The sequence below is a fragment of the Diadema antillarum genome, unplaced genomic scaffold, assembly GCF_040938485.1.
Source record: "Diadema antillarum isolate AM-2024a unplaced genomic scaffold, OU_Dant_1.0 seq00000569_RagTag, whole genome shotgun sequence".
In the NCBI taxonomy this organism is placed as follows: domain Eukaryota; kingdom Metazoa; phylum Echinodermata; class Echinoidea; order Diadematoida; family Diadematidae; genus Diadema; species Diadema antillarum.
Genome location: NW_027271507.1, coordinates 538,399 through 591,066, shown reverse-complemented (window position 1 = coordinate 591,066; position 52,668 = coordinate 538,399). Strand labels below are relative to the sequence as shown.

At 38.3% G+C, this 52,668-nt stretch overlaps 3 protein-coding genes across 3 annotated transcripts; 2 read left to right on the top strand and 1 right to left on the bottom strand.

The window, feature by feature from the left end:
• Nucleotides 1-1,376: 1,376 nt before the first annotated feature.
• On the bottom strand, nt 1,377-7,277 carry LOC139735302 (uncharacterized). The gene is made up of 7 exons (XM_071646059.1): nt 7,039-7,277; nt 6,052-6,222; nt 5,583-5,702; nt 4,247-4,435; nt 3,556-3,681; nt 2,604-2,756; nt 1,377-1,986 (listed from the first exon to the last, which is right to left on the bottom strand). Exons 1-7 carry the CDS (start codon nt 7,275-7,277, stop codon nt 1,377-1,379), a joined length of 1,608 nt encoding a protein of 535 aa, XP_071502160.1.
• Nucleotides 7,278-7,403: 126 nt separating this feature from the next.
• Nucleotides 7,404-20,560, top strand: LOC139735301 (aqualysin-1-like). The gene is made up of 9 exons (XM_071646058.1): nt 7,404-7,432; nt 12,068-12,212; nt 13,022-13,165; nt 13,982-14,105; nt 16,803-16,912; nt 17,878-18,025; nt 18,685-18,869; nt 19,688-19,859; nt 20,415-20,560. Exons 1-9 carry the CDS (start codon nt 7,404-7,406, stop codon nt 20,558-20,560), a joined length of 1,203 nt encoding a protein of 400 aa, XP_071502159.1.
• A 5,144-nt stretch (nt 20,561-25,704) lies between these two features.
• Nucleotides 25,705-43,021, top strand: LOC139735300 (EP300-interacting inhibitor of differentiation 3-like). The gene is made up of 9 exons (XM_071646057.1): nt 25,705-25,849; nt 33,003-33,139; nt 34,273-34,353; nt 35,916-36,061; nt 37,083-37,207; nt 37,584-37,677; nt 40,028-40,222; nt 41,201-41,338; nt 42,758-43,021. Exons 2-9 carry the CDS (start codon nt 33,058-33,060, stop codon nt 42,824-42,826), a joined length of 930 nt encoding a protein of 309 aa, XP_071502158.1. The 5' UTR covers nt 25,705-25,849; nt 33,003-33,057; the 3' UTR covers nt 42,827-43,021.
• The last annotated feature ends 9,647 nt before the right edge of the window (nt 43,022-52,668 follow it).

The window sequence follows — 52,668 nt, the reverse complement described above, 5'->3', positions numbered from 1 at the left end:
TTTAAAGCCTAGAGCCTATTCTTCTGAACTTTGTGGAGAAGTGGAAATTCATGTTGGTCTACTTTTATGAGTTTTGAGTGGGGCGGTCACAAACGGTACATGACTTACTGTATGGGGGAAAAAAATAAATATACACATGTATGCATCAATAGACAATTATTTTCAAAAAAAGGAAAAAGATAGGGAACCATGTAAAAAAAAAAAGAAACCAGATTATTGTTACCTGTTTCTGAATCAATGTTTAAAATACAAATTTTATGGGACTTTTTGCACAACTTATTTCTTCATTTCAAAAGGGTCAGAATGAGCAAGGAATATCTCATTCTGAATATATAAAAAAAAAGATAAAACATTAGAAATGCAGCTTACTCCAAGATGTCTGAGCAGAATTTGGCAAAAGATTAAAATCACTGTTTAAATGTCAGTACATCACAAGGTAGAGCATCTACTTAGAAACAAAAGATCAAGTTACATGACTGTAAAAAAAAAATATTAAAAATAACAACTTATTTGAGAAAGTCTCTGTTTGAAGAAAGTTAAAGGGAAAACTCCAGTGCAATTCTGGTAATGATGATACTTGTAAAAATCACATGAATGCAAATTAGAAAAGGCACTGATAGCAGGGCCTCTCAACGGAGTATGCACATTAAGAAAATGACCCATCATATTTATCAGAAATTCAGCAATTTTAACCTCTTTCTCATTTAAAAATTCAACCCTGCAAGATTTTGACAACTCTAAAACACCTTTCATGCAATTGATGCTTTTTTGATACTTCTAAAATTTGTCCGTAACCAAGTACTTACTAGGAGACTTGTGATGTCACTGGAGTGAGGTCATTGGATACAATCACCTCAACTAATTTGCATATGTGTCAGTGACTGATATCTTTGTTGCGACAAAACATGCTAAACTTTCTAAATTCCATGACTTCCAACTTTTGTAGTTGATTGGCAAATTTTCTAGCATTCTATTAGTTTGAGTGTAATATGATATTTATCAAGGGCAAACTGGAAAATGGTGTGAATTTTCACTTCCATACCCGAAACATTTCATGTGCACCAAAAATGTACTTCAGTCTTTTATCAAAAAGTAGAGTAAGCTGCTTACAAAGCAGCGCACTCTTCTAATCAGATGACATAACAGGTAAGATTACATTTTGCATGTTTTAATGTGAAAAGTTGCAGTGGAATTAGCTTTGTCTCAGCTCTTTCACCAAGAATTGAGTTCACTGGATACCTCTTCTGAAGCTGTGGGGGACCTGCCATTAATTTTACAATATTCCGCAAACAATATCTCCATTGGAATACTCGATGGGGCTATCATCTTCTAAGCACACACCACAGTGCTAACATGGAGCAAAACTCACGCAATGGCTATGCATCGACCATGAGCTCGTCATCTCGCAGAAAGCACTCGTCGAGGTCGAATCCATCGAAGATGGTGGCAGGACGCACCTCCTGCTTTGGTGGTGGGGGCGGCAGGATCAGTGGGGCAGTGTTGCAGCCAGTCAAGCTCATGGTGCTGTTGTTGTTATTGGAGCCGGCAAACGTTGTGTAGAGGGGCACGTTGTTGAGGTGGTTGTTGTGTATCACAGAGTGCTGGGTGACAATAACCCTCTTTAGGGCAGCCATGAGGTCGTTGGTGTCCAGCGGGGGTGAGGCAGGGCAGTTGCTGGGTTCGGCGGGCGTGGAGGACGGAGTTGGTATTTTGATGCCGAGGACAGGCTGGTCTGGGAAACCCGTCAGCGTGTCATCACCGTCATCGTCATCCGCGAGGCAAAGGTAATCGCTCGTCGCTGTGCTGGAGCGCGTTGTCATGGCTTCGAGTTCGGTGACGGGCGTGGACCGGTGGCTGCTCTCATCGCTTGCAAGGTAGCAGTCGCTGATACTAGAGGTGATGGAGGTATTCATGAGTTCGTTCTCTATCTTAGTCTCAGATTCCATGGACCCTTGGGATGAGCTGTCATCGAACACCAAGGATTTCCTGTAGTGAAAACATTTCATCAAAGGTTTCCTGAGTATAAATAATACATGTATCATCTATTGGCTTTACACAACAACAAAAAGAAAGGTATGAAATTCAGGTGTAGTAGCAATACAATGTAAATAGAGCAACCTGAAACAAAAACTACAGGACTCCTTGAGGATCAAATCTTAGGCAAAAGCTTGCATGGCAAATATTTCAGTGGCAATGTGTCATATATTGGTACATTTCTAGATTAGTTTTTGTTACAATTTGCATTAGAAATTTTATTATTTTCTTTTGCATATGATGGGAAATATCATTTGGAAATGATACTGCCTTTTTAGTGTTAGTATTCATATAGACCATTTAAAATCATAAATCATTACCCTTGTTAGGCCATATTTTGTGCATCTTAATGAGTGTGGTTTAAGTCTTATAATTCAATAATAGTGTTCTACAAAGGGCAGCCTCTTCCAGGTAAATGTCCTATTTCAATATGTGTCACACAAAAAAGTTATATTTCTTTATCATATAAAAGGTAAAGATACATTCCCACATATACTCATTCTTAAGCGTGATAAAAACATTGTTCCAATGTCATTTTATGTTACATAATGTTAAAAAGAAAAACATACGTTGCCTCCTTGCTGTTGACCTGAAGGAGTTCTGGGGGGTCATACTCGTGCAGCTTGATGCGCCACAAACGGATCTGCTGGTCCCACGACCGGCGGCTGGCTATCTGGAACTTGTTTGGTGTGAATGGGTGCTTGCCCTTCACTCTGTGCTTCCTGCAAGATTGAAAAAGAGTATGGGCATATGAATACTGAGTCCAAGTGGCAGAATAACGACGTCAACACTATGATGGAGACTATGTAAAATATGTCACAAATTAACTGGGACTAAACTCATATGTCCCTATAACTGCATTTCCTTTTGCTTGATGGTGTCCTTTTTAAAAAAATAATTGTTTCTATAATTGTTTGTGTTTTCTAAGATGGACTAAAAGAGTTACATTTGAGACCTTTTTTTTATATACAATTGTTACTGTTTGTTTCAGTTGCACAATTGGTAAAAGCCTCTTTATTGTAAAATTCATAACTAAATTTTGAATTGGCATCACATTCTTAAGATTACAGGTCATATTTCATTCTGAAATTGGCAAATTTTTGTTTATTTCCCCGTAAGTCTGTGCAGATTTGATTAATCTAACCAACTGCATTCAGTCTTTTTCTAGTATTATGTGAATTCAACTGGTGCTAATTTGCTAATTTTATGACAGGATGATAATTTTACTGCAAAATTCCCCCAGGACACTGTGATTTGCTTGGAAGGAGGAAAATTGTATACAACATGGTGTGAATTAAATAAATGTGTTAGTCTGCCCATGCTCAATTTTTTTTTTATCGGTCTTTTTTTTTTCTGGTCAATCGCATATATCTGCCAATTGTTTCAGAAAGAGGAGTTTCAATAAAATCAAAGTTCCCATTTTTATTTCAGAAGTTTGACTACACATTTCAATCACCAGCAGCACAGTAGTCATCAGGAGAAAAGAAATGGGCTTGACTTAACAAAGGAGGGAGTGCTTACCTCTTAACTGTGGCGATGTAACTGTCATAGGCAACGGTGTTCTTGCCATAATCAATCTGCTTCTGTCTGCGCATCAGAACAGTTGTGTCTTTTTCATATTCAGTGGGTTTCTTCTTGGCTTCTTCCCTGTATGGAAGATAAAGAGCATTTGAATGAATGAAGAGTTAACTGAATTGCCAAACAGCCATTAATGACAAAGTGAACTTTAAGGCAGTGACATGACTCAGTCGGTAGCCCATGTGCCTCTAGATCCAAAGGACCCAGGTTCGATTCCCGAATCTAACTGAGCAATGTTGTACGTAATCATGCCGTCCCCTCTAGCAAGAGGCAAAACACTCTGTCTCTCAGATAGGACATTAAATGGAGGTCCTGTGTGTGAGAGAGTCACAACTAAATTCATGCACATAAGATCCCGCTTCAGTCATTAATTGCAAAGAGTAAGGTGCATAACCCGCTGAAGTAGTCCTGCCTCACATCCAATTGGACCCCACGAAAGACCAGCTAGTGCAGCTGAATATGGGCTATCCAGCCATCTTCTCAGATGGAAAATGCAACATACAACTTTGTGGTACATATGACTGCCTTAATGTTTTATCATTTAATCTTCTGTTAAGTTAATTTGAGCATGAAGTAGTGTATCTCTTTAATTCAATTCAATGACAGCTTCCAAAGAAGAAGAAAAAAATCTCACTTGTTCTCCTGGTCGTCGTTGCTACAGGAGCTGGACTCAGACAAGAGTTCCAGGCGCCTCCTGTGTCGCTGCAAGTCTTGGGAGGCACGGAACTCACCGGCCTCGTACTCCTCCACCTGGCTGGCCCAGTCCCCACTGGACTGGGACAGCTTCCTGTACTTGGATGGGATCTGCGACGGGGTGTGTGGGCTCCCAACATAAAATTCAAATTAAAATGACAATGACATTAATGATGATGACAATGATTCTGCCAAAGTCTTACAAAATTTTAACCCTCACAAAATTTTAACAAACTTGAATATGGGAGACTACATGCACATTCATGAAACCATCAAAAAAAATAAAAATAAAAATACACGATGAAATATATTTCAATCAAACCAAGAGTCTGCGAAGCAAAAGCAAAAAAAAAAAAATCTCACTTTTATCAAGTGATTTATAACTCCTGATAATATAGCTGTCCATAAACCCACCAAAATGATAGAAGATCAAAGATTTGGGAATACAGCTTCTGAGAAAAAGCACTTGGAAGTGAGGGTCTATTCAAGCTCTGGGGATCACCCTTTATTGTGAGTGAAACAAAAGGGGGATTTAAAACTCAGAGCCAACCAGCTGATGAAGGATTATCCCTAAGATGGAGGTTAAACAGTATCACATCCTTTAAAGGCATTTCATTCACGACTGCGTCAGAGTCTCAAAGCTACTGCAGACTGTCTTCAAAGCTTCTGATAATTAATGGTTTTCACGCAAACTTTCACACATAATGTACCTGATGGGAGGAAAATGGAGGGCAACTCAGGACAGGAAAAAGGGAACTATATGTTCCCAAAGTTTGAAGATAGCAAAACAATGTACATCTGTCAAAAAGCATCAGCAAATCAGCCTTGTTACTCCAAGAATACATAGTTTCATGCCTTGAGGAACATGAAACCATGACTTTTGCAAGCTTTCTGATGTTTGGGTCCTATTTGACACTACGGGAACTAGCGTGTTGAAGTAAGCTTTATCAATACAATCAATTACATTATTTTTTTTTTCAGTGTCACTTCTTTCTTTACAGAAAGTAACAATTCTGTCATATGATTCACTCTAATCTTTCAGACTTACTTTTCAATAATAAATATCTTTATATCTCAATGCCTTCTTTCACATGATTGTCAGATTAAAGCCAAATCAGGAATTATCACAAATGATGTAAGGTTGTAGAGGCATAAAAAGCTAAAATTATGTCCCACGGGTAAAATAGATTAGCCAGCCGTTAAAGATAAAGATGTAAGAATAACAAAAGGGGGGTGGGGGAGAAGAAATAAAGCAAGTTTGGTGTGTGGTATCATACCTTTGATCATCAGAGCTAAGGGGAGGGTACTCCATCTCATCAAGCGTTAGTACAAAGGGTGTCCTGGCTCCTTCATCATCACTACCCTTTCGTCTATCGCTTGACCAACGATGGGACTTCCTGAAGGAAAATAACACATGGAATGAAAGCATAGGGCAAGGCTACTTGCTTCTGACACACATTTGACTGTCTGGTACAACAAATAGTTTTACAAGTGTCTCGGAAGCCATTTCAGGAAAACAGTGTAACGATGTTAGATGTCTACATCCTTTTCAGGAATCATGCTTGTGATCATTAGATGCATTTTATTTATGCTTCAATACTGTACAAAGAACCATTTGAAATTTTATGAAATAAATTGTATAAATTGCATAATACCAATACCTCACTTGGTGGTAAGCATATTCAGTATCACACATTTGTGGGTTTTTTTGTTTTTTATTTTGTGTCTTCTCATTTTTATGCTGACCTGTTGCATCGGTGCCAGCTTGACTGGTTTGTGTCTCCTCTCTCCCTAGCATCGTGGCGAGATCGCTTGTCTCTCCGCCCTCGGCCTCCGCGATCGTCCCTTTCAGAGTCACTCCTGAAATCAAGGCGGTCCTCCCGCCTCTGCTGCTCAGGTCTGTTATTTTCCTTTGACCTAAATGGGCATGAAATAAATTGTACACAAAACAAAATTAAATAGTCAAATTGACAAAGTTGAGACGCGGGTGAGTACGTCTACGCATAGCATCATACTGACAGTGACTGAGAGGGCAAATCTTGCTGCCAAATTCTTGACTTTGGGACTTAATTTTACACTCACTCCCTTCTCTTGTCGTTGTAAATGTTACACTGGAATTTTTGTAGCTGTCATAATATCAACTTAGAGACACTCACTGACACATATGGCACTACCACTATCCTAACTAGCATTGTTAATTTTGACTTATGTTAATGTCAGAGCCACTAAACCTAGCCCGACCAGACATCGTGAAGTTGTTGCAAAGTCTGCAACGTTACAGCAACAGGGCTGTGTAAAGTTACTCACTGCATCATTGCCTATCCGATGGCCACAAGTACTGTAACGTTAGGCCTATAATAGACATTTGATAGAAAGCTAACGTTAGACCAATTCACTATATAAATCACTGATATGGGTACTTTTTTTATGCCATGGTACAGTATTAAAATTCTAGCTGGGGCTTTTGGGGCTCCAACTTATCCAAGTAAACAATTTAACTTGTTAACGGGTTAAATTTAATGCCCCCCCCCCCCAAAAAAAAAAAAAAAAAAAAAAAAAATGTTCTAAATTTCATTCTTAATTTTTATCCCAACTCTGCAGCTCTATATTATTAAATTGTATAAACTTGTTAAGTATTGATATTGATTGGTTATGAAGTTGATTTAGCTTAATGTCTAGGCTATAGGATAGGAGCAGAGCTTCTCGATCGTAGAAATTGCATGATTCACTAACCTTCTCCTTCCTGAGAAGGAACGGCGCGTTTTTCCATTGTCGTATCTGCCCGCTTCGTTGTGTCCATTACAATCTGCATGGCGGGTGGAATAGCGGTCGGACGCTGACCGAGACTCACTAACGTTAGAAGATTTTCGAGAACCGTCAAATCGTTGACTGAAATGATGGTCACGATGGCGCGTTGACGACGCTGAAATATTGTCGAAATTCACACATTCTTTTGCTTCGAAATGCGACATCACTGCTTGTTGAAGAATTCTGCTCTACCTTACTTGGAGAGAGGAAGAAAGCTGCAAATTAACAAGGGCCAAACTTATCACAGATAGCGTATTCGATTTCCCGCGATCACGCACGTATGTGAAGTTATGGTAGAGCTCCTAGCTACTAGCTATACGTATGTAACGTACTTGCGATACTTCGATTCGCGACTGCACTGACAGACGAAACGAATTTCCCGCGTTTGACGCGCGGTTGTGTGCAGGCAGTGTACAATAGCCCATGATGAATATTCATGACAGACCAGGCCAACTATGGTATCCTCAAAATGTCAATCTTGTGAGGGATCTCCCTCCACGGATCCAGGAAGATAAGTACACACGTCAAAGGAGCTGAGAGTAGAGATAGAACCTCTTTGGTACACGTATACCAGTAGACGAGCTCCTTCACGTAGTAGCAAGGGTACTATGTGGTGTGTGTGTGTGTGTGTGTGTGTGGGTGGGGGGGGGGGGGGCGTTAGTCCTCCCAGCTTGTTGGAAGAGATCTCAGGGCGGAACCCTCGAAAAGACATGAGTTTTGAACACATATTTCGTATTAGCTGTGTGTTGTGTTTTGTGTTGTTGGTTTGTTTTGTTTGTTAGGTTTCTGGTTTGTCTGGGTTTGTTTGGTTTGTTTTTGTTTTTGTTTTGTTTTTTTGTAATAAGTGCCACAAGTAATGTGTGTGGGGGTGGCTGCAGCCTCCCCAGCTCCTTCTCTGTCATGACCCAGGTTAATAGCTTTGTTTCATTATAGATCATCTAGAAGGTAGGCCTACGGTTTGCTTTGAGAGCGAGGGAATAAACCTTTAATTGCGTATCAACCTGCTGCCACGCTTACGGGTGTGAGCATTGGAACTCTACAATGAAGATCAGCGCTGGAGTAGGCCTGATGTAGGAAATGGCGCCACCCAACATAATAATCCATGATTTCTTTGTACCGAACAAGGTAAGTGCCGTATTGTGTCTCGCTCATCAAAAAAACAACAACAACAACAACAACAAACAAACAAACAAACAAACAAAAATGTGCCTCAACACAATCACTTGCATCAATCAAGTGCTACTACAACAAGAGCTTTGTATATATAACAACGAAGAATTATTAGCAAAGAAAATTGCCCAGAATAGAACATGGAACAGTATATTAATTCAATAATTGTGAAAATGTCATATGGTTGACAAAAAATGGTGTACATACAATAATTTGAGTGTTGTAAAGAACATGATCGAAAAAAGAGAAAAAATACTCTGTTATACATAGGGAAAATCTGTGACCGTTGACCTTGTGGTGATCTTCAACTCCCCAAGAGAAAGTTTGGTCACTATAACAGAACAGTCCTACCGAGCAAAAGTGTTTATATAAGCCATGTCAAAATGAAGTGCTGTATAAAAACTCATCAATGGCCCCTAATCGACCCCTGTTTGTGACCTTTCATCTTGCGATTATCTACAACTCCCCAAGAGATATCTACCATCAAAGTTTGGTTGCCAACAGTCCTACCGAGCAAAAGTTATGAGCCATAATCGAAATGCGCTGTAGAAGCTTAACATTGGCCCCTAAAAGTTTGTTGACCCAATACTGTGACCTTTGACCTTGTTTTGACCTTCAATTCCTCAAGGGACACCTACCATCCAAGTTTGGTTCCAAACAGCCCTACCAATCAAAAGTTATGAGCCATAATCGAAACGTAACGCGCCGTAAAAACTTAACATTGGCCCCTTAAAGTTCGTTGACCCCTGCCTATGAACTCTGACCTTAAGGTGACCTTCCTGTTTGGTAATATGTGTAACTTTGCATAAACACTTTTCACGCCAAGTTTGATTGACATTGAAGCACTCAGTACAAAGTAATTTAAGTTTTTGTGGCGCTACGCACGGGCGATGGACGGACAGACGCCGCAGGCGATCCTGTCTCCCCTCCCTTCCGGTGGGCTTGACAAAACTTTTTTTTTTTGGGGGGGGGGGAGGGGGCAGTTACTGTTGACTGTCTTTGTGAGAAACGAAGGTTTCAGCCCTCCCCCCTTTTTTTTGACGATTTGATGGATTTGATATATGCATATATATATATATATATATATATATATATATATATCTCAAATATATATATACATATATATATATATACATATATATATTTCATAGATACAATAATAATGAGCAAAGGACATGTATAAAATGCCATCATTATGAATGACCGTATACGAATGACGATGTTGATAGGCAAATCATTTTTTTATTCATACAGCATCCATCATGGATGTATGTATGCATATATAATATCATTTGTATATATCTATATATCTAAATATATATATATATGTACATATATATATACATACATATATATATATGTATGTACATATATATATATATGTACATTTATATGTACATATACATATATATATATATACATATACATATATATATGTATGTATGTACATATATATATATATATATGTACATATTATATATGTACATATACATATACATATTATATATGTTCATATATATATGTACTCCGACAGGAGTTAGCCAAAAAAACAACTGAAATTGAAAAACAGGTTAGTCCCAAAACACCGCTCTCTTCATCAGTTGCCGGGGAGCGGAAGGTGAAAAGGGTAGGAAAGAATCGTTTCAGAATCGGGCATGCTTTTGCAAACAATGACCGATCCCGGCAAGACGACTCTTCTCACTAACCTGTCTTGTTTCTAAATCATGCGCTTTCCTCGCCAGGATAAAGCTTTTTAGATCTATTGCCATTTTAGGTTTTTATCACATATATATACATATATATATATATATATATATATATATATATATACATATATATATATATATACATATATATATATATATATATATATATATATATATATATATATATATACATTCTAGTACATGTATAATGTTTAGATGACATACAGTCGTTGCAACTATATATAAGTTAGAATGCACCGTACAGTGTAGGCCGAGACTATAACATAAGTATCTCAATAAAGTAGAGACCCATGCATGGCACAGTATAATTCGTATAACACAGAGAAAATCCGTATATACAATTAAGATCAAACACTATTATCAGCAGAAGTTATCCATTAGCTGCATGCTTAATGACCGGACGAGGAGGCTCCTGGCTCCTCAGCAAATAGGGCACAGTGATAGAACTTAATGAGAGACAAAACCTAATTATCCTCAACTCTTATCGCGTAAGGTTTGTTTAGGGTGTGCACCGATCAAAATCACAACACCTTACATTTCTTTTGCAAGCCCTCTGTGCGATGGACCATTGGTTCTAATTACCGTACGAATCGAACACAGTTCAATAAAACTCCCAAACCAGCTATATAGCAATTAAGTCCCTTCATTGTTTCGATTACACAGCGAGTTTCAGGGAGGAGGAGCGGTTTATAAAGATCGACCCGATTTATCTGTGAGTACAATTTTCTTGAAGAGATTTGTATATTATAGTATATATTAGGCCTATATTGTTGGTATTTCTTTTTTCATAACCCTATGTATTTTTTTAGAATGATTTGAGTGGTGAATGTGTATAGGCCTATATAGACCAAGAAGTCTGTTTTCGACGATTTCACGTGTGGAATTTGAAAAACGCGTAAATAAGAAATTTAACTCTGATCATCGAGAGTCGCGTCTAAAAAAGAAGATGAATGACGCACTAAAAGCAATAGTACCGGTTCTTCTGATATGACTTTTATGAAATGATTATATCAAATCACGCTTCATTGGTGGATGACTAAAGATAGAAATGATGAATACTTCATTCTTGTCTTTGACGGCGACAAGCTGAGAGTGCGGTCTCCTTACATGCAGTGTATTTTTTTTTAGTCAACAGCTCACCTTCAGTACTATTATCTTAGTTAATTTTCCCTAAGATATTTCTGCAGTATACTGAGTGAGGTCCATTGGTATACAACCGAGATTAATACTTTAGTAGTAATACAGCTTTGGGGAACAACATGATGATCCAGAATCGAATTGTAAAAATCATGTGATTTGTATATAAATGGGCACTCATGCAGTCAACATTATTGTATCAGTCATGATGTTTGTTTCTATATCTTTTGGTATCATGTTTAATAATCATTATCTAAATTCACGTAGGCCTATATGGACTTTATAAGGCACCTACTCCCAAACACCTTTGGATGCAATTTCTATTTATACTGCACGTCACAGAAGACGTTCTATAATGATTACAATAATGAGTATTTTTGTCTCAGTTTCATAGTTTCATAGGAGAATGATTATTACAAATAATGATCGGCATGTTTTCATTCATTCATTCATTCATTCATTCATTCATTCATTCATTCATTCATTCATTCATTCATTCATTCATATTTTATTTTCATTTCCAAACAATACACATGATGGGTAATACAATGAACGTCGATGGTATTCTAACATAATAATTATAATGTCACATAATCAGTAGAAATACATCATGTTTCAGTAAGGAATTAAGGACTGTTTCATAGTGATTATTTCATCAGTAATTATCATAATGATTGTGGGATTTTCTACCGAGTTATTGTGAAGTGGATTAATTGCAAGGGATCTTTCATCTTCCATAATAGGTCTTGCAACCCCCCCCCCCCGCACGTTTCCCTCTCCAATAAAGCGGGGTGGGGGCAGGTCAGAAAGTTGATTTATTTCTTCTAATCTATTCATCTATAATCTACTTTCATTATATCATTAAATTATTGTAGAACGTGCAATATAATGTATCTTTTCTCAGGTACAATTTACTAAAGGAGTCTGATCACCATGATAGCATTCCGTGTGATACTGGTGCTGTCGGTCACACTCTGTGCAACCACACTGGCAGCCCGCTCTCATCGGGCTCCGTTGTACAGGACCAAGGAGGCTATTAAGAATCAGTACATTGTGGTGCTGAAGGTAAACATTATTTGAACTTGAACACTTCTAACTTATAACAATAGCATTATGTTACTACTAATCTTATTGTAAAATGTTGACCACTACACGCAAAAAGACATCATTGGTAGTTTAGACTACAGAAATGAAGATAAGATTTTTTTTTTTTTGTCAGAAGCACTATAATAAATTGTAAAAGTCGGAGAATCAAAAGCAACAATGTAATGCAAGCAATTCTGGGCGAATAAAATTTTGCATGGTGACAGCTGTATAGCACGAAGTAATAGAATGCAATCGGTGATCAATGGTCGTTAGCTTTCAGGATGCGAAGTAATTTCACTTATGTGTATAATTATTGATCATTATATTGAAATTTTGATTTCATAAAAATTATAGGACTGTACGCAAAAACCCCAAATTAATTTTCGATGTATGTAAATAGTGCACTGAATAATGATAGTATTATTTTCTACTCTTAAAAAAAATCGAGTGAAAATATTCACTCTTAAAGGAGTGAATACAAAAAAGAGTGAATTTAGAGTGAAATTGGAGTGAATTTTTAGTGAAAATGTTCATTTTCAGTCGTTTTAGAGTGACCTCAGGGATCACTCCAAAATCTTCGTGTGATCCCTGGTAATGAGGTCACTCCAAAACGACTGAAAATGAACATTTTCACTCAAAATTCACTCTTATTTCACTCTAAATTCACTCTTTTTTGTATTCACTCCTTCAAGAGTGAATATTTTCACTCGATCTTTCTTAGAGAGTACAAAAGAGATTACGTTAATCTCTGATCATCGCTAATACTCATAGTTTCATCATGTTCATAGGACGGTGTTTCACGACCAGACGTTCTGCAGACGCTCCGAACCGAGACCCATGCCAAGGGCATACAGTTCAACAACCCTATCAAGGAGTATAGGAGCGTGTTGAATGGGTTTGCCATTTCTCTATCTCAGGAAGCAGTCTCCCTGGTAAGTCAATTAAACATCCGCCTCTTGATATTTCCAATTACGAGTCAACAAATTAGAAAGGTGATCTGTCATCGTTACCAATATTTTTTAATGCATAATCCCCGTATTTCATGAGCCTCATTATTCCTTGTAATACCAAACAATGAAAACCGGCGTTGTTACGTTCTTTTCCTGGTTTCCATGTTAATGTGCATCATTGTGCACGGAAGAACAATCAGGCACACAAAAGCCGCGATCACACTGGCAAAAGATCGCGAAGTTTAAGATTGCGATCATCGATCTCAACCTTTTGCCAGTGTGAACGCAGCTGTTGATCTCAATCATCGACTGACCTAGCAATGGTCCCAGTGAAATAACACACACGCACACACACACACACACACACACACACACACACACACACAATGTATGTGCTTGTAATAGTAAATTACAATCAAATCTGATGTCTAGTCTCGACATGGATTCAGGATAAGATCACAATGCAGTTGATTTGTGATTGTCAGCGTCAGTCCGATGCGGTTAGGCGTGGCCGGTTTGCATAAAGAAGCAGTAGGTGAAGATTGTCGCATATCAATGAACTAGATGATTTTATTCATAAATTACTCAAACTTTGTTATGACAGTTATGAAATAGATTACTTCAAGGCAAAAGCGATAGGATTTTCAGACAAAATTAAGGTAAAATATTAAACAAGACTTCAGTGCTCATGTTTTTTTTTAACGATGTTAAAAAACAATGCTGACTTGATTCCCTATATGTGGTATTGTCGCTTCTGCTTCCACCCCATCCCTCCACCTTTCTTTGTTGATGTAACAGGTGCGATCCCTCCCTGGTGTGAGTTACGTAGAGGAGGATGGAATGGCCCATGCCTCCGAGATCTGGGGGCTGGACCGGATCAATCAGAGAGATCTGCCGCTGGACGACAGCTACACTCCGATAGGTGCCACATTCTTTCCTATATTGAGAAATTTCATAAATGTAACAAAATTAATACAAACAATGAAATGAAATTATTCTTTCTGTTGATGCTTTTGTATGATGCTTTTTATCAGTTAAATCTAAAAAATGGACATGATATTGGTATGCTGATTGTTTTTCGAGTTATCCATGTCTAAAACTTTCATTTTAACTCAGTATAGAAATACATCACAAGCTCTTTTTTATCATAGTTTCTTATTGCTATTTTACTTTTTGTCACCATTGCAAAAATAAATAAAATAAAATACAAAAATAAAAATCGATGTAATCATTCGTACACTACTGTACATGCTATATTTCTTATGAACTAGATGTATTTCTTACAAAAAAAAATTGTCAAGCAATGTTTATTGTCAAATGTATACTTCGTATTATGGCAATGAAATTTTCTTTTGTTGGATTGAAATTGACTACAACTGCAAAATCTTGGAATGATTAGACACACACACAAACAAATAACAATTAATCAAGTCGATAAAGCAATAAATAGGTATTCTGCACGTTTATTCTGCTTGACCACTGAATTCACTGATGACAATTTTTCTAATTACAATGTAATAGATGGGACGATGGGAATAATTTCCAAACCAATCTACTTCACTGTAGATCAGCAGTAAGTGACAATGTTTCGTGCAATCCACTGTATGTTACACATGTAGATGTAAAATTATAGAAGAAAAAAATGATATAATAATAATTAGTTTTGATCTAATAATAATTAGTTTTGATCTATTTTGAATTACTTTTCTAACGTATAGATAGTGCTAAACCGAAAGTCTGCACACGTGTATAAGTGTCAAACACCCTCACACACATTAGAATGATACAATACAAGATGATGCGCAACCAAAGTAAAACAACATCTCTGATCGCGTATGTACAAAGTACAAGTGTATATTGTATAAGACTACAGCCATGACGGCCGAAATGATTCATGAAATCATCGCATTCCCGCTGGGCACCAACAGGTACAGATTTGTGTAAAAAGGATCACAACCTTTCAAATTCAATCTTGTCAAATATTTTTCACTTCTCAAGAATGTATGAACAACTATTATGCGATGAGACATTTGGAAGAAAAATAAAGAACTAACGCATTTCATCCCCTACTTTGTTCGTCTTTTTTTTTGTATCAATTCACAAATAATTTCCCTTAAATTCTCTTAGTAATAACGATCCATATTATTGTGTAATAACAACGCAAAGGACGTTCTTAAGTTTGATTGATGGGCATATATGATGTCATGCTTATGTGTTTTCTTTGTTTTTGATGTGTACGGTTATAACGAGGTACCGGTTATAACGAGGTAATATCGCCGGTCCCGCGGACCTCGTTATAACGGGGTTTCTATATAGGCCTACAGCTGTATCCAGTATATGCAGTCGGCTGAATAGGCCCTGTGAAGGTATTCAAGACCAGATGACTGTGTGGCTGCTTTTGATATAAATCTACCCTCTCGTAAGCTTTTAAAAAGGCAGGTCATTGTGTAGTCTTGGTTTTTTGTTCGTTCAAACAAGCATTATCCTTCGATGCATAGCGGCAGTTTGAGAGTAACATGATGATTATACTTGCATTCAACTTGATTTGGAGTTACTGGATACGCCAAAAGGTGCCACCATGCATAGCGAGCATACCAAACAAAGAGAGTATTAAGCTCGCAATAAAGAACGAGCATACCAAACAAAAGGAGCATTAAGCTCAACTTCAGACGGAGGACGAGGCACTAAGTTCGCGGTCTTGCTTTCATTTTTTTTTTATTGTTCAGTTGTTAATTGGGATCGTGATGTCACACAATGCAAGTCTCCAACTCTGTGGGAGCAGGTAAAGAGATACACTTTCTGGACAACCTGACGCCCTAATTAAAGGGATCGCATAGTTTTGGTTGAGACCTAATTTCAGGTTTCTAACATTTTTTGATGAAATAATGAGAAACCTCTAATGAATTATGAAAGAGCATGTAATTCCACGAGGAATTCAATATCTATTTGATGAAAATTGGTTTTGAAATAGCTGATATGTCAAAAACAGAGCGATTATAATAAGTGTGTGACCCACACTTTTTTTTTTACGATCGTTTTGTTTTACTTTGTTTTCGGATGTTTCAGTAATTCCAAACCCGATTTTCATCAAATAAACTTTGAATTCCTCTTAAAATGGTATGCTCTGTACTATTTCATAAGTGTTTTCTTGGTATCTCGCAAAAAGTTAAAAGCCCAATTCTCATCTCCACTAATACTGTACTATCCCTTTAAGCACGTATAGAAAAACGATATCAAAAAGAGATAAATAAAGTGAATATAGATACAAGAATACTCATGCCTACGATTATGCTGAAACGTCTCAACGAATGTGGACAGAGAACAAAATATGCGCTATACGTGGCGTCTCTTCAGTTCGTGTGAACAAAGACTGACACTTTTTTGTATACATGATAATTATACACAAACACACACACACACACACACACACACACACACACACACACACACACATATATATATATATATATATATATATATATATATATGATTTATATATATATATATATATATATATATATATATATGATTTATATATATATATATATATATATATATATATATATATATATATATATACCTGACATAGCTGCATTTATTATATCTTTTTTCTTTCAAGGAAACGGGAGCGGCGTGCACGTGTACGTACTCGACACGGGCATCAGGACAACCCATGAGGACTTCGAAGACCGTGCCGAATTCAGTTACGATGCCATGAACTACGCCATAGTAAGTACGAAGCCGGATTGAGACTGTTGACTTTGTTGGTAATCTATTTAGTCATAAGACGCTGCCTATCGTTGTTTTGATTTCACGCAATTAAAAAAAAAAAAGGTTGTGTTTGTTTGTTTTTAATCTGAGGGAATGTTTGTGTCGTTTCTTTAATCTCTAAGGACACGCAGCAACAGGTTAACATGCCCTTAGAACTGCTCATTAGTTGTATACCAACACTGAGTGGAAGAGAGAGAGAGAGGGGGGGGGGGGGGGAGGGAGAGAGGGAGATGGGGGAACTCCCTTTGCAAAATGACTGTGATCAAAAAGAAAAACATAATTCGTTGATTAAGAACATAGAAGTGAGTACTGCTGAAAAAAATATGAAGGAATTTACATTTCTTACATTTCTAATGTATTCAAGCAATATTATGGCTGTATGCTTTCTGAAGGAGCTAGGACAATTAGCCTCCTTTCGATGTCCTTATAGAACATACAATTTGTCTTTAAGTCCTTTTGCAATTTCTTTACATCGTTCTGAGCTGTTCTGCTGACAGAGGGCTGCACAAAAAGAATTAACTAAGACTGTTCAAGTTCATAACTTCTGACAGGATTTGATCAGATTTGCCTCAAGCTTTCAATGAGAGTTTCATTATCCTTTTGCAGCATTCAACAGACCCGGTGACACAACATTTTGCTGCTGCGACATATTGCTCTTATTTTTCTCCAAGGACTTCGGTTCATTAGGGTTAGGGTTGTTGTAGGGTTTTAGGTTTAGTTTGATGTGACGATTAGGAGCAGGGTTAAGGTTATTGTTGTTGGAAAAAAAATATGTTTGGCTTAGCGTATGCATAATTATTTCATTGGGAGTAAATTGTCGCAGGAACAAAATAATGTCATGGACCGCTGGCCCCAAGTGTATACTTGGGGAAATTCCCTCTTCCCTCTAAACTTTCGGAGATTTTCCTTTTTTCCTTCATTAGGGAAACGACGGAGACTGCCAGGGTCACGGCACACACTGCGCGGGTACCATAGCAGGCAAGCGATACGGAGTGGCCAAGGCCGCCCTTGTCTATGCCGTGCGAGTGCTTGGCTGCTACGGGTCGGGTTCATGGTCAGCTGTTATAGATGGTACAACGATGACGGCTTTTACTTTTCACCTTTTCCTTGTCTTTTTGTTCTTTTTCTCCATCTTCTGCTTATTTTTCTTCATGTGGTGTTAGCATTCTCCTCTTGCCCGTCTTTGTTTTAATTCTCCTTCGCTTCATCTCAATTGTCTTTTTTTTTCTTTTTTTTCTCGTCTTCTTTTGTTGTTTTTCTCCTCAATCATTGTTTTGTGATGTTTGTATGTGTGTGTGTTTATTAAACATTGCTGTTTGTATATTGTGTTTATACATTCAAGATGAATGTGTTTGTTATGTGAAATTATAGAAATCAAATAAAGATTATTGAAAACAACAGAGGTGTCTGTGTGTATGTGTGTGTGTGTGTGTGTGTGTGTGTGTGTGTGTGTGTGTGTGTGTGTGTGTGTGTGTGTGTGTGTGTGTGTGTGTATGTGTGTGTGTGTGTGTGTCAGTGTGTGTGAGGACGAGAAACAGTATATTGTTTTGTTTGTACATTTACATCAAGGACACGCAATTCAGCCTCTTGGCTGCTCCTTTTGATGAAATAAACCAATATGTATCAACTATCTATCTATCTATCTATCTATCTATCTATCTATCTATCTATCTATCTATCTATCTACTAGTATCTGTATAAATCATAAACCATATCATCTATCATTGCAGGTATGGACTGGGTCGCATTGTTCGGACGTCGTCCAGCCGTTGCGAGCATGTCGCTCGGCGGCGGAGGAGTCCGCGCCGTTGACGAGTCTCTGAGAAACCTGCACTCCGCCGGCGTAACTGTCGTCGTTGCGGCTGGTAACAGCGACTACGATGCCTGCCGAGCCTCACCTGCAAGAGCTGCACAGGTGAATGATTTAGGCAATCATACTCCCTCTCTAAGTTCCTTGTTACCTCAGACAGACAGACGCCAAGTCCTGCTTTGTTAAATGAAAAACGAGGGGTAGTCACGAACTCACTGATCATACGTCAAGGAAGATACTTTTCATGAGTGTAGGTTCAGATAATCCACGAGGGACGTGGTGGTCTAACTTTTGTCGACTTCTTGGCGTTGTTGGAGTCCGTAGAGTCGACATCGAAGCGAAATTTGGTGAGCGAAGAAAGCCAGATAAACCAAGGCGCTTGCTTCGCTTTGATAGCCACTCTTTGGACTCCAATAGCGCCAGCTAGGGCTGTCTACACGTCAGGGTAGAGGACAGGGTTGTGTTGGTTTTTCGCTAAGTCGCGCTTGGCACAACCCCAGCCCTGTGGCATAGAAAAGCGATATTGTGGGTAATCCCTGAGAAAACATAGGTGGCATGTTCAAATCCTATAGCCTCTTGTTCATTTCAAATCCCCATCTCGCTTGTTTCAGTGTTTACCTTAATTAGAGATCAAGAAGCTAATACAGGATACATAATAATATAGTTATTACCACCGTTTTCCGGCTCGTAAAGAACCTTATGGCAATTGATTTGTTTTTCTACATCTCAACGAAGAACCCTTTATATAGCAATTGATTTTTTTTTTGTCTATAATTATCTCAATGAGTGTATATTCATAATTCATATCGGAATGAATGAAACAAAATAGAATAGAACATAGAGTAGGGTGAACGTAAGTCATTGTTTAAGGTCGGTGTTGGCAGGGTGATTACTTTCCATCGCGTTATCATTGACTTCCGAAGGCGATAACGGTCGGTGCCATCCAGTCAGACGATGCTCGAGTCTACTTCTCCAACTGGGGCGGATGCGTGGACATCTTCGCTCCCGGCCGCAGCATCCTGAGCGCCAACTACCGTTCTGACACTGACTACTGGTCCCTGAGCGGGACTAGCATGGCTTGCCCCCACGTCGCCGGTAAGTGGTTGGGATATAGCTCCCCGGGTATAGCTGCTCCTCCTAAACAATGATTGAATTTGAATTTGGATAGACTATTAAACATGTCTGACGTGGTCCTCTTTCATATCATATTCTAATTGTGTTATATTATGCTAGGGGGTATACACAATGTTACTCAGAATCAGTATACAGTGACAACATTGGTTTCAATGTTCAGTTGTTTTCATTTTGCTTCTGAGTGTAATATTGAATCTTTGATACTTGAACTCTTGAGAGAAGAGCATCTTGACAATGACAGATGACAATGGTGACAGTAGAATATTGACCACTCATCGCTTATTTTTTTTAAGTATATACAACTTTGTGATTTCATACAGATTCAATGATAACACGGGCATTGGCTACTGCCGTCCATAATAATGGTGGTTAATTTGCATGTCCCGTATAATACTGCTGATTCTTTTTCTCTACATAGTCACGATATTAGCTATTATCGTGTGATTCTGTGAAACAATGAATTAGACAAATTGACTTTTTCTTAACCGCACGTGAGACCGTTCTCGCACATTGCAGGAGCTGCTGCCGTACACCTGGGCCTTAACCCGCAGCTCAACCCGGATCAGGTGCGTGACATCTTGCTCAACACAGCTAGCAGGGACAAAATCACCGAGCTGCAGGATTCTGAAAACCTTCTCCTCTACGTGCCAAACGAAGCCTAGGAAATGGGAAAACATCTAATATCCTTGGATATTTTCGTCCCATGCATTTCCGTCCAGGATTTCGGGGGAAAAATATCTGCCTTCCAAACAATCAAATCCCAAAACACGCCAAAACATAGTTTACTATTTAAAATACTGATATCTGGATGTACACGTCCCTGATTAATCATGCTTATTGGGTCAAAATTCTGACTTTTTGAATCAATGACCTATAACTTTGTCTTCAGCAGAATTCCTTATACCTCCATTACGTTTCAGTGAACCATCATGTTAATATGAAACGATGAAGCACTCACATAAAATATCATTTTCCTTGGTCAATTTGTGTTATGCTAGCGAATCAGTGGATCAATGGATCAAAATTGATCAAATGTTTATCATAATTGACAGGATAGCTGTTTTCTTCGCAGAATGCAGAAAACTTCCCCCCAAATTTAAAAAAAAAAAATGTTCAGGGAAGCAGGGAAAAATCGATTTCTCGAATACATTTTGAACTGTAGTAGTAAAGATTCAAAATTCTTTCTTTGTTAATGTCAGTTTTCAGCCGGCATTCATTTCAAGCTAATAATGACTGTCGATGGATTTATGATGCATACATGTTAAGTTGCCCCATGGCCCAGTTCACAATAATCACGCAAGCTCGTGGTGAATCTTGACTGTATCATGGAAAGATTAGTTTATCTAACAAAACTTAGATTAGGCTTCTTGCAAGCTAATAATGCGATTTGACATGATTTATTTTGTAAGAAAGATTCTAATATTATACAAATGCGCTCTTTATAATAATTCTTGTTCTTTTGAGTCGATTCTGCTGTTATTCTTTTTTTCTTGCCGGTTGGTTATGCATGGTTTGCATGTCGTAATCGAGAAGAAGACGTTTATACGTGTGTTTGAGTGTAAATGCACATGCTAAACTCCTTATATTTGTATTGGACACTATTTTGTGGGTATGTTTGCGTGCGCCGTGTGCCTGCGGTGTTCATTTTTTATTTCTTGTGGGAGTGTCAATTTTCTTTCATCTTTTTTTTTGTGGAGGAAGTTATACTCGTAAAGGCCTTTCACTCGTGTTACACTCTCGTTATGTCATACCACTGCCATACACACACGCACAATCGATAGACAAACACACACACACACACAAATACGCATACCGACATACAAAACACACACGCATATACGCAATAATGTAAGACTGTACTTCATTTACTGCATTACCACAAAGTATTCACAAAAGGTTGCAGACAGACAGACGAAGAGACAGAGACAGCTAGACAGACAACCAATACAGATCAGCATGCCGATGTTCAGTTTTTACAATGATGATGATGATGATGATGATGATGATGGTGATGATCATGATCATGATGACGACGACGACGATGATGATGATGATACCAATGTGAAACGTGGTATATTTGGTCCGTTCGATACGTTATAAACCTAATAATATTATCATAATAAGCAATGCCCTCTTCACACAAGTCACTTTAGATCACCTATTATAGTATACTCGTTGAAATACAGAATTAAACAAACAAACAAATAAATAAACAAACAGACAAACAAATAAACAAGACAAGAAATAAAGACCGATTTGCCCGAACCCAGGTCTATCGAAAATCCTTCCCTTGATGCTAACCATCTAGAACTCACAAACACATACCAAACACAGAAAATCTGACTCCAATGAGCATAATCTATATATTATAATCTAAAGTTCAGATTTTTAGCAGCACATAACATTTTTAAAGGATTTTATTCAAATTGCATTGTGACGCATGCAGATACTTGACAGGTGCAACAAAGTGCCGGAGAGTGCGCACCAGGAAAAAGACAATGACAATAAATTTGGAATATAACAAAGGTAAGAATGATAAAAATACATAATATTATGTACTACTTTCCGTTACCGCCCCCCGGTTTTTTTTTTTTTTTTGGGGGGGGGGGGGGAGGAGGAGGGGGCTGAAAGTAGATAAAAATGCATTGCACAAGATAATAACAAGGCAGTAGGCCTACCGACATTATTATTGCACAATCAGCAGCTATATTCTAAAGGGCTCTTACCTGTTAATTAATAGGGCTCACACCTGTAAATATAACGGAATGTCCCTGACCGCATCACAAAAATAAATGAAGAAAAATTAATTAAAAATCAGAAATGAAGTTTGGCAAACTGAATAGCTGCAGATATTGAGTGTGAATCTTTCTATCACAAACTGCGTTTGGGTTGGAAGATGAAAGCTTTTCTCATGGAATTTGACGGGACTAATTTGATTGGGTGCATGTACAAAAAATAATTTATGTGTGTTTTTTGTGGTTTTTTTTTTTTTTTTTTTTTTAGTGACAAGAACTCGTAATCTGGCTTTGCGAACCCTTGGACAGAGTTTGAGCTGATTGGTGATGAATGAAAGGATGGGGGCCTATATCTCACTTTTTCAGGTTAGTGAAGATGAAAAACTTCATTTCTCCCAGCTATTTAAACATAATTTTTGAATGTTAACACACGGGGGAATATCTACCCGTGTGAGCCCTAAAGAATGGAATATCCCTGACCCCATCTTTTCCATGCATATGAATATCGCCCTCTTGTGATCACGCACGCACATGTACCACTATCTCGCCTCCACTTTGTCAAACCAGTTGTTTTTGGGGTTTTTTTTTTGGGGGGGGGATGAGGAAAACACACACAAATAGAAAACAAACAATACACACAAATAAACTTGGATATTGGACAGAATGGCTTATTTTATAGCATCATGTCGTATAACTTCGTGAAAGAGGAGGAAATTTTACAGCACCTGAGCAATGGAAAATGCTTTTACATTTCAACATTCGAGTATGACACGAGTCTGCTTGAGGGGACGCCTTGAGTGGGAAGTGAGAAAATCTCTTTGAAAATTGTACTTATTTTCTGAATCTAATAATGCCGAACTAATAGTGTCTCTAAAAAGAAAGCTTGTCCAACCACTGGAGCCGCAGCCACCATAGGGTTTGGGGGCTGCAACCCCCCCCCCCCCTCAAAAAAAAACAAAAAACAAAACAAAAACAAAACGTTTTTGGGCCTGGACAAAAAAAAAAAGGAAAAATCGAAAAAATAGGGTAACAAATCACAACACCCATGTTAGTTCCGAAGGTTTTTATATCCTTGTGTTCATGCGGGGTTGCGGGGGGGGGGGGGAGCTGTCATTTAGGCCTAGATTACCTTGTTGATCTCTGCCCCCCCCCCCCCCCCCCGAAATACGCAGCACTAAAAAAATGACGTGTATTCTTTGAGAGGATTAGGTTTTCCTTACAGATTCAGATTCATCTTTTGGTCTATGATGGGACATGTATAGAAATTGTCTTTTGACATTTGTACATAACTACAATAAACATGATAATACAAACACATCTCACGACACAATTACTTATTTCATTGAAAGTTACGATCAACACAAACAGCAGACTGCAAACCTATTACATGCAATAGATCATTTTCTTTAATCCTATAAAGCCCAAACTACTTTGCCCTTCCAAGGCGCCAGAATGATTGATGATAATATGATAGTACTGTACAGGCAAAACAAGTGTGAAAAATTCAAAATGACACAAAATAAAATGTTAATCTTTGAAAACTACTGTTCTTTCAATAATTTTTATTATATCTATTGTTTAATGCCTATATGTCACATGAAAAATAAAAGATAAAAGAAACAATAATAAGAATAAAAGAAAACGTTTCAGGGTCATTCACAACCATAATTTCTTCATAATTTCTTATTCAGCAAATTACAGCAAAAAAAAAAATCATCTTTTACTCTTGTTGTCAACGAAACTGGAACAAAAAACCACAAAAACTGACTGATATTTTACGGCTGTCATGCAACACAAAACGAATATGACCGAGAAGACACGGAATACACATGTTTTACCAGACATGATGACAGACTTACAAACATTGACACACAGGAAATTATGGTAAAAAGATAAAAAATAAACGTCAAACGCGGACGGAGAAAGTGCCACTGGTGGTCGCTACTGAGCAGCGTCCTCTATTTACACTTTTTATCTATGTATATCCGTAGTGGCATTCACTGCAAAAAATGCCATTTGCGTGCATTGACATTTATATTATTATAATATATGCAATTATTTTGTTAGATGAGGAGAACCTGAAATACAACGTACCGACAAGATACTAGAAGAAGCCTAAGGATGAATTGAACCCTTGCTTTTTGTCCGATCATGTCTTTGATTAAGTACAGAAGTCGCGGCTAGTCTTTAACAAAAGATCATAAAAATATCTCATTTCTTTATCTCATTTCTTTAGTGTAGATGCCAACAATTTGGTCTTTTTGATTTTGTGAATCTTTCGGTATACACCCTGGTCTGTAAACAAGAACAAAAACAAGACAACTCTCTTGCAAGCACCAGTCGGTTTAAAGAAAGATAATTTATGTATGTGTTATCGGGGACGGGAAGTTCGGGATTTTTTTCTTCACTTTTTTCATTCATATATATATATATATATATTTTTTTTTTTTTTTGGTGCTCTTTTTGAGTGGAGATAGTGTGTTCTGTATATTTGAAAATCGGTACATTTGTTTACAAGAATATTCTAGTAGAATGATTTGAATGTGTTCCTTGACAGGAGGTATTATGTTGTGAGTTTTATGGATACAATAATAATGGGGTATATTTTGTGCGATTATATTTTGTATATTATGTGCCTGTTTGAGCATTCAAGTAGAATGATTATGTGCATTCCTTGACAGGAGATATTCTGTTTCGTAGGTAGTATTCATTTTGTTTATGCACACATTCAAGCGGAATGTGAGCACAGCGATTGACATCGAAATAAAACAAAAATTTGGAGGAAAAAAAAAAACACAGTCGGCGTCCACAATCCCCTACGTGATCTTTGTCCGTCGTGGGGAATTCCCGTAGACCATTGTTGTTGTTGTTCTCTTTCCAACGAAGAACGATGTTTTCCCAGTCGCACACTGCTACACAAGTTCCCGCGCTACCACACAGTCGTTCCTCCTGGATAGCGATAGCGGCATGCAGCACGTACGTACGTACACACGTGTGCGCTGCACTTTATGGTACCCGAACCCGCGAATTGAAACGAGCTGTTTGGTTTTTTCTGCATCATTCCTGGAAACGAAAGCGACAAGGAGCAGGAGGACGAAACTAAAAAGGCTTTTAAATTCCAATTCCTAGTTTTACAGCTCGAGTCTTGATCAACGTACAGCGAGTACGAGTAGACACTCTCTAGAGGGCAGAAGTAGTTCGACAAAGGAAACCCTGGTAAGGTTTGATCCCGGTTTGATTATAGTAAGTTACGTGTGGGATTTTTTGTGAAGGTCGATGCGTATGCGTGTCGCCGTGGATGTTTTGATTTTTGTCACCTGCAGGCTGCAGCATGCAAATCGAGTGCAGGCAGTAAAATTGTAATGCTTAATGTATCTCGTCTAACCAGTTAGAAATTCTACTGAGTTATGATCTAATTCTAACGAATATCCTATCTACCACATGTCAGCTTAAATAGTAGACAGAAAGATCCGTCTGTCCGAAGGACTCTTTTTATATTTTGCCATTAACGCTGTCCTCCGTAGGGATCCGTCCGTGAAGCCAGACGCAGTCTCCGCGAAGCATTCCCCGACGGATAGATACAGACCGATCTTTCGGTTAACTAAAATAGGATCTAGATGTCTATAATTAGTAGAAGATAGTATACTATAGATCTACTGTATAACAAACTGAGCGTGAGACTACAGTAGCTAGGGGACTTCATTCATTGCAAATTGCCAGATAACGTACTTAACTACAGATCCAGATAGAGTCTGGCAGATGAGCCAGAGACAGAGTCCGAGATGCTAAAGGCCGTGTCACACCAGCCTTGCGTGCGACTTGCAAAGAACAATTTTGACTACCCGGAGGTCCCCGTAGATATCCGCACATGACAGTACCTAGCAATATAGCATGTATCTCGAAAGTAGTCGCCCGGAGGTGCACACGCATATTTTTTTTACCCGCAACCGTGTTTAGGCCCTGTCACACCTTTCCGGGCAAGCTACTCGGGCTTGTTACGTGTAGGGATTTTCTAGCATACCGGACATTCCTGAGGGCGGAAAAGGATTTGTGCGAGTCAGCGCATGTGTCTTACTTGCTGGACGCGTTATACTTGCGAGTATACTGTGTGACCTTTGTACCAGTCGCGTGGGGATTGACAACTTAGTGAAGGAATTCCTCTAATGGAATGGCTGAAATCTCACAGAATTTCATTATCTTGGCTGCATATGGGACTGCGAAGTACCTGCGTGGGAATTGCCTGGGAAGTACTGCCGCTAAGGGTCTCCTACCGGCGTTCTGCATGGACCTCTACGGGCATTCCCGCGACTCACCCGGAAAAAGTTTTGGTCATGCTCAAAACTTGGCTGCGGTTAAATCGGACTTGCGTGAGCACCTCCGGGCAACTACGCGCTAGATACTGTCAGGTGCGGACCAACTGCGGAGAGCTACTTGGAGTAAATTTGTTTCCCCGCAAGTCAAGCCGCAGAAGTTCCCCTGTACGGTATGACAAGGCATGAATAAAAATTGCAAACATTCTTGTTCGCCCGCTGAAAATCTTCTACGCCCGCTGAAAATCTTCTACGTGCTGGAAACTACCTCCTCGCCACAAGCCCGCGTTATGGTGTGACACGGCCTTTAGATTCTAACTGTAACAGTGTTACGTGTAAAGTAGGAATCTAGTGCGAGGGATAAAGTGCAGTGGGAGGGAAGCCCCGAGGCACGTATGTTTGGTCAACACAGAAGCAATGGACAGCTTACGCGCGCAGCCATATTGTGCACGTCCGCCGAGAGAGGGCTCACTTTATCATTCATAAAAAATACTTTGATTTGGGTTCCGTTCGAAACCGATCAAATGAGCGAGGGTGGTGACTCAATATCTGACGTCATTAGAAAAACTCAGAGTGGTTCCCAAACATGTTTCAGAGAAAATCCAGAAGAGCAAGACATACCCAATCTCCCATAAAAATTAGAACGTTCCTAGCAAAACGTTCAACTCACAATGGTCGACGTTTGTAGTGCATGTCGCTGTCATGACGAGTCGGTCCCATGGGACACACAGATAGGATCGTAATTACGATAAATTTTCAGCTTATTTTCTGGACTTTTTCGGTGTTTCGACGGGATTTTTCTCTGAAATGTGACGGCCTGTTTGACATTATTCAGGACATTCCTAATTCATGTGGTTCCTGTTCATCTTAGATTTTTTTTTGCGAACCATTTATTACCCTTGAATTTGACCTTGTGTACTGCTCAGGGCAGTTCGATTTACACTTTACGGCAAATCAAATATATGGTCACCACACGGGCCGCGACACGGGCGGGTTATGCAGTCGACCGCGGAGCCGAGCGCCACGGGGCCGGCGGGGCGGGTGGTGGCCAAGGTTATGGAAGGATTGTGCCAGTAATTCATCCCACGAATTCCTGTATCGGTACATTATGCTACTACTGTTGCAATCAAAACTTCCACAAATGAAAAACGACTTGACTGTACAGGAGAGAACACAAACTTTTACAAAGACTGCACAGTTCACTTTGCACACCAGTGACAGTGCACAATTGAAAGCCAAGCGGACAACACTAAGCACTGCTAAGGCAGTCGGATGTCTGCCCATCAGTCACCATTGACTGCTCATCATTTCAACCACCAGATATGTTCATTACCATTGCACTATCAGTTCACAGAAAAAAAATACATTGGTTTGCCAACAATTTCATTTGAGAGAGCAGTAAAATCCAGGCTGACAGACTAGCACTGGCTTGAAATCTCTCAAAATCGGTACAGGTACTCTACTGCCAAAAGTGTGGAGGCAAAATTAATCTTCACACATTTAGCACTCAGCAGTCTCAAGCATTTCTCTGTTGTCTTTGTCACAACATTGTGATTAGTGTTCATTGTAGCACGCCCTGTTGATACACGTTGATCACCTTGTTTTTATTTCATTTTTATTGCTATTGTTTATCAGCTTTGTTGAAAAGTTTCAATTGATTGCCCTCTCACTCAAAGTGCTCATTCAAGTCATGTTGAAGTCTTCTAAATAAATGTGTGCACAGCCACTGCAAGCATGGTACAGTGTATCCCCAGTTCAAGACTTGTTCAACACCATAACACAGCAGTACTTTACTACCTCTACATATATTTACATCTTCACCTTTCGTTGCTTTGCGCGCTGAAAAAAACAAGACAAAACAAACGACCTCACCCACATCCATTGCACCAACTGCATATTATTTAGTAGGCCTACATGTGTTAGCATAAATCTGTACTTCCTTATTCAAGTAAGAAGGAAATTACATCTGTGCAGCAGTAAATGCCTTATTGTTTTATGAGCAGTGGATGGAAAGTCAACATACATCACTACCTGTAGCTGAATACTCTTTTGGGACATGTAACACTTGTTTGTGATGTTGAATTAATAAACATTGATAGTGGGTACCGGTAAATGATAAAGATAAAAAAGTAAACCACATGCACTCTGTCACTTTCTTGAGACCAAAATAATATTCCAACAGTCCCTGTATTTAGTAAATGAATGATATTCTCCATTGCAGGCAGCAAAAAAAAAAAATAAATAAATAAATAAATAATTATGAAAATGTTTGCAAGTCTCAGGATCATGCACCAAATTCATGTCACTCTCTACTAGCATGACTAGTACTGGTACCATGGTACCTGCAATAATTTTATATTAAACGCATTCTAACTCTGGCATAGCTCAAAACAGAAAAAATACAAATAAGCAGCTAGAAGTGTGAATTTTATTGTGAGAGTGTGTGGATGATGATCATGCCTGAGGTTGCTACAGTACTCTCGTTAGAACACGGTTGCAACATTACTGGCTCTTTGGGGGTTTTTTTTTCTTCTTCTTCTGTTATTTTAGTCATTTGTTGGATTACAAGAAAACAATGCAACCTAAGAAAGACATCCCAAAGACGTTCTTGCAGAACACAAGTCCACCGTAGCGACAAATATGAGGTGACAAGTGCATGGTTGAATATTATGGACAGGGTGTTCTCTTTCATGTATGTTACCGAGTATTGTAGTAGATACTTATCACACTTTTAAGGGTCATGGGCACATTTAATTTATGTGCACCTAAAAATATAAAGCACTATATTTTCATTGTTTCTTAGTTGTTGTTTTTTCAATTGGCAATTGATTGCATCAATGTCATATTTTGTCATTATATCATCATTGGTAAACAACAATTTTCACCTTGCCCATCATCATTGTGTTGGAATGAGTGGATATAAACATTGCAAAAGCTTAAGGCAAATGTGCAACCACACTGTTAATAGGCCCTACCCACAAATATATCACATAAATTACAGTATATAATGTAGACGAACCTACATCAAATCTACCTGTTATGTACTCCTTTTCCAATTTCTTGAAGGCATTTGTATAGGCCTAAATCCACAAAGGCATGCCTCAACCACCGTTACCGGCACCATGTCCATCATGGTATGGCGGAGACTTGAAGGTAAATTTAGTAAGGTTAGAGCATCGACGTCTATGTCTGGACAGGTTGCCCAACTGATAAGTCTTAAAAAAAAAAAAAAAAATGATTAATGTTTAGAAGCTAGTACTGGTTATCCAGGCTACACACACTACAGTATACAGCTCAGTAAATCCCAAAGCAAAATTGTACATAAAGTGAGACTTTGGCAGCTTAGATTCAGACCCTCTCGTAAGCAAGCCAAAAGCAGTATCCGACTTCACACACAGCTTTCACGTTTCAACAAAACCTTATTAACCTAGGAACCATGCAGCAAAGGATGCATTCTGCACAAAAACCAGCCTAACCTACAAAATAGCACGACATAACGCAGTTGCCATAGGCATGCGCCAAAATGCACGTTCAAGCGTCGAACAACGAATGATGTGGGACTGAATCTTTGCGCCTACGCACAAGGCGGAAGCGCGAGCGCCACTCCGATAAAAATAAAATTCTGCGGCTCTTACATCAGGAAAGTTTCCCCTAAAGGGAAAAAAATGCAATACCAAGTGCAATCTATCTAATCGTTATTACACAAAAAACTAACTTCACCGAAGATCATAATCATGTCACCTCGATATCCCCCAAAATTAACGCTAGCAACACAACAGCTCTGATTTTAGTAGCCCATCGGGCTCACGACACGCTATTGTACCCCTTCTTTAGGAGAATGTGTAGATAAGCGAAAAATCCTAAGATGGAAACCGATCGCACGAAACAGGCAGGCATGACCTCTTTCATTCAAATCTAAGAGGAATAAATATTAAAAAATCCCCAAAAAATGTTATTTATACTATTACGATGACGGAAAAATAATTAACATAATTTGATATTTAATTGATGAAATTAGGGGTGCAAAAATAACTACTTATATGGAATTTTCAGTGAGATTTTGCAACTATGACTGGAGTGTTTTAAAGACATGAATATGTATGAAATGAAGATACCTATACTTTCCACCCTTTTTTGTTTTTCTTTTATTTAGTGCTTATTCAATATAAGGGTAATTAAAAATGCAGGGATCATAAACGATAAATTGTTTATGCTATCAAGGTCGATTACGTCACAATCAATAATGCCGCGGCCCGTTATCTGACAGTGCCGCGCATACGTGGGGGGGGGGGGGGGTAGTATGACGACGGATCCACTTGTTGAAGGATTCGAAACCGATGCGCAGGGCAGGGAAAGATGTAACTGTTAGTGTACTGTTAGGTCGTTACGACCTAGCAGGCCCTATAAAGCACACAGCCACACAGGTTCAAGTGGATCAGTTGTCATCCTACAGACAGGTTTATATGCTTGACCAATTTTAAGGGGAAAAATCTTTTGACAGAAGGGGACTATTGCGTAATGGAGGAACCAAATTTTACACGGTATGACATGAGTTGTCAACAATTAAACTAAAAAACAGCACCAAGGTTCGACATCCCGTGCCAAAATTTGAATTCGCGCAAAAGCATAAATGTAGGTTTCATGTCTATTAAATCATGAACTGCGCGACCAGCCCTAACGCAAAGGCTCATAACTGTGTAGAACGGAGTGCCCCAGGGTTAAGGTTTCACATGTAGCTGGAAGTCAAACTTTGGCTGACATTATGGTCGAGCTAGCCCATCTATGTATTATATTCAAACTGAAAATAAATCAAATTTTAAAGTTGAATGTCATGCCCACAACCACCACATCTGAGACACCAAATCCTTTACATTCGAAACCTGAGCACATTTTGAATTCGAGCTGGTCGCAATACATACTCACATAGCTTTTAATTATTTGTAATGATACAGTATGGCCATGTAGAACAGTATCCTGGCTGTAACCCAATTTAAAAAATATATAAAAATGAATGAGGAAAAAAAGAATACCTTACTCGGTTCAGGTTACCCATCCCATGTTTGTTATTTCCAAGATCTAGATCTTTTTTATCGCTACATGGGGGGAGGGGCACCAAAATCATCAAATTGCATTTTTCGGTGAACCAACAGTGATATTTGGTAGCCCCACTCCCCCCCCCCCCCCATAAAGAATAACATGAAGTTAAATCATTTGATGAAACAATAAAATGATACAATAAACCATGACAATTATCTGAAAATTAACAGGTATGACATAGTGTGTCAAATTGCACTTCCTGTGACTAAGATTCATAATGGTAGCCCCCCCCCCCCATAAAGGATAACATATGAAGTTAAGTCATTTGATGAAACATTAAAATGATACAATAAACCATTATCTGAAAAATGACAGGTATGAAAGAGTATGTGTGTCGAATGGCACTTCCTGTGACTGAGAGTTGTAAGAATTCAGAAAGTAAAACATTATTAGAAAATGAAATAATCCAGTGAACCATTAAAATGAATATGAACATATACAATGTGTTTGATTAGGACGTATATCTACACCTTTTTTTATTAGATAGAAATTCGGATGAAAGATAGAGAAACTAGTTCGGCCAAAGCTGGCTGTAAAATAGCCCGAGTTTGGCTGTGAAAACTATCTTGCAATCCTGGTCGTGGCAGCTAAAGCTGCTTTGCATGCAGATATAAAGCATTGAGTCACCAGTTATTCTCCCTTTTTTTTTGGAAAAACGCACAAAGAACAATGTGCACACTCGTGAATTCTTGATGGCCCCACCGGGCCATCAAAACACACCTTTTCTGTAATGAAAAGTGGTGGCCCAAAGTCTATTTCTGGTGGTCCTGGACCACCGTTAATGTCAAGTCTTGTATACATGTATTTATAATGTGTGCATGTGTGTGTGTGTGTGTGTGTGTATGCATGTTTAAACAGTTATTCAAATGCCAGTTGGCATTTGCAGATGTAAATTTTCAGATTTAGTCAGCAAAATTTTGCTTAAATCTTTTTTTCCATGATATTTTCACTGTCTTTGACAGCAGCTGATTTGCTTTGAGTGGACACTGACACAAAACGAAAGTATTGCGTGGCAACATGACGGAGAGAGACAGGAATGTGGAGGAAGAAAGGAGAGCCATCCGGCGGAACCAGCGAGACCTGCTGGAATTGATTAACAGTAAGACCATGCAGATAGGATTGAGTGTTTTCGATGGTAGATAAACCAGCGATAAATATAACTGACATGCCAAGTTTGTTGCATGCTTTCAATAGTGCATGTCCCCGCTAAAAGGTTCCCATATGAAATTTCCTATTTCTTGGGAAAGGAGAAGCTTCATTTAATCTGTATGTGCCCATTTTTGCATTATTTCCTCCTTGTTATTCAGTTATTGTATACTTATGTATAACGTAAGATTGAGTAAGATTGGGATGTCACACCCATTGATTTATATAGGTAGATCAAATTTGTTACTCATTATCTACAAGGTACATCAGTTTGTTTTTATGGTCTGTGAGCATTATATTCTTCCAGTCCTATGGGCTACATAATTATATACATGCGAAAACAATATCAGTAGCTTTTCAAGATGCTGATTCTGAGGTTTGAACTTTATTTGCTGAAGCTGGTGCCCTTCTGTATAATGTTTAGCCCATTGAGGATGAGCTGATTTTACTATAACGTTTCTCAGAGACATCTGCCCAAGAATACTGTGGACAAGTCTTCTACGGGTTAACATATTACTCATCCACTGTGATTTAGTTTGTAACATATTGCTCACATCAAAAAGGAATTTGAGTACACATGTACTTTCAAACGAAGGGATTTTTTTTATTTTGTTAGCCATTGAATGTGATGATACAAATCAAATCAAAAGCAGATATAGAAAAGTATGCAGCTGTTTCCCAATTGAATACAGATTGAACAAAACATAGCTAGGCAAACCTTTATTATGAAGTCAATGTACAATTCTCCGTCTCAGGTAGATTCTATGTATATATACAGTTGAATATATCAAGCCCAATGTTATTATGACTTTATGAGTGTAGGATTCAGCTTTTATGTTGGAACTGTGCATAATTTGTGTGTGCTTTGTCATCAGACCATTTACCTGCAAAGAGAGATTTGTACCATAATGGATCAACACTTGGATTTGCATGCAATATCTCAAAAGCGTTTACATTGACGTGTATGAAATCTCATGCCATGGCAGTGGTCAAACCTCAGACAAAGTAATCATTCAGAAGTATTTCTACTGTTCATGCCCATTTAATGTTGCTGTTTTTGTTTGTTTCTTTGAATGTTTTGAACAGGAACTGGTTCGGATTTGACCAATCCTAACTCTGACGGTTTGAATGAAGTCATGAGAGATGGCCAGAAATTGTTTGATGCAGGTCAGTGTGTGCAGATTTCATGCTTTTGTGATCATCTCTCATATTTAATTCCAAGTTCATGCGCAAACCACTGAAATATGTTGTTGGTCAAGTGCATTGATTGCATTCAGTATTAATTATGACAATTTGAACATAGTTTTGAAGACATCTGAAGCCCCATGTACATATTGAACTTCCACTGTATCTGCCCGTAGTTTATAATTTGTACTTCTATTTTGGTTCCATTGCTAACCCAGGCATGACCTTTATCTCAAAGCACTCATTATCTAGTGAATAGATGTTATGTAGATATCAGTCAATAGGAGCCTTTAATCCCATGTGTCATGTAGTGAAGACCATTAACCCTACTCTAACTGGGGGGGGGGGGGGGGGTGTCAATTTGACCCCCCCCCCAACATATTCCGCAACACGCAAAGATTTTGCCGCGTCATTTCATGACTTTTTTCTTTGAAGTCTCCCGCATATTTTGAGACCAAAGTTGCCATGTCCGGGTACACCATTCTGAAGTTACGTAATGTTTTGCGTTTGCATGTCAACCCGAAAATGGCTCAAATTCATGATATCGTGTGCAAATCCAATGCAAATTGTGTTTTTTGGTTAAAGTGATATAAATTAGATTGTTTCAACTTTTAATCATTGAAATTAATCAATTTTAATGTAGATAAGCTTGAAAAAGTGCCTGCAACAAATTTTGGCCCCAAAACAATAGAAAACAAAAGGTCAAAAAAACAATGAAATACATAAGAAATTAACAAAAAAATACAAACTGCTTGTGATTGTGCTATTTTTTTGCAAGAAAATTGTTGAATGTGTCTTGAGGAACTCTTACACAAAAATTTAGCAATCATTCAGTCTTTTTAATGGAGTTATAGGTGAAAATATGATTTCATGCGTAAATTTGCATAATTAATTTACTAAATATAGAAAATCAATTTTTTTTTTCTGTATGACCATGTAATCTTGTAGTTGACATCCAGCTCTATGTTAAGGCAAAATCTCGGCGGCCGAGATCTAAAAGGGGGGTCAAATTGACCCCACCCCCAGTAAAAACTTGGTCTTAAATAGCCCAGTTAGAATAGGGTTAAAGCAGGTTTTGAAGTGACTTTTTCGTGTTAGCCATCCCATTCCATGTCCACAATAAATTGCTAGTCTCCGCACCCCCCCCCCCCCCCCCCCACATAGAAATATATGTTTTGGAATTAAGTTATAACAGATTTCAATTTGTTTATGAATGCAATTTATTTATTTTTTGTGTTATTATGTATCTGTAATGGTTGAGTATATTCTTGTATTGTGTACTAATAAGGTTTATTCAGATATTATTCTGTAGTTCATCTCTTTTGATAATGTGACTTGAGTCTTGAATGCATTTTTTCTTTTTTGTCTGTGCCTTGTGTCTTCTGCTTATTCAAGTTGATGACATAAGCTTTGCATGTTACATTGTTTAGTAACATAATAAAAAAAGAAACAAACATTGAATTGCCCTCCCCCCCCAAAAAAAAAAAAAAAAAAATCCCAATAATGAGGTGTCTACCCAAATCTACCCCACCCTGTTTCTACAGTAACCCAGCTAGAAAATGTCGCGGCAACGTCAGAGACAGTCCTGGATGCGCAGATCCTGAGTAGAGTCTCCTGCCTGACCGTACAAAGAGCCAAGAAAGTCCACGTAGATGACAAATTTGATCCCAACGTTTTCATGGAAAAATTGGTGCGTAGTAATAGTCGACATGAAAACTATTGATTTCCAGGACTGAGACCATACCCCGTGTCACTACTCGTGTAGCGAATGAGCGCCGAGCCTTCACAATGAAAGATTGTGTTGCTCCTAGTGTTGTGTTGTCTTGAATGTTATTACAAGGTGTAGAAGTTTGAAGTTGTCTCCAATTGTGACAGAAGTACTGTACAGTAGCTTTAGAGTTTCCATGTTATCTCTGAACTGTCACCTAATAGTACTGTGGATCTGTTTCCTATGTGGTCAGTCAGTTCAGCTAAAAACCACGAGACTGTTTAGGCAGCATTTATTTTTAAGGGCAATGATATAAAGAGAGTACATAGAAAATTTCACAAGATCTTGATTTTTTTTATAAAAGGCACACATTCCTTCAACTTTTTAATTGACATATGTCGAGGGTAATATTGGTACCCTCACCTTCTGAAAGAGGTAAGTCAAGGGCTCTTTCATTATGCTAGTAACATGAAAATATGATGAATTCTCTATATATTTTCATTACAGGATTGTTGTTTCTCTACTTGGACATCACAAATTGTTGTAGTCTTATTCAGCGATAACGAGACATGGTTGTGTCCCTATTGTGACATCATGAATTGTAGTCTTATCCAGTGATAACGGCATATAGTTTTAACCTAAACTTTAAAACTTCATCACTTTTGCACAGATCATCCGAGTCTCCCAAAACTTTTATGTTTATGCTTGATGGAGCCCAATTTGGCAATGTGTGATTTGAAGTATAGATTTGGGCAGGGGGCTTTCCAGGGCCCCATTTTATAAAAAATTGATATGATAGCAACTTTTGCTGGAATGACAGTTGTCATAGTAATGACAAGAATCCAGCTTCCTGCTTGGCTGTTGCCATGGGAAGTCACCATTCCAGCAAGAGTTGCCATCCTAACATCTTTTATGAAACGGGGCCAGGATGTTTAATGCCGTTAATGTGATCCAGGGTTTTGACATTGTCCTCAAAAATTTTGTGGCGTGTGATCTATTGCAGAGAACCTTCATGGGAGGAAGGAGAATGGATAACGCTCGTCCCATGGACATCGAGGAGGCTGGTTGGTCAAGACTAGGTAACCAGGTGTCCACGTGTTTTAAGAGAGCCTCTGCCTTACACTTCATGTAAGTAACATGCGACTCAAACCTGGCTCTCACAAAAAATATCAGACTCCGAATCTAAAAAATTCTAAATCCAAAGTTGACCCCAAAGACGTGTCCGCAGGCCTGCTAGAAATCCACTTGTGTGGCTTTTGTTGGTTTTGTGATGCACAGTTATCATTATGCATCAGTTAGCTAATAATTGTTCTAATCTGATCCAGTCAAGAGATGTTGAGCTGAACAGCATATTTTTGATGTCGTAGCATAACAAAAAAGTGCTCCATGAAAGTGTTTTTTTTTTAAATTAATATATTTCTCTCTTTTCACAACCACTATCTCCCTCCTGCTCTCTTTTCCCCTCTCCCTCTTTGCTTTTCTTTTCTGTCCTTCTATCTATCAGGGGTACATATGAAATAGAGGCTCCCAAAAAACGTGTGGTCAACAGGAACAAAAAAGCAGAAGAACCAGCAGGTCCCGCTGTCGTGCCAGTACAGGTAAGATTCACCTGCTATTAGTACTTTTTAGCTTACCTGAGCCGAAGGCTCAAGTGAGCTATTGCGATTGCTCTTCGTCCAGCGTCCGGCGTGCGTTGTGCGTCGTCCGTCGTCTGTTGTGCATTGTGCGCCGTGTGAGGGATCCAAATGAGGACCTAAATTGCACATTTTCATCTTCTTGCTGAAAACAACATAATGGATTTTCACCAAACTTGGCAAGTAACTTTCCGAGGGGGATAGGATCGCAAAGTGTTTGAATGAGCATCATGCTTTACTTGGGGGCCTCTGGGGGCCCAAACCTCCTAAATTTAGGAATGTTCAATAATATTCTTCTCTAGAATCAGAAGTGATAGAGCTTAAGTCTTTTTTTTTTCCAAACTGCAAAGTCCAACCTTCTATAAAGTACAATGTACTTGGCCGGTATTTTTACCAGTGTGATGGAATATGCAAATGGACACCATGCCCCCAGCTCTCAAAGCTGCCCCCGCCCCAAGTTTCCGATGTTCTCAGGTAAGAGTCTGCAAGAATGCATGGAAGGTGAACGTACGATACTCGGGTGAGCATGAGACCCCCAGGTCTCTTGTTTAAAAGCTGTTACTTTTGCATAGAGATGTTATCGCGAATGAGGAAGTCAATAATATTTTGCGTGAGATGCTTTTGTGATTTGACACCAAGACTATTGTAAGTGCACTAATTAGGGCCTACTATACAAATTTGATGTGATTAAGACCAGGTGGCAATATTTTTGCGTGTTGTTAAATTCACAACCCAATCTGTGAAAATTACCCTCAAAGAATATAACAGCTTTTACAGTACTTTTCCAGTGACTACTTTAGTCTTTAACTACTAATTTTAGTGCATTTTTCTACAACTTCTACAGCTACTTGAAGTAATGATTATACTGTCACTACAGTTTCTACAATTTAAGCTTTTACCACCACTTCTACTACAGTAGTACCACTGCTACTGCTGTTACATTGTATTTTTACTACTGCTAAGATGACAACCCTCCCCCTACTTTTCCTATTTTTCAAAGGATTCAAAAGAAATTTGTCATGCATGCTGAGCTTAGTATTAAGTTGTGCAAGACAAGCTTTCCAGTAGTAGTGGAAAGTGCATTGCCATGGTAACAACGCATTTCACCAAAATGAGGTAAAAATTCTTGTAGATTGAGCTACTTAAGTTTTTCAGCAATTGGCAAGAAACTTGGCACACATGAAGAACTAGATGTTTTTCTCTTCCTTTCTCTATGTTTATCTGTATATTTCTCTTTTATTACCTCCGCCAAGGGAGGAGGTTATGTTTTCATCGGCGATAGTTTGTTTGTTTATTGGTTTGTCTGTGTGCAAAATAACTGAAAAAGGTGTGCACCAATTTGGATAAAACCTACAGGAAAGGTTGAAAATGACAAAGTAACAGATGATTAAATTTTGGTAGTGATCCGAGAATTCTTGTGGATTTTATAAAGGCTTTTCAATATTTTGGTAGGTAGGGTCAGTGTCCTTGGGAGTTACAGCTGCACATTTTCTAGGTTTTCATATGCAAAGTAAAGTGTGTGCTCTAATTTCTGCTTAGGCGAGGTGCGCCGTGCAGCTGGAAGTTGATGACGTAACAAAAGGCTTCTATATTGGGAAATTGGGCAACTTTCAGCATGCATGCATTTATGGGTGGAAATCACTGATCTCTATAGAAGAACAAGATCAATGGTGGAAATGAGCTGCTTGGCAGAGGTCTGCACTCTCAGAGTGTTCTCTAGTTTTGTCTATCACTCAACCTATCTATCTAGGGATCTTGGAAGGAAGAAGTTTGCATGTTGGTGTACATAACATATGCTTGGTTTGCGGTTCACCATGTGTGAGTCCTGAAAAGGACTGTTGGAATGAAAGGAGATATGAGATGATAGGGGAGGAAGAAGAAGCGAGAAAGGAGAGTGAGCAAGAGTATTCTTTCTAGAGAGTGTGATAGTCCTGAAAAGGACTGTGAACCAGAGAAGAGTATGGAGCAAGGAGAAAGGACTCGATGTTTCGGACAGTTGACTGTCCGTCCTCAGGAGTGAGTAAAGGCTGGAGATGCAGGAGATTAAGTAGGCATGATGCGGACGTGGGTGTAGCTGGGGTGGCAGTCGCGGTGCGTATGCGGACGTGGGTGTAGCCGGGGTGGCAGTCGTAGTGCGTATGCGGACTTGGGTGTAGCCGGGGTGGCAGTCGTGGTGCATATGCGGACGTGAGTGTAGACTGTTTGGGGTAGTACGTGTTATGGGCGACGTGTGAGTGGGCTGAGGTTGTAACGGGAAACCTGATTGACTCTGCCCTCTTTCTCTCCCTCCCCCCCCCCCCTTCCTGCGGAGCAGGTGAAGTCGACGGGGAAGAGGCAGGAAGAGGTGACCAACAAAGTGGAGAGGATGGTCGGTATTCTGCGTCAGGTCACACAAGGGGACGCAGATCCCGACGACTATGTTCCCATCTCTTACTTTGAGTTTGTCATTGATCCCCATTCCTTCAGCCACACGGTCGAAAATATCTTCCATCTATCATTTGTCCTAAAGGTACGTAGTAACAGATTTGTTATAATTCTTTTTCGCATTGTATCTTTTTATGCCTCCGCCACGAAGTTGCATTGATATAGTAGCTGTAGGTACTAGGCTGCTCTCAAAGTACCTCTTTGGTTAAAGAATTTGGGCCAGTTCATTTTTCATTAAGTCTGATGCAATGTTTGGGGAATACAGTTAACCAATTAAGTAATGAAACAATGAAACACTCGCACTGTCATGGTACGGAGTCTCCTAGTGTGGCTGGGCCAGGCGGTACGCACCAGCATGACGTAGCACACACCCGCACAAAGTGGCACGCTGAGACCCAGTGCAATGAGCTTGCCAGTGTAGTATTACTTATGTGCTTGACTGTATGTACTACCTTTGATGTTTTGGATTTTGATACAGTGCACTCCCGTAACAACGAACACGGTTATAACGAAATTTCGTTATAACAAAGTAAATCTTCTGGTCCCAAAATTATCACCATTAAAGTCTATGGTACAAAATTCGCTTATAACGAACACGGTTATAGCGAAATTTCCGTTATAACGAAGTCTTTTCCGAGCGCCACAGACAAAGGAAAACAAAAGAAATGTGCTCCGTTATAACGAAATGCGAATTGCTTTCGAAAATACGTAGCAGAACAAATATTTATAGCGTCTCTGCATGGGTGTTTGCTCCTTGTGTCACGCACAGTTTCTGAGGGGAACTTGCGTTTATCATTGTAGTACAGTTATCCCATCACATTTCACATAGCTTTCCAGTGTATGATGAGTATTTAGCAAACATAATATGATATATATACGTGGTTCCTTGTTTTCGTTATATATTGTTTTTGTTCGGTTATAACGGAATTTCGTTATAACGATAACGAAAGAAAACTGCCGGTCCCGAGCATTTCGTTATAACGGGAGTGCACTGTAGTCGTTGATCATATTATATCATTTTAGATAGATCTTATCACTTTCTGATCATGTTGCGTCAATCCAGGATGGCCATGCAGAGATTAAATTGGATGAGGATGGCCTTCCCGTCATCATACCTGCCAAACCTCACATGGAGGAGCGGAGTGGGAGCAGGATCCTGAGGAAGCAGGTCCTGGTCTCCATCGATGTGGAGCAATGGAAGGTTAGTCCTTACTCTGATGGGAAGTTGCAATTTGTAGTAACATATGGTATGTAATAATACAGTCTTTTTTATCCAGGGTAGCCTCTTCAGTGCTGCCACTGCTCTGCCAGAGGGCCCTGCCATTATTGTTCCCCCTTATGTAGGAGTAGTTTGGAATGAACATAGTGAAACCAATACAATACTGTAAAACACAATATATTTGCGGCATGAAAATTTTATGAATTGCCACTGGCATCCATTGCATATTGTGTAGGCAAGAACTTTCGCATGCAATTTAATTTCGCAAATGCTGGCATTTCGCGAATGTTGGTGCTCGCGAAATTCTCGAAATTAAAATGTATGCGAACATTCCTCATTTTACAGTATTATTAATGCTTGAGCAAAATATATTTAAAACATAAATAAAAAGTTAATAACAAAAGCAGTGATAAAGAAACAGAAAACTTTGATCAAGAATAGTGTGCACAGTGAATGTGAAATTAAGCAAATAGTAAAAAGAACATTTACACATGACATCATTCTAAAAGCGGATAAAACTGGAGTGAGCTTGGCCATGTAGAAGGCTGTCAAGCTTGCTTGGTAACGACTTATGGAAGTCTTGATGTAATGCCTTCTGCTTTTTTTTTTTCTGCAGTTGAGTGTGATGATTATGCTTTGATACCTCATGACCTTCATGAATATAAGTTCCACGAGTACCGGGTAACACCATCATTGTTACAAAGCTTCACTCTCATACTTGGCTAGATTACTGTAAAACAAGGAATGTTCATGTGCATTTTAATTTCGCGAGAGCTGAGATTCGTGAAATTAAAATGCACACAAAAATTCTTGTCCAAACTAGGCCTATATACGTTAAATGCCAGTGGCAATTCTCAAATATTTCATGCTGCAAATAAGGCCGTCGGGTCCGATTCGCGGAAATTTCATGCTGCGAATATACGTGTATCATGTTTTACAGTAAATGTGTTACCATGGGAGTATGGTTAGATAGTAGCTATATGGCATAGACATATACTGATATTTTTTGCTGGTAATGTTGTTCTTTGAACATTACTTTGCTTAATAACAGACACAAATGTTGGAACCAGTATTGCAGATAGAGATAAATATCTTGTCCCTTGTCAGATTGACATAAATGCCAAAATGTTGGCAGTACACACTTGTTTAGAGTGTAGTCCCACCTATGCATATTGTTTGTTCCCTTGATTTAAAGCTATGAATGGGAACCTTGCTTAGAGTTTACAAACACAAGCATGGCATCATGTTTGTTTTGGAAAAAAAAAACACACATACAAAAACAGAACAAAACATACATGTATTTATGGACTTGAATAAGAATGTGGTGAAGGAAAAAGCACAATCGAAGTGAAGAATATGTCTTTTCTTTACCCTTCCCCCTTCTTTTTTGTTTCTCTTTAGAAATTGATAGAGGCATTTGAAATCACGGAGGCACTAATTCCTTCAGAAGAGCAAAACGGGCATGTTTGAGTCCTATCCAGCAACTCCGCTCCACTCTGCCCGGCTACCCACTTTGGGGAAGGGTCAACGGCCACACATTCCTTCTGACATTCAAAGTTTGTGCCATCTTACCTCTGAGCAGCTGATTGAAGAGGTGTGTCTGTCCCTCTAAAGAGTATTCCATCAACAAGGAGTACTAATGCTTGGAATTGGTTGCTCCCCTTACTGCACTTGTAATGCGAGTGTTTCTATACATCATGCTGCTGTGTAAAGCAGCATAGTATTCCTCTTCTGTGCATATTTTATTGTTGCTGATTTTTTTTTATGTGCTTCTGTTTATGCAGGGGTGTGAGATACCTTGGTATGGTAGTTTGTTGGGTTTTTTTTTCTACCGTAGTTACATGTTCTATTTTAGAAACAAACTGTGTTCAATGAATCAAAAGGAGAAGTCAGTGGCAGTGGGGATTGTCTGTGTACATTCTGCCCTCGGGAAAGGGCTTGGTAAGCATAAGAGTTTCTTTCTATTATTACAATAGTACAGAGATAATAAGATTCAAGACAAACTCTGGAGTCTCAAATAACTTTCATGTGAAAGAAGACATTTTGAGTAATGTTGAATACTCTTCAGTGGTAGTGAGAAATTCCCCCCTAAAAATGCAAATGTGTATCCACTGTGACCATCGCAGTCTATTGTCAGAATAGTGCTCTTTCGCCCATCAGTAACATGGTACTATTTGTAGAAATCTGATGTATTTTCCCCACTTTTGTTGATGCATGTTAAGAGCCGCTCTTGGACATATTAATTGTGCCTTAATCATACCACATTGTTTGTGCCTTATTAGAATCATAGCACATTGTGTGCACATTCTGTATGTGAGCAGAAATTTTTACATACTGTCTTTTTGTAATTGTCTTTTCATGTTCATGAAAATTTATAGTGGTAGTACAGTCACACTAGTTTGAGCACACAATGCAGTATACTGTGTGATGGAGAGTTGATATTATGACGGTTTCTTCCTGTTTGAAGTTAATGTGTGGTAAATCTTTGCAGTAGTGGACTTCAGGTAAGTCAACACACTGCATAATAGCTAATGCAATGAAAAAGCCCAGATATATTTTCTACTGAAATTCTACATGTAGGTCAACGTTTACAAGTGAACATATTGCCTGTGTCAGCATGATTTCTTGGTCTCGCCTTAGAAAAGCCTGTGTTACGTCAACTGGTACTTTCGCCATGATAAACACGGAAGACATGAAAGTAAGATTACTGAGCGTTACATACTACAAGACAAGAATGGCTGACTCATCAGCAATGTGATCCAATTCAGTGCAATGTCAACTTGGTAGCAAGTGTGGATTGTTCAGTGTAGATAGTTAACATGCAGTGCATACATGAGAATCGTTCTTGTTAGTATGAACGTGCGAGAAAGCTCAGAGTACCAGCTCTCCAACCATTTGCATTCTTTCAGTATGAAGAGGCAATGGTGAAAATCTATTTAATGTACTATCTGAAGATAAAAAAATTTGCAAACCCCAGCAGAGTTAGGAAGAGCTTGCGCAGAAAACATTTTGTACTACAGTAATTATTTATCTTTTTTTTTTGGTAGGGTCATAGAGAGGAAAATTGCTCTGAAGGTAAGATACTGTATTAAAACCCAAGTTATGAATTAGAAATTAGTTAAAAAGTAATGCAGAACAAGATGATTGGAAACAGAATAGAAGTGTTGATCATTACAGTCTTTATTTCTGTTATTGGTGTTATTACACTTGTATTATTCTAGGTATTATTTTCATGTAAACTGCCCATTGCACAGATTCCCATGTTGTACATGTACAGTAGTATCAATTGTGTCCAACTTATTAACATAATGCCTGTTAGCACCATTGATAATAATATTGATATTGAGCAAGTAGTCTACATGAACTACATGACCCTGTATCTCCACAACCCTTCTAGTGCCTTAAAAGTGCACCATCAATATGCAGTACTATTTTGTGGTTGATTGATTACTAAAGATTTCTGCATGAACTTCTCTGGCATCTTTCCATACACTGTATTTTACCATTCATGTAATCACAGCTATTTATTACATTGTATGAGTGTGTGTTGAAACAACGCATTTCATGTGGCAATGTACTAAATATTCAGGATTTAAATTGCAGCTTACCAGCAAGTGTTATTACAGTTGCATAGCCTACAAATTAGATGTATAATGTAAATGTATTGCATTTGTTCTGCACGTTGTTGCTACTAAATTGAATGATTGTAAAGCATAAGTAGTTAAACTTGCCTCTGTATATCATGCACAACAGGGAAACGTGCAGAAGTTAATAGCCAAAGAAAGTAGCAGTCCCCATTCCTTTGGAGATGTGCAGATACAAGCGACTCTCGTTATAACAAAGTCCTCGGGACCAGCAGTTTTCATTCGTTGTATCGAATGTTGCTATAGCTGAACAGAAAAGTATATGAAGATAAATAGATGATAATTTGGGGACCTATATTCTTACTTTGTTGTAATAAGAATTTCGCTATAACCGTGTTTATTATGATGGGAGTGCACTGTACACAGGAACTACCGTTACCGAGTGTCAGTTCCTGTGTCATTTGCAGTTACAGTAACTTATGTTTCAAACAACTGAAATGCTCAAAGCTGATTGGTTGTTCGTCAGCTGCTACCATGGAAACAAACATCAGTGTATGCTGCATTGTTGAAATAAGTTCCTGATTTCTCACTTACGAAGCTCAATGCAAGAGAGGAATATAGAATCAAACAAAGAAAAAATCAATGGAGTTTCTGCATCCCAACCCAGTTAAGTTGTGCTAGAGTTGATTGTATGTACAAGTGTAAATATGCATATCATATTTATCTAGTGCTTAGAAATCTAGTATTAAGCACATATTAAAGTGTACATTATCACTGTTATATACACTTGTACATGTATTTATTGTCATCATAAGTTTACAAATAAATTTTGTAGATTACTGAAAACCTTGATAACACAAGATAGTGAACCGTGGATTAATTGTGGAATAGAGGTTTTTGTGAGCTCATTAAGACCAGTGAAATACCTTCTTTCACATATTGAAATTTTGTTATATCAGGGTTTGTAAAAAACAACAGAAAACAACAGAAATTCTTGACTTTGGACAAGCAGAATTACTATACTGAGAGTTTGCAACAGTGTTCTTTGTGAAGAGATTCCACTGTATGAGGTGTCATGAAAGGGGAAGTTTCCCCAAATATGTGGAATGACATTTATGAATGAAAGATGCAATATTAGTAGAGCACATCACTGAAAGTTTGAGGAAATCAGACAATCCCTTCAAAAGTTAGAAATTTATGTTTAGATGCCGTCATTGCTGGATGAGAAGACTGCACCAGTTTGTGACATCACTGCAGAACGATATAAAGAAAATAAGGAGAGAATTCCGCAAAATATCATTTTTCTAGCATAATGAAAGTGCAATTGGTTTATACCTCTTTCAGAAAGCATGGGGGAATAATACAGTACTACATGTACCATACATACATCAGTAACAAGTTGAGTGAATGTGTACTTTTCATAAAAAGATCATATATACAGTGTACATGTATTGTAGGATTCTCCCTGTATTTTCTTCATATAGTTGTCCTACAGCGACATCTCAAGCGTTTGTAGTCTCCTCATCCAGCGACAGCACTGATGTTTTAAAACTTCATCACTTGAACAAATTTTCAGATTTTCCTCAAACTTTACTAGTTTGTTCTACTAATATTGCTTCAGTAATGAAATCCACATATATATTTTGGTATTATTCTCCTTTAATAAATCTATTCCACGAGAAAATTGCCGTGTACATGCATAGAGGCAGCAACATAGAATTGAGCACACAGATACAACTACCAAGTACATGTAAATACATGAAGGCTATTGTACACAAGGTATGTTCAAAATACACACTTTTATTGGCAAACTGAGTATTGATACTAAAAGATGTCTTACACCAAGCAAGAACCATAGTCATATCCTTTGAGACTTTGAAATGAAGGAAGCACAGCTGAATACTTCGTCCCACCCCCCTCCCCCCCCCCCCCCCTCACCCCAGTAATCACCATACAAATGCATATTGATATCTCCATCTTGCTTGTGGAGGCAACTCTGGACACTGCAAACACGAAGCCGTGGCAGCCAGCAACAAATCTAACAATGATACAAAATGCACACATTCTTTGATAAGAGACCTGGGCTCCATTTCATAAAAAGTTGATATAATAGCAACTCTTGCTTGAGTGGCAGTTGTCATGGTAATAACAAGAATCCAGCTTTCTAATTGGCTGTTGCTATGGGAAGTTGCCATTCCAGCACGAGCTGCTATCGTAACATACATGTATTTTATAAAATGGAGCCCAGAATTACCACAACAAACTCTCAGTACATCACATCAAGCAATTGCTCTTTGGTTTTCACACACACCCACACACACACACACACATTCTCATATGGTTTAAACGGTCCAGCTTACTAAAGGTATATATATATATATACCATTGTTCCTGAAAAAATATATACATACACGTATATCTAATTTTTCTCAAACTAATTGAAAATTAAAAAAAATACTTCAATTCCGTTAAGTAAAAAATCAGGCTTTATTTAGTGCAGAGGTGCATACATAACAATTTAGGATACATGTAAAAATTTCCAAATTTTTCCATTTGAATGGGTGAAAACTTTTCGCCTACATACAGGTCCTATATGTGCAGAAAGGGCAGGTACATTTAATATTTCTCTAGGGTATCCCTAGGACATTATGAGGGCGTTTTTTCATTCATTTTAAACTATCTGAACAAACAGGTGAAATGTATCCCTGGTTTGCCTGGAGTGAAACACTACAATATCCTCAATTGAGGCCGATTGCGAGAATACACACACACACACACACACACAAACACAAACGCGCGCGCACACACACACACACACAGGCATGTACATATGTAAAAAATGTTAGCTTGCACTAAACATTTGTTACACCTAGCAAAACTTATTGGCCAAACTAAACTCTTTGTCATGGGATGTGCTTCAGCAAGAGAAAGGCTGAATCATGGTTCACCTATGGTGGGTTTTGTCACCAGCATGCCAGATCAACCAATATAATTCTCACGTGTCTTACCAGTCTTACCTTTTATTCACAATATATGAGGCAAAGATGTACTGATTTACACATATTTCAGCTTAGCTTACACAACAGCTATTTTTGTGTGCATCTGTGTCCTGAGTTTGGCTAAAATTTGTTGAGTTGGACAGCAATTTGAATCTAAAAAAAAAACAAAAATACACTACAAAAGGAAAAGTAAAGTCTGTATAAATATATGTCATATCTTTCTCGTACCATAGCACACATGATTACATAAGAGATCTGCAATCATAATTATCATATCTCAATAAATTCACAACTGTAATGTAAAAGTGGAGATTTTCACACGAGTTTTTTGCAGGGTCTAATTCCATGCAATGAAAATGTAAAACAGTATTTTGTGATGACAAGCAAACAAATTTGTATGCCTTCATTTTGCTAGTTTCACATCATGTGAAATGCACAACAAATTTCACACCACAAAAACTTTTAAAGCAATGGAAGAGGTATGAAAATATCTAACAAATTAGATCAGGTCTCTCCTCCCCCCCCCCCCCCCCCCCCCCCCCCCCCCCCTTAAAGAAAAAGATTTTTTTAATATCAGGTACTATCACAAACAGTGGACTCCCGTTATAACGAAGTCCTCGGGACCGGCAGTTTTCTTTCGTTATGTCGAAATTTCGTTATAACCAAATGAATAAACAGTAAAAATACATAGAGTTGATAATGTTGCAGCCCTAAATTTCACTTCATTGACATTGTAACCGGAATTTCGTTATAACCGTGTTCATTATAACGGGAGTGCCCTGTACAGTGTATGTGATTTCTAAATTTTGCAAAATTCAAATGAAATTGTTGCTCCCTTGTACCAGAGTTTGACATCCTTCCAAGAAAGGAAAGGACTGGCTCGTCAAAATGCATGTGAAATCCATTTTGTCAAACTAATTCCAGCTATTTTCAATGTGAGTGAATTTCCTCGAGAGCTTCTTGAATCATTGCTGATACATGTATAACTGACCTTTGACCATTACATGTATAAACTTTTTACCCCATAACCTTGAATTGTCACTCCTAATCATATATTAATATTGTGACACAGTGGGAGAGCCAGTACTGATACATGTGTCATGCAAGCCTACATAGGGGCAAACCAAAAGGAAATATCTCCACTTGGCACAGGCATATAAACTCAATCAAGACAGCAAATGTAGAAAGTAAGATGTACATCAGTGTACACATATATGATGATGGAATCGACAAATGTCAATAGATGTTTGTTGTTCCAAAATCTTATGGCAACATCGTTTTTCTTCAGGTTTTCTCCAGAACATCCTTGTTCACAATTAAACTTTCAATAGAACAATTTAAAATGGCATTGATTCAGTTTATGATTAGGGTGTACCATAAAAGTGGACATTTTCGTGCATGTTACGGAACATGAAACTAGTGTGAAACTAAAAGCATGTGAATGATTTTGCTAATAATACACGTAAGTAAAAAAAAAAAGAAATTATCTCTTTAATTCCATGAATTTAAAACACATGAAATTCATATTATAGCACACACAAAAATACAGTAGGCAAAAATTTCCACTTTTACAGTAAGTGAAAACAAGCAGGGATCAACACAAGGTACATGACATGTACAACAACCCATTTTTCTCTCTTTATTTCCAAGACATGTTTTGTCACAGCAAGCTATGTATCAAATACGAACAGAGCAAAAAAAGGAGGTTACGTTTTTACCCTAACGGTTGGTTGGTGGGTTTGTTTGCTTGCCTGTCTGTCTGTCTGTCAGCAAAATAACTCAAAAATTTGAGAATGGGTTGGGATGAAACTTACAGTAAAAGTTGATAATGACACATGAAACAGGTTATGAAATTTGGGTGGCGGTCCAGAAATAAATCTGGATTCAGGATAATATGCTATATATATATATTTTTTTTTTTATTATCATTGGCAAATAGAGCTGGCAAACACAGATGTTCACGCTGTGTGTATTTGAGGTGTACACACGTGCACTGAGTGCCCACTCAATGCACAGCACGGAGCTGACATGGTAGAATGGCATGCTATAGAAAGGCTTCTTTATCATTGGGAAATAGGGCAACTTTTCAGCATGTGTGTACTGGTGGAAATGAGCCGCTTGGCAGAGGTCTGCGCTCTCTGAGTGATTTTCTAGTTACACATGTGAATACAAAAAAAAAAAACTACAAACAAAATCTCAAATATGCCCATTAATACCAGCTGCACTGCATCATTGATTTCATCTTGTAACTGTGTTTGGCAAATTTTGGCAAATCGTCAAGATAGTAAAAACAAAATGCATGTACAATGTATTTGCAAGTATTTGCAATGAAAGGTTACCTATGCAAAAGAAATGAATACATATACATGTACATGTGCATGTATTTAAAAACACTGTATATTAGACTCATATACAAATGTAGCAAAATTATTATTAATACAATGTATACCTATATGTACACACTTTTCAAAACCTTTAAACCCCTTCAAAAGACGCTGAAAGCCAATTCAAATCCAGAGATAAGACATGTATGCAAAAGAGAGACAATTTCATTTCCATCAGTGATCACATTTTATGTTCACATCTCATGATCAAAAATAAGTGCAAAAGTTTCGATTATATCACATTGTGATTACATAGTCTTGGGCCTAAGCCTTTGTATTCGGACATTTATAGGCACAACTATGGGAATATCACTGTCTGGGCACGACACAAATTTCATGTGTCCTCAACAGAGGAATATATATTTATGCCAAAATTATGATGATGTTGAAGATGCTGAGAATTGTAAAATGCATTTTAAAAAATCAATTGTTCAAATTTAATAGACTGTACCTTAAAACTCACGTTTTCCTGTAGATAGTTTGTGTAACTCAATCGCATTTCTTTTTACAAATTGAATTACTGAATATAAGAATGGCCCAACTTCAAATTTGGCTATCATCATTAGAGACTGCTTGCGAGGTCAAGCAAATATAGATAAAATTACTGTTTTACATTTCAGTTTGTATACATACAATCCCCACAACTGAAAAATAAAAATATTAGCATGTTATTCATTTCTTTAAAAAAAAAAACAATTGTGAGATTCTCTCTCATCACAGATCTAAAAGCACTTGCAGAAAAATGTCTGAAAGAAAAAAACTGAAACTTGCGTAGAAAGTATGAAGCGCATTAAAATGTGAACATTTCAATTCATTTGAACTGGCAAAAAGTCTTAAAAGTTGGTTTGGGGCAGAATAAAAAAGCCTGAAATCAGATTAAACCCTGAACTCTCACATCCCCGTCTAAAGGACTTGGGTATTTCTTCTATATAGGAAGGGCTCGACACTAATTTTTTTGTTTGGTGGCCCGATGGGGCCACCAAAATCCTCAATTTCAAATTTTTGGTGGCCCGAGAGAAAAATTTGGTGGCCCCGAAAAAAAAAAAAAAACAATAAAAAAACATTAAAAGTCCTGTTTTTTTTAATGAGTCAAATATCTATTCAGTTTTATCCAGTCATAGTAAGAATTGGAAGTAGGACATACATCTACTCATAAATAAACCTCAACAAACTCGCAACACTCACTCTCAGGCACTCATTCAGTCCTTTTCATCCATCCTTAAACAAATATTACCGCTAATTTCCGGCGCAAAAAGTTACGAATTAATTGACGTACTTTTCAAAAAAATTTGGTGGCCCGAGGCGGGCCACCAAATTTGCCCTTTTTTAAAATTTGGTGGCCCGACTTTCAATTTTGGTGGCCCCGGGCCACCGGGCCACCGTTAGTGTCGAGCCCTGATATAGGTATTCAATTGTAAAGCTGATGCCAAGCAAATATCCCCAATGCCACTCAAGCTAGATCAGTTAGCCCATCGGATAAAGGGAACTGGGTGCCATCACTGTCAATCATGTATTGACCGTAGGGGAATTATGATATCTTGGAGGTAATAGATTATCACTTCAAAACTAACATCAAGTGGCAGATAATCATCTGATGTCAAATTCTAAATTGACATCACCAACACTTGGAAAAGGGAATAAGATCAACCTGATGACATGGTGTGGTATATAGTTATGACGTATACATAATGTCAACACACACAATCAAAAGTAGCGTTTACAAATGGTATTTTCGCCTTGAAAGACTTCACACATTTTGCACCGCAGCACTTCCCCTGCAAGTTTCTTTAAAAAGCAGTCCAATTCAAGTTCCACTTTGGCTTGAACCGTAACACGTATTTCACGTTTTCACCTTTTTCCTTTTGACACTCTTTTTATCCGTCCCCTTCACTACCTTTTCACCAGCAAGAGCAGTATCCGTCGCCTCAATGATTGCAGCATCACTTTTGATTGACTTAATCTTCTTGGGTTTCTTACTGGCTTTGACCGATCCATTCAAAACAGAGCTAGGTTTGGAGGAATTTTCACTGGTGTCTGGAGGTAGCTGAACAGTCGAAGGAGATTTGCTATTTGAGGCATCAAACACAATGGCATCATCCCTTTTCTTAACCTTAGCAGCCTTCTTCACTTTCACTTTTGAAGCAGCTTTGGTTACACTTTCACTTGGCGTGGTATTGCCTTCATCTTTTTTCTTCGACTTTGGCTTTTTAGCTGTCTTCACAGGTTTCTCAAGATGAACTGACTGGTCTATTGCCTGGGTCTCTTCCAATGTACCATTCACCTTTGTGCCATCGTGCGCTTTTCTCGCCTTCTTCTCAAGACCAGTAGTATTGGTTTTGGCCTTC

Coding starts and splice junctions, on each gene's coding strand:
- LOC139735301 (XM_071646058.1), top strand. CDS start 7,404: ATGGTAGAGCTCCTAGCTACTAGCTATAC. Junction 7,433..12,067: donor CTCCTAGCTACTAGCTATAC/GTATGTAACGTA, acceptor AATTTACTAAAG/GAGTCTGATCACCATGATAG. Junction 14,106..16,802: donor CGACAGCTACACTCCGATAG/GTGCCACATTCT, acceptor TTTTCTTTCAAG/GAAACGGGAGCGGCGTGCAC.
- LOC139735300 (XM_071646057.1), top strand. CDS start 33,058: ATGACGGAGAGAGACAGGAATGTGGAGGAAGAAAGGAGAGCCATCCGG. Junction 37,678..40,027: donor CCGCTGTCGTGCCAGTACAG/GTAAGATTCACC, acceptor CCTGCGGAGCAG/GTGAAGTCGACGGGGAAGAG. Junction 40,223..41,200: donor ATCTATCATTTGTCCTAAAG/GTACGTAGTAAC, acceptor GCGTCAATCCAG/GATGGCCATGCAGAGATTAA.
- LOC139735302 (XM_071646059.1), bottom strand. CDS start 7,277: ATGTCGCATTTCGAAGCAAAAGAATGTGTGAATTTCGACAATATTTCA. Junction 6,223..7,038: donor TCCTTCTCAGGAAGGAGAAG/GTTAGTGAATCA, acceptor ATGCCCATTTAG/GTCAAAGGAAAATAACAGAC. Junction 3,682..4,246: donor AACGACGACCAGGAGAACAA/GTGAGATTTTTT, acceptor TCTTCCATACAG/GGAAGAAGCCAAGAAGAAAC.